This window comes from Rhineura floridana, chromosome 4, assembly GCF_030035675.1.
Source record: "Rhineura floridana isolate rRhiFlo1 chromosome 4, rRhiFlo1.hap2, whole genome shotgun sequence".
Lineage (NCBI taxonomy): Eukaryota > Metazoa > Chordata > Lepidosauria > Squamata > Rhineuridae > Rhineura > Rhineura floridana.
The window spans coordinates 175,274,510-175,335,457 of record NC_084483.1 but is presented as its reverse complement, the minus strand read 5'-3'; the positions used below and the strand labels follow the sequence as shown (position 1 = coordinate 175,335,457).

At 42.1% G+C, this 60,948-nt stretch overlaps 1 protein-coding gene and 1 non-coding gene across 2 annotated transcripts; both read right to left on the bottom strand.

Moving 5' to 3' along the window:
* Positions 1-1,340: 1,340 nt before the first annotated feature.
* RD3 (RD3 regulator of GUCY2D) lies at positions 1,341-25,418 on the bottom strand. The gene is made up of 3 exons (XM_061625275.1): positions 25,148-25,418; positions 5,464-5,776; positions 1,341-4,282 (listed from the first exon to the last, which is right to left on the bottom strand). Exons 2-3 carry the CDS (start codon positions 5,757-5,759, stop codon positions 3,985-3,987), a joined length of 594 nt encoding a protein of 197 aa, XP_061481259.1. The 5' UTR covers positions 5,760-5,776; positions 25,148-25,418; the 3' UTR covers positions 1,341-3,984.
* Positions 25,419-43,321: 17,903 nt separating this feature from the next.
* Positions 43,322-43,440, bottom strand: LOC133384607 (5S ribosomal RNA). The gene has a single exon (XR_009762635.1). It is a non-coding gene; the product is annotated as a 5S ribosomal RNA (ribosomal RNA).
* Between the last annotated feature and the right edge of the window lie 17,508 nt (positions 43,441-60,948).

Sequence of the window (60,948 nt, the reverse complement as noted above, 5' to 3'; positions counted from 1 at the left end):
GTAATATACTACACCTTCTGACATATGCAAGCTGTTACATTCTCAGCCAGAGGAATTGGTGTGTTTTGGACTGTAGTTTTACCACACTCTAGCTTTCCAGCTTATTTTTTTTTGGCAACACACACACACACGGTCCAGAAAGCTTCATACTGACATATCAACATGTCCAATTGTTAATGTAAAGCATTGTTTTAAATGCCATATATTCTCCCACGTACCCTAAGATATCAGTGATAATTACACTTCTTTAAGCGATTATATCCTGTTTTCACAAAACGAAACAGTACAGGTACAGTGCCTTGTAAAAGTAATCAGACCCCTGACTAATGCTCTCATATTACTGAATTACAAATGATACATTGCAATTTTGTTCTGTATATTTTACTTAGAAACACTGAAACTCAAAATCAATTATTGTAAGGTGACATTGGTTTTATGTTAGGAAATGTTTGTAAGAAACATAAAAAACTGAAACATGTTGCTGGTACATACCCACCCTAAGACTTAAAGCTGTTATTGTAGAGAAAGGTGGCTCTACCAAATATTAATGTGTGGGGGTTGAATACTTATGCAAGCAACGTGTTTCAGTTTTTGTTTCTTACAAAAATATCCCAACATAAAACCAATGTCACCTTACAATAATTCATTCTGTTTCAGTGTTTCAAAATAAAATATCATACAGAATGAAATTACAATGTACCATTTATAATTCAGTAATATGAGAGCATTGGTCAGGGGTCTGATTATGATTACTTTTGCAAGGCACTATACCAAAGTACTTGGTGTAATGCTTCCCAGACTAGTAACTGCTGCTTGCACAATAACTAATTGATATGCATAATTAATTTTAAACTACATTACTGTTTATTAAGACACTTCAGTGGGAGACTATCAAAAGTTTTCCAATATCTCATCATCTATGGATCACCACATCTATATGATTGTCGGTACTTTCAAATAAGTCATAGAATCACAGAGTAGTAGATCTGGAAAGGGCCTATAAGGCCATCAAGTCCAGCCCCCTGCTCAATGCAGGAACTTAAAGTGTACCCAACAGGGGTTCTTGAAGTCAACAAGACTTCCCTTTGCAACGTGGCCACAATCTCTCCGAGAACCCACACATTTGCTAATTGGTGTAAGCCATAGTTTGGCTTAGTGTTGCATCTTAAACCAGCCACTGGGTTCAATGGTGGTGTTCACTGGCAGGATGTCAGCCTTAAAGTTATAAGTGCCCAGCTCTTGAGCGCTTCTATAGGTATACTGCTAGAATATTCCCTGAATGTAGCAGGATTTACAAATTATGAAATAAATAAAAATAAATAAGTTGCAGTAAGAGAGAATTATATGCAAATGGGGAGGAGAAGTCCTTTTAATTAGCACTCAGGTTACGGTACAGAAATAATACTGAAGCTCCTAACAAACAGAACACTGGATATAAAAAAACCCACAGGGCAATGGGACAGCTAAAATTAAAGAATGTATTTCAGAATTTAATACAGCAAATAACTGTTCACCGGTTGATACAAAAGTTAGTCAAATGACAATGTTAGAAAATGGCTTTTCATGCTTTTCCTTATGAATCAGGCCCTAACACAAAGAAGAACACATATACACATACTAGATAGGAAAGGGATACCACATGAAAACATACGTAACTTTTAAAAACTGCTCTATGAAATACAGATCCCCACAGCCTAAGATAATTCATCTGGGTCACCATCTCCCCCACCATCCTTGGGGCTAAACACCTGTGTGTCCTGTGGGAAAGCAGGTGGGGGGAGAGCCCAGGCCAGGGAGTTCATACCATTAGCCCTTAAATTACTAGTTATTTTTTTAAAAAATGTTTCTTTTTTCATGTAAGAAAAGCAGTATACAAATGCTGTAAACAAATATTCATAGATTTAGAAAGTGGCATAGCAATTGTGTGATTGTCAAATTATTTTGGATCTCTTTCTCTGCTCCTGAGTTTAAATGGTCCAAATCAAACTGGATCTGGTACTTGGAAACCCTGAGTTTGTTTGGTATTAAAATAATGCTGTTTGCTGGTATCTTCAGAAAAGTGTGTGAAAGAGTGAATTCCTTATGACAGTGCATCCACATAGCACTATTCTGCTTGTATATATAATGAAGCCGAAAAGCTGAGAAAAATCACTCCACGAGAAATCTTAGTAGCTGTACAAAAATAAAAGGATCCAGGTAGCACTCTTAACTGGCACAGCATATGAAACACAAAACTCACTTAACTTTCAGTGCCCCATTCACTTTCAAGCATCAGCCTGGAAGCCATCACAACTGAAAAACCAGTGCTCTAAAATAGCAAGAGTTAATACTCAACCTTTGTTTCCAATGGGACACAGCCTTATATTTAGCCTCTTTAGTCACTTGACCCATTTCACTATTTGCACAGGATACATGGCATGAGCCAGCCAAAAGTAAGCCCCACTGATTTCAATAGACGATTTATACCTGCCCCAAAGTCTCCTTCTATTATATTAATGCTTAACTCTGGCTGGATTGTGCTTTGTAGCCTGACACATCCAAAGATGCCACTGTAAGCGAATCCCTGTGTTTAAAGTGATTGTCTGGATTTATTTTAATCTACATGCAAAGAAAACACAATTGGATTCAAAAACCTCCTGTTTAGAATACCAAACCGTTCAAGCCAGGGTTGCATTTTGTCTTCCGTAAGTAGACAGACTGGACAGATTTCATCCGTGTCAGTGTCCAATGTTCCAAAAATATAAACACATTTCTTCTCATACAGGAGAAAGCCACATGCCAGCTGAAAGTTCTCCTGCACAAGCACCAACACATTTCCTTCCCTGATTTGAAATGTGACAGCAGCTGCCTTAGAGATACACCATGGAAACAGCACATCAAAGCACTTCCTCCTCTAGCCTAAGAGCCAGTAGCTCCTTCTAGCTTTGAAGAGCTACTGGCAACAAGAAAGAGATGCACCTTCCTCCATAGCACAACCTTGTGTTCAACAGCACTGCATTAAAGTGTCTGTATGGGTGCCTTGATCCCTCCCTTCTGCCTCAGGACAGAGCCATGCAAAAGGGTTCAATTATAAGCCCAGGCGCACACCTGGTTAGGGCCTGGTAACAACTGCTTTTCAAAGAGGAGGGAAAGCACCAAAACATACAGACAGAAATAAGAACAGCCCTCACTTGCCAAGCAATAACATGCTTAAGGGTCCCCAGATACTAGCTGGGCTTGGTAGCCAATGGTAGCCGGCCAGGCCTGGCTTTGTCCCTTCCTCCTGCACAGAAGCAAAGTGTGCCCTTTTGATACCTGCTGCCTCACAAGGGGATTTTACAGGTGAAGAATGGTGTGCAGTCACAGAAACTCCCTTTCTCAAGTTATGATGGTGATGCCACAGCCTGGTGCCATTTTGAAAGAGACATTCTCTGCCATCTTACACCGATGGCTGCTTGAGGTTTCCGTTTGTGAAATCTTAAAATAATCCTATGCTGGAGCAAGTAAAAGGATTTCTCTGATTGCTATTAGAATTAAGTTTATGGTTACTGCATGGTGATGGTGTGTGTAGTCCCCTCAGTATGCTGCTAAATATTTAGCTGGGGCTGGTGAGGTGGATGGTCCAGATAGCATGGACAGCAGCTGCAGCATTATGGGCACCGCGAGAGAGATCTATGAAAGAGGTAAAACAGAAACACAGGGCTAATTCTCACAATTACTTTCTGGTTTCTCTTTCAGTCTCAAATAAAGCAAAACAAAGGCTAAGCTATATGGAGCCCATAGTGCACCAAGCTGGCCATTTGTGTTGAGAGGCCAGTCTATATGAAAACAGGAACATACAGATGTTGATTTAAAGGAGCCCAAGAAGCGTTGATGTGAATTCACAACAGAATACAGCAAAATAGGACAACTGGACAGAGAACAAAAAGTCACACAAAAATGAATGAATAAATAAACACATAAATGCAATGGTTTGTTTCTAAAATCCAATAATTATAAATAGAGTCAGTAGTCCTTGGTACTCCTGAATTCAGGCATGCTCCACGCCCTCCTGGTTGGATCAGTGCCTCTCTCAACATCTTCCGAAATGGTCTTGATGCCACTGCTGAATGGCGAAATCCTGACCCGAGACTTGAATGTTGTGAGAGAGAGGCTGGTTTTGTGCTTTGTGTTCCATTGTTTTGCAAGCTTCTTTGCCTCTTCTTCCTCTTTGCTCTTCTCGATAGCTTCTTGGAGAACAGAACGAAAAAGCCGAGAAACTTCCGATGCTTCTGGTTCATATTCAGCAACAAGTTGCCGAAATCTGGGGGGAGAGGGGAAACCAAATAACTAGTTCATGACTTCGGGTAAAAACCCAAAGACAATCATTTGAGTTTTACATCTATAGTTATGACAACAATTTTTTAAAAAAAACCTTAAGAATGAAAGCTTCCTTTTACAATATGGGACTATATTAGGGTCATGAAATTGATAACAGATAGCTATTAATTCAATCATTTTTTGCCATTCAAATAATGAAGTATTTAGATGTACAGGGATGATAGTTGCAAATTTTGCAAGAGAGACAAAGCAATGAAACTCTAAAAGATTTACTGTATTCATTATAGATTTAGACTTGATGGCTTTGCCAGCCAATTTTTTTCTCCTCCACCTCACTTTGTTCACCATCCAGCCTGGTGAAGAGTTCCAGAGAACCTGAAAGCTTTCACACTTATTTTGTGGCATTTTGGTTAGCATAATTAAGAGGTATATTCCTAATAAGAATTTTGGAATACATTCATTGTGAACTTCTTGCAAGTAATTCCCAGCAAGGCTCTCAAAATTGCTCAAGACACCCAGGCTGTATGCTGCATTCACAAACATGATCAACATTAGGCAATTCTGTAGGGGTCGTCTTGCCTCTGTACTGTTCACACGTTTTTTCCAGGTTGTTTATTCTGCCTTGTTTATTCCAATTCAGCTAATCAAGCGGAGAAGCAAGTCCCTATGCAGGACGCTGGATCAGATTCCCTGAAAACATACCAAACTTCCCTGTCTTGACTTCTGAGAATTGCCAGCACACTTTGAATCTCATTGGCATAGCCTTGAGGATGAGAAACTGAATATTAAGAGAAAATTAGAACTAATATCCTCAAATGAGGAATAGAATTACTTGCTTGAGTGGCCTGGGGATCATTTGGGCATGTGTGGCCCACAGCTTTTAATTAATGGAAAGGCAGTTTGCAGCTATGCTGGCCTGTAACTGCAAAGCTTTTTCTGTAAAGCTCAGAACGCTCACTTTCAAACAGCACTTTGCTGAGCCATCTTCAATAACAATTTGCATCCTCTTTACCCATCTCTTCCCAGTAGCCATCGGGATAACACAATGATGCTTTTGAGAAACTTTACCAGTTGTGTAAGATGGGGAAACCAATGGATCGTCCCCATTTCTGTTTGTGAGTGTACAGCAACACTCAGAGAAGATTGACAGAGGCTTCACCATACCTAATGATGACAGGCCCACAGTAGGATGGATGTATTTTGGAGCACATGTCCTCCAGCTGCAGACGCTCCCCTGGACTGATATCGTAGCTGTGCTTTGGGTAGCTAACTAGCCAACCATAGTCGACACCTGTCTTTATCTTACGGTATTCATTCTCTCGCTCCCGATGCTGTTTCTCAGCTTCCTTGAGCTGCCAGCCAAGTTCCATCATAAGGGTTTCCATCACCATTTCTGTTGGGCTCCTCTGAGAAATGTGACTGGGGGGTTCATTCCACCCAAACCAGGAAGCCAGCGACATGTTTGCTTCCCCTTAACCTGCAAAGGGCAAATAAAGAGATTATACATATGCATGTTTGTAGTAGCCAAAGTATGCATCTCAGATGTGCATCCAACATACATTTAAGGCCAGATATTTTATTTATTGCTCAGCTGTTTCCACCAATGTGGAAAAATATTATTCTAGGTAAGAGGGAATGATGAGAAGATGAAGAGTGTGGCTCTTCCCCAAGACAGAAACTGCAACATAGGAAAGCTGCCTTATACTGCGTCAGACCAAGGGGACACTGTATTGTGCTCACCACCCTTCCCTGACCTGGCCTCTTCCAGTTGTTTTGGACTACAACTCCTGTGCTAGCTGGGGCTGATGGGAGTTGTAGTCCCCTGACCAGGTTGGGAAAGGATGGTGTACACTGACTGGCAATGGTTCTTTCTCCAGGATTTCCATCCTGGGCATTCCCAGATAGGTTTGGGAACCGGGGCCCATGCAAATCATATGCTTTACTACAGAGCAAGAACTCTCACCCTGATGGGTAGGGTTGACCCAATTTTTCTTGGGGTTCTTTTCTTTCTTTTTGGCAGTGGCATGTGACATTTTGGGGAGTACAAGCTTTTCCCCCAAACAAGCAAAAATATAAAAACACTTAATGGCATAGCCTTTTGCTGAGAAATCTTAATCTTTTCCATTCCTTGGTAGAAGGAGGGCTGCACATGACATCACCAATGCTGCTGCAGTGGTCTCCTTTCAAATGGTAGTTGCTACTTGAAAGGAGCCAAATGTTGCTGCATACTTAGCTATTCTCCCCCCCCCCAAAAAAAAATGGGTGACACATTTTTCTCAAATGCCCTCACCCTGCCTTTCATGTCCACCCTTGCCGAGCACATGCGCTCTTCCCAAAAGACCCAGGGGCTTTTAATGCCATCTTTGTGGTGCATGAAAAGAGGCACATTGGAATGGCTCCCATCTCAGGAAGGTAGCATAAGAACAACATCTTAGGACTCACTGCAGCCTGCCGCTCCCCAAATAACAAGATATCCTTTAATGTAGCCCTAGAGAGGCCTACAAGAATCAGTTGACCCTTCCAGAAGAGTCAATGAGGCAAAACAAAGATAAATTATCCATCAGGGAGTGTTCATTGTTGTCCAAAGCCTAAAGTTGGGCAGATGAAAGGGAGCACAAATCATGCTTTAAAGTCTAACTAAAAGCCCCAGGTAATTCAGCAGCCAATGGGGGGGGGGAATCAGGGTTTGCCACACGCTGAATTCAGGAAGAGTGTGGATGAAACACAACCATCTGTATGAAGTGGGTAGGAAATAGGTAAGTGGGTACCTAGCCTTCTCTTGATGAGGACTGAGGAACATGTGACCCTCCAAACACTGTTGGAACTCCAACTCCCATCAGCCCCAGCCAGTACGGCCAACGGTCAGGGATGATGGGAGTTGTAGTCCAACATCATCTGGATTGCCACAGGTTCCCCATCCTGCTCTCAATTAATCAAGACAAACTTTCCAACTGGGTTTGTGTGTCAGGAAGAAGCTCTTGTTTCCTCAAGTTGCAATTTATTCCACCTTAAGACACCAACTCATTCTTTATGGGAAAGCATGGGATATAAATATGGACACAATTATGCCAGTGACCTGAATTAAATATTGCATAGACCTCTAAGAGTAACTGCTGTGAGACAGAGGGCTACGGAGGGGGGAGGGGAAGAGACATGATGGTATGTGCACCCCATTATTTTCCACCTAGGATCTAACAGGATATGCTCTATTCTGTATTTAGGAGCCAGAGAAAGCCTCAGCACTCAGAAGGTCATGTGAAAATCCTCCTGAGTTAATCTTAATACATAAGCATCCTGATATAAAGGCACCATGTGGCACAAGCCTATTATTCCCCATTGCATTTAGAATAAATAATAATTTATTTATATCCTAGTCTGACTAAATATAGCTAGAGCAGGGTACAAGATAATCATAAAACCATATAATATAAAGCCATATGATATAAATTTATAAAAATGCAAGCAAACAAATTCTACAAGCAACAGCAAAATGAAAACACTTTTAAAACAAAGCAAAACACAACACACCTGGAAGCCAGGAGCAAAAGGATTTTAGACATTCAAACTAGCACCTATAAAACCAGATGTCATACACGAGAAATACATTGAAATGAAGGTGTCTTCCATTTCTGGCACAAGATACATCAAAAGAGAACCTGCAGAATTTCAATTGGGAGGGTATTCCAGGGTTGTGGGGCCACTACAGAGAAGGTCCTTTCTCAACAGCATCCCTGTATCTCCCAAGATGGCACTGAGAGCAAAGCGTTTAAAAGAAAATCAATACCTGGGCAGATCCAAATGGGAACAAGTGGTCTCCACTGTAACCTTAAACAGTTTAAGGTTTTAAAAAACTAGAACCAGCATTTACTTCAGAAGCTAATATGGAGCCAATGAAACTGACATGCTCTGACTTGTGAGCACCAAACAAACATTTTGGACCAACTGAAGCTTCCAGATAGTCTTCAAAGGCAGCCACTCACAGTAGCTTTTCTATTGGAAAGGGCTAAGAGACAGGCACAGAGCTTGAGTTTGCAAGAAAATTTCCCTTGATGAAAAAACAATTTCATCTACTTTTTTTAAAATTTAAAGTGTTATCTTCTGTTTTTAAATTCTTCTTTATTTTGGACATATCTAGAACAAAAGCCCATATAAATGTATTTTAAAGTCTGTTTTTATGATGTTTTAAAGTGTTTCTGGTGCTTTTGTTTGCCACCCTGGGCTCCTGCTGGGAGAAAGGGGAGGGGAGGGGAGGGGAGGGGGGAGAGAGAGAGAGAGACATACATACATACATACCTACCTACCTCTCCCACTTGGGGGTAGATTGTGATCATCTGTATAATTCTGCCATGTGCTAAAGACAATTTTACTCAGCCCTGACAGCAGGTTAGCACCACTGAGCTGTTGCTAGGGTTGGGGGACAAATTCAATTCAGTTCACATTTAAAGGAGAACCTATTTAATCTGCATATTCCAGAACAACATGCGAAATGAAACACAACCATCATTTAAAATTCACACTTCTTCAAATTTTGCAGTGCAGTAATGTACAAAAATGCACCGTTCTGAAGGATGGGTTCCCCCCCACCACCCTTGTTCTGCCTAGCTTAGTTTACTTGTTTGAGCCATTGGGATAATTTTATTAAATTACTCCTTACGCTGTGATGAGATTTCTTGTATGGTATACATATGGAACAGTGCCCATTCCTGCTTGCGGATGGTTAATTTGATAGGGTTGTTATTTATATAGAACGAGTACATTCACAGACTTACAATTCACAGCAGCCTTACAGTTCCCAGCATTCTTCTGGGGAAGCCATGTGCTTGAAATGTATAGTGTGGATGTGACCTTCATAACTCAGGGACGGCTAACCTATAGCCCTCTAGATGTTGTTGGACTGCAGCTCCCATCAGCCCCAGCCAGCCTGGTCGATGATCAAGGATGATGGGAGTTGGTCCAACCATGTCTGGAGGGCCACAGTCACCCTCTCTATAACTCAGCATGTGTTTTTAAATTCTTTTTTAAAAAAATTAAATTGTGTTTTTAAATTGTTTTTTGTGTTTTAAAAACTGTATATTTGTTTTTAATGTTTTCAATTGCTGTAAACCGCCCAGAGAGCTTCGGCTATGAGGCGGTATATAAGTGTAATAAATAAATAAATAAATCACACACTGTAAAAGCATATCACCCTCACCATGATCCCCCCCCCAAGTGTCCCTTTTCCACCTTCTACTTCACACAAATCCCAAACTGCACGACAAGGCTTCTGTTCCGGGCTACGTTACAGCCCTGAAGAACACCACCCCCTTTAAAGGCTCGGGATGCATCACAGTTGTTTTTTTTAATTATTTTGGTTCCCATTTATTATGTTATGATAGCAACTTTGGATGCCATCATAACACTGAGAATTGCATAACATACATTCATTGTGCTGTACTTTCTATAGCTGAGTCATCATTCAAGGCTCTTCTCAGACAATTTTAAACATTTTAATGGCATTCCAAACTTTCCTTTGTTATAAAAGATGCTTGTTCTTAAAAGAACTGTCACACTTAAGAGATTTACAGTGACCACAACCAGGAGAACAATTGCGTTAAGTTGTTGGTGAGGAATGCATGTCAGGGGAAAGGGGCACACTTTGAAGGCTGAGGAACAACATGGCATGAGCCTTGGAGCTCTTTCAGATTGCTTTTTATGCACCCCTATCTCAAGCAGACTCAGGCCGGCAAAGGGATGGCACTTAAAAAAAACCCTATACATTTATTTATTTATTATTTATTTATTTATTTATTTATTTATTTATTTATTAGGCTTATATCCCGCCCGACTAGCGATAGCTCTCTGGGCGGTGAACAGCAGAAAAATACAATAAATACAATAAGAAAAACAATACAGTGCAAAAATCCAATTAAGTTATATTAAGTTAAAAAGTACAGTTAAAATGCTTTGGGAAAGAGGAAGGTTTTAACTTGGCGCCGAAAAGATGACAATGTCGGCGCCAAGCAGACCTCCTCGGGGAGACTATTCCACAATTCAGGGGCCACCACTGAGAAGGCCCTAGATCTTGTCACAACCCTCCGGGCCTCAGTGTGAGTTGGAACCCGGAGGAGGACCTTCGTAGCAGAACGTAGTGTACGGGCCGGTTCATAGCGGGAGAGGCGTTCCGACAAGTATCGTGGTCCCGCGCCGTACAGGGCTTTATAAGTCAATACCAGCACTTTGAATCTGGCCCGGAAGCATATTGGTAGCCAGTGCAAGCGGGCCAGAACAGGTGTTATATGCTCGGACCGTTTGGTCCTTGTCAACAGTCTGGCCGCCGCATTTTGCACTAGCTGTAGCTTCCAGACTGTCTTCAGAGGCAGCCCAACGTAGAGCGCATTGCAGTAATCCAAACGTGAGGTTACCAGAGCATGTACAACTGATGTAAGGTCCTCCTTACTCAGATACGGGAGTAGCTGGGCTACCAACCGGAGTTGGTAGAATGCATTCCGAGCCACCGAGGCTACTTGAGCCTCAAGTGAAAGGGAAGAGTCTAGAATGACTCCCAAGCTACGAACCTGCTCCTTTAGGGGGAGTGTAACCCCATCCAGGACAGGGTATATATCCATCATCCGATCAGAGAAACCATCCACCAACAGCATCTCAGTCTTGTCAGGATTGAGCCTCAGTTTGTTAGCTCCCATCCAGTCCATTGTCGCGGCCAGGCAGCGGTTCAGCACATCGACATGATACAGCTAAGATGCAGGCTCCACTGCCCCACTACAAAGTTGCGGCTAGAGGGGCGAAGCAGTGAGGTGGAGGGGAGGTCCTTCCCCAGCTAGGATTCCAGATGCACATTTCCACTGCAACTTGGTGCACAGGCAAATCAGAAGGAAGGGCCATAGCTCAGCGGTGGAGGATCTGCCTTGAATGCAGAAGGTCCCAGGTTCAATCCCCGGCATCCCCAGATAGGGCTGCGAGAGACTCCCTGTCTGTAATCCTGGAGAGCCACTGCCGGTCAAAGTAGACACTACTGAGCTCGATGGGCCCAATGGTCTGACTGGGGATAAGGCAGGTTCCTATGTTCCAACTGCACTACTGACAAGAGGCGCGTGTTCAGTAGTTTCCCAAAGTGGTGGCTAAATGCACATTAGACACCTATGCATGTATCTGGAGGGGTATTTCACATGCCAGAGCAGATTATAAAGCATTCATTCTCTAAATACCTTGGGGGAAAATGCAGTGACCGCCAGAAGCCAACATGAATTTATCAAGAACAAATCCTGCCAGACTAATCTTATTTCATTTTCTGATCGGGCAACATCCCACATAGAGTGTTGGAATGCTGTGGGCATAATATATCTCGACTTCAGCAAAGCTTTTGACAAAGTGCCCCATGATATTCTGATTAGAAAACAAGCTAAATGTGGGCTGGATGGAACAACCATCAGGTGAATCCACAGTTGGCTACAGAATCGTACTCAAAGAGTGCTTATTGATGGTTCCTTCTCAAACGGAGGGGAGGTAACAAGCAGGGTACCGCAGGGCTCGGTCCTGAGCCCAGTGCTCTTCAACATTTTTGTTAATGACTTAGAATCATAGAATCAGAGTTGGAAAGCTATCGAGTCCAACCCCCTGCTCAATGCAGGAATCTAAATTAAAGCATAACTGACAGGTGCCTGTCCAGCTGTCTCCTGAATGCCTCCAGTGTTGGAGAGCCCAGCACCTCCCTAGGGAATTGGTTCCATTGTTGTACTGCTCTAACAGTTAGGACGTTTTTCCTGATGTTCAGCTGATACCTGGCTTCCTGCAACTTGAGTCCATTATTCTGTATCCTGCGCTCTGGGATGATCAAGAAGAGATCCTGGCCCTCCTCTGTGTGGCAACCTCTCATGTACTTGAAGAGTGCTATTATATCTCCCCTCAGTCTTCTCTTCTCCTGGCTAAACATGCCCAGTTCTTTCAGCCTCTCCTCATAGGGCTTTGTTTCCAGTCCCCTCATCAACCTTGTTGCCCTCCTCTGAACCCATTCCAGTTTGTCTGCATACTGGATACTTGGATGAGGAGGTGCAGGGTATCCTTATTAAATTTGCGGATGATACAAAATTGGGAGGGGCAGCTAATGCCCTGGAAGACAGAAACAAATTTCAAAGTGACTTGATAGGCTGAAGCATTGGGCTGAAAACAACAGAATGAAATTTAACAGGGATAAGTGCAAAGTTCTACACCTAGGAAAAAGAAACCAAATGTACAGTTACAAGATGGGCTCATAAATACTACATGCGAGAAGGATCTTGGAATTGTGGTTGATCACAAGTTAAATATGAGCCAACAGTGCAATGTGGCTGCAAAAAAGGCAAATGTTACTTTAGGCTGCATGAAGTATAGTTTCCAAATTGCATGACTTATAGGCTCCCCTCTGTTCGGCACTGGTTAGGCCTCATCTTGAGTACTGCATCCAGTTCTGGGCACCACACTTTAAGAAAGATGTAGACAAATTGGAACAAGTTCAGAGGTAGGCAACAAGGATGGTCAGATTACTGGAAACAAAGCCCTATGAGGAGAGACTGAAAGAACTGGGCATATTTAGCCTTGAGAAGAGAAGACTGAGGGGGAGATATGATAGCACTCTTCAAGTACTTGAAAGGTTGTTACATAGAGGAGGGCCAGGATATCTTCTCAATCATCCCAGAGTGCAGGACACAGAATAATGGGCTCAACTTACAAGAAGCTGAATATCAGGAAAAACAGCAGTATGACAATGAAACTAACTACCTACAGAGACGCTGAGCTCTCCAACACTGGAGGCATTTGTGAGGCATCTGGATAGCCCCCTGTTGGGTATGCTTTAAGTTGGATTCCTGCATTGAGCAGGGGAGTTGGACATGATGGCCTTATAAGCCTCTTTCAACTCTACTATTCTATGATTCTTTCATTCTGTGTTTAAAAATGAAGTGTATTACTCCTACCCTGTAGCATGCACATGGTAGAATACATGGGATTGTATGCTTTTTCTTCCCCGCCATTCTGGAGACAGCAGAAACACACACACTGGTGAGCCAGGGCCAGGATATTTTTTCAGTGAACTAATACACCCACATCCATCTCTCCCCATCTGTTACACGGCAGAAGTTTGTGCATGTTCATTTCTGTTGTAGGAGCCCTGAGACAGTGATCTTAGGGCTACTACATCGGAAATGAACAAGTACAAACCATGATCTTAAGGTCTGATTGTAGACTGTTTTAGGTGGATGCTTTTTAGAGAATGTAAAGAAGTGTGAATGCAAATAATCAGTATGACTTAAAAGTGGGTTAAAAATAACCTTTAAAAAAATCACTGCACAGTGATGTGGGGTAGCAAGTTTTCCACTGTTACATTTTTTTTCCTACAGAAAATATTCCATGTAGAAGTGTACTTGTTTCTTAAAGTTAATTAGGAATATAATGAATGGATGCAATACCAATCAAATTGAGCAACTGTAATGGATAAAATATAATAATAATAATAATAATAATAAAATTTTATTTGTTAGTCGCCCATCTGTCCGAATTAACGGACACTCTGGGCGACGTACAACAATACAAAATACAATATAAAACAATATACAGTCAACAAATCACAACATCAACATCAATTCATCTAAAACCATCTTTCAATTAATACACTATAAAAACTAGTCCACCCCAGAAATCCCATAGGCCTGCCTGAATAGCCAGGTCTTTAAGGCCTGGCGAAAAACCATCAGGGAGGGGGCATGTCAGAGGTCAAAAGGAAGCAAGTTCCAGAGGGTGGGGGCCACGACCGAAAATGCCCTCTCTCTGGTCCGCACCAGCCTAGCTGTTTTCACTGGTGGGACCGAGAGAAGGTCTTGTGAGGCTGATCTTGTTTGGCAGCATAATTGGTGACACTGGAGGCGTTCCTTCAGATAAACTGGGCCGAAACCGTATAGGGTTTTAAAGGTCAGTACCAACACCTTGAATTGGGCCCGGTAAACAACTGGTAACCAGTGTAGATCTACCAACACTGGGGTGATATGATCCCGGCGACGGCTCTGCTTTATCAAGTGTGCAGCCGCATTCTGTACCAGCTGCAATTTCTGGACCGATTTCAAGGGTAACCCCACGTAGAGCGCATTACAGTAGTCTAAGTGAGAGGAGACCAGGGCATGTATCACTCGTGGGAGCAGATGTACAGGAAGGTAGGGTCGCAGCCTCTGTACCAGATGTAATTGATACCAAGCTGCCCGGCTCACTGCCGAAACCTGAGCCTCCATGGACAGCTGGGAGTCAAGAATGACCCCTAGGCTGCGGACCTGGTCCTTCAGGGGTAATCTCACCCCATTAAGCACCAAGTCTAAATTTCCCAACCTTCTCGTATCACCCACAAGCAACACCTCAGTCTTGTCGGGGTTTAGCTTCAGCCTGTTCTCTCCCATCCATCCACTTACGGACTCCAGGCATTTGGACAAAGTATTCACAGCCAACTCTGGTGAGGACTTAAATGAGAGATAGAGCTGAGTGTCATCCGCATATTGGTGACACTGCAACCCAAAACTCCTGATGATGGCTCCCAGAGGTTTCACATAGATGTTGAATAGCATGGGGGAGAGGATCAAACCCTGTGGCACTCCACAATTGAGAGGCCAAGGGTCTGAAACCTCATCCCCCAAAGCTACCCATCAAACCTAAAGTCAAAAGTTGCAATTTAACTTTTTGCCCCAAGGAAGCAAATATATTTACGCACACAGCGTAATGTCTGCTTCTGTGTTGGAATTGCTTTTTAATATGCTTTTAAACTTTTTTAAAAAAACAATATGTTTTTAACCTTTTTTAAAAAAAAGTCTTCAAAGCTTTTAAAAAATGTTTTTAAAGTTGTTTTGTTTTAATGTATTTTAATGTCTGTTTTTATTATGTTTTAAAGTGTTTTTAGTGTTTTTCTTTGCTGCCCTGGATTCCTGCTGGAAGGAAGGGCAGGTTACAAATCAATCAATCAATCAATAAGAAAAGCTTTGGATTTGTTTGACTATAGTCGCTTTCTTCAACCTGGTACACTGCACTACACCGGCTAGGGCTAATGAAATTTGGGAATCCAAAACTTCTGGAGGGCACCAGGTTGGGAAAGGCTAGAATATAGCCACAGTTAAGTGTGATTTATTGATCTCCACAGTCAAATTAAAATATCAAGTAAACTACTTTTTTCTATTAGAAAGTTTTAAGATATTATGGAAAACATAAGAATTAACACAACATACTTTTTAGTTTTGTTTACTAAATATAAAAGACAAGCGAAGCATACTAGATCAGATCCCAATGGACTCAAGATTGTAGAAACTTTTCTGGAAAAATCTTCAAGAAACCTACATATAACAAAAACACATTTTGTAAATTATAAGCATATTAGTATTAGTATTATGAATTAAATTTCTGTCCTGTCCTTCCTCCCAGGGTGGCAAACAAGAGACAAAACACTAAAAATATCTTTAAAACATCTTTAAAAAAATTAAAAACATATTTAAATGCAATTCTAAAATGGACACAGACTGGGATAAGGTCTCTGCTTGAAAGGCTTGTTAAAAACTCAAGGTCTTCAGAAGGCATGAAAAACATAACAGAGATGGTGCCTGTCTAATATTTAAGGGGAGGGAATTCCAAAGGGCAGGTGCCGCTACACTAAAGATCCATTTCCTATCTGCAGAAGGCCCTCACCTGCAGAGCACAGTGATCGTCTGGGTATATAAGGGGTAAGATGATCTTTCAGATATCATTCTAGTTAAATTGTCAGAGAGCCCAGATGACTCAGTGGCAAGCCTTGGTTCCACATGTGTAATATACATGTTTAAAATATAACATCAGAAGCAGCTTCCAAACTGATGCAAACTGACATTCACTGTAATGCAGTAAAGTGGTGACCCTAGCAGAGGACTTGGGAAGGAATATACTACCAAAAATAAACAGAAGTTGACAAATAAGAATGAAGACAGGCAAACCTTTTGCCACTACCTTCACACGCGCACAAAAAGAAAGATTTTTCTTATTGTTTTATAAATGTGTGTGGCAAAACTCAGCATACTGTCTGCTTATTAAAACAAATCACAGCCATCTGCCTCAACTCAGAGCTATTTTTGTGCCAATCTCTCATTGACTTCTTGCTCAAAACCTCTTCAAACATTTTTAAGTCCACATGCAGCTTATATTATAGGCTCATCTTAACATCACTAAAACGGGGAGGGGAGATTTCAATGTGCCACAATAGCACATAACTGTTGTCAAGTTACAATGCATTGTAGTGACTTCTTGGCATGCCCATAGATGTTAGCCACCTTTCTGTAGTAGCTGCAGTGATTCTTCACATCCCATGCATTTTCAAGAGGTAGGGCAGTCTTGCAGATGCTCTCTACCCCCCCACCCCAAGATTCTTACACTTAAGTCTTACACTAGAAGGAATCAGCTTCCACTACAACGCAAGTGAAGCTATTATCACTGTATTCTTTAAAATCTTCATTTGTGGGCATAATTGCATGTTAACAAATACATAAAAATGATAGATTTTCCTTAACAAAAGACAATTTGAGAAACAACAGAGTTAAGGAAATATAATCCAAAATGGGTTATAAACACTAAAATAAATATTTAATAACCATGAAGTAAAATAAACACAACAGCTAACAATAAAGTACTCCTATGTCCTAATGAGGCACATGCCCGTTTAAATGAGTGCTCCTGGTTCCACCTTTTGGTCTTCTCCAGTGGCCAAATAAAATTCAATGGCTTTAATATAGAAATTCTTAACTGGAAAATAAATCAGGCTTGTTCAAATACAGGATACTATCGATTAGCATTAGTAAACAGTCCTAGTGTGAAGATCCAAATAAATATTATTTTCAAATAACACAAAGCAGCTTTGGGAGGCAGATTTGGAATTGGGAAGTTTGGGTAGGTAATGAACTAAGCACTCCACCCTTCTTCCGCTTCTCCATTCAAAATTCTCCCCAGTCCCCAAAGCTGCTTTTTCCAAAGAAAAAATAGCTACTATGCTCTTCTTATAGGTGCATCAGTGCAACATGTGGCTGTGCTCATAAAGATTATAAACCAATTTTGTTTCCTTGAAGCACAAACCCACAAGAAGCTATAAAAACATAGATACACGTATATATTCATTGGGATAAATAAAGCTTGTGCTCATAGAAACAAGAACGTCAAGTGAGAAACTCACCATTTCATATGTTATCTCAACAATTAACTCTCTAGATGCCTTTATACTCTCAGTTGCCATCCCACAGTCCCAATCTGCAATATAATATTGCAGATAATATTACTGGCAAACCTCACAGAGCTGTTGTAAAGATTACTGAGATAGAACTACACAATGCGCTTTAAACACTTGAAACATTAAGATATAGATGTTGATATAGGACAATATAAACACTAAAGTCAGGATCATTCAGACCATGGTATTCCCGATCTCTATGTATGGGTGTGAATGTTGGACAGTGAAAAAACTGGGTAAGAGAAAATCAAGTCATTTGAAATGTGGTATTGGAGGAGAGCTTTGAGGATACCATGGACTGCGAACAAGACAAATAATTGGGTGTTAGAACAAATTAAACCAGAACTATCACTAGAAGCTAAAATGATGAAACTGAGGTTATCATAGTTTGGACACATAATGAGAAGATATGATTCAGTAGAAAAGACAATAATGCTGGGAAAAACAGAAGGGAGTAGACAAAGAGATGAATTGATTCCATGAAGGAAGTCACAGACCTGAACTTACAAGATCTGAACAGGGTGGTTTATAACAGATGCTACTGGAGGACACTGATTCATAGGGTTGCCATAAGTCAAAATCGACTTGAAGGCACATACCAAAATAGGACAATTCACTAATAGGCAAAAAACCTTGCCATTTAAGAGCATACCTATAGCCCACAGATATTTCTATCCAACTTTAAAAAGCAGGGAAATTGGGCAGCTATAGTGAATGCACCAGGGGAGCAGGAGACTTGACCTCCGCTCTGAGATATTGTACTGCCCTACAAATTTGTCAAAATGAAAACACAATTTGATTTGGTCTTTCACAGTCTAATCCACGTTACCAAATTATTCCAAGCTACACAGGAACAAAATTGACAAAGGAAAACTAGGAACACAGGAAGCTGCCTTATGCCATCAACCCTGGTCCACCTAGCTCAGTATTATCCACTTTCCAGGGTTTCAGACAGGAGTGTCTGGCGCTCTCAAGTGTAACAGATTTAACAGAAATCTGAAGAGGCTCAGGACTAGCTGACTGATCACATCACAAAATGCTGTGCTGATATCATCTTAAATTTCTAGGCTGAAGCTTCCAGTATCAGGGACTTTGGAGTTAAACCTCAAGATACACTAGTGACTCATCCAGTTGTAATCCTCAATTATTCTAACCGGAATCCATAGTTACAAAGTGGTGAGTCAAAGATTTAAATTTAGCTCTCAAATCCTTTTGTTCTTTCCCCCCCAAAGCACTAACTTGTATCTCCATACTGTTATTTGAAAATACCATATTGTGTTTTGACTAATGTGTATACCACTTCTTTGTGCTGTACATTCCGGGCTTCTTTATAACTAGAGTTATTCAGGTTTTACAGAACTGTTTAACGATAATACTCATGTGAAGATACAGTATATACTGAGCAAACCATAGAGTATGCAAAGCAGCACCTCTGCCAGAAGCATCGTTTTGACTTGCATTTCAAGTAAAAATGAATAGATAAGACCTGTTCACACAAACAGAATGTGCCTCCACTGCCCCAAAAGAATATTTTTTTAAGGAGGTAATCTTTTCTACTGGACCAGCTTCTGCTTGGGAAGGGGTACATGTCATCAAGATCTTTTCCTCAGACACAACCAAAGAGGAGCTCATTCACAGCTACTGAACAAAACATGGCAAAATATCATACTGAGATTGCTGACAACAGCTTCTGTGGGATGACTTGGCATTGTCACAGCTATAATTTAAAGTGCTGGCTATCATATCATATTGGCAACTATTAAATATTGAGTGCAAGTATGGTGTAGTGGTAAGACTGTTGGATTAGGACCTGGGAGTCCAGAGTTCAAATCCCCACTTCATGATGCTTGCAGGGTCACCTTGGGCTAGTCACAGTCTCTTAGCCTAACCTACCTCACAGGGTTGTTGTGGGGATAAAAATGGAGAGGGAGGAGAACTGTGTACACAGCCTTGAGCTTCTTAGAGGAAAGGTGGGATATAAATGTAGTAAATAAAAAATAAATGAACAAGAATTGAGAGTTTACCATGCCAACCCTACCAATTCCAGTAGACAGCCAACACTGGAGGTGCCAGGTGCTAGAATGAGATCATATTTGGTGCCACATCAAGGGTAGTCAATATTATGCACTTCAGATGTTGACGGGCTACTTCTGGCAACTCCCATCAGCATAGCCAACAGTCAGGGATTATGGGGGATTTAGCACGGCAGTATCTGGAAGGTATCACATAAACTGCCCCTTTGATACACGTTATGGCCACAGTGGGGATAAGTCATCAAGCAGAGGCCATGTGCTGTGCATGATGTTCATAACATGCACTTCAGCTCAAATAATCATGCCATTGGACAACCAGGTGCTTCTGAGAAACCTCAGAGTAACCTAGCAGTGTTATTTTTGGCTATGCAGCTTTAAAGCTAAATCTAAAGTTGCAGAGCATTGCTAATACTGGCCATAAATTAAGAAAAATCACCACTTCAGTGCCCTTTCAATAAAGTAAATAATAAAGTAAATTGGAGCAACAGTTCCAATATAAAGGCTGTAGCTGAAGGTCCTAGGTTCAATCCCAGGCATCTTCAGGTGAGACTGGGAAAGACTCCTGCCTGAAACCCTGGAAAGCCACTGCCAGTCAGTGTAGACTATACTGAGCTAGATGGATCAATTGTCTGACTCAGTATAAGGCAGATTCCAATGTTCTAACAGCCTGAGATTTTTGTCCAGCATGTCAAAATAAAAATTCCTTTTCTGGATAGCTTAAACTACATACCAATCAGAGCTTAAACATGATGCAAAGCATTCTCAGAGGTGTCCAGAATTATCTTCAGACCCTTCCATGACCCAGTTATGTCAAAGCACTCCAATTTAAACTGACTGAATCCCTCTTCAGTCAATGAAAATAAACCAGCTTATCCCCCAAATACACGGAATATGATGGTCCAAGAAGAATTCAAGCTATGCTCTCCATTGTAGCTTATAGCCTTTGGAGCCGAGGATCAACTCACAACATGGACTACTAAAGCCACGATCCTCTGGTAGAACAGCTGAAGCTACAGCAATACCACAATATTTAGTATCTTGGAATTCCTTCAGCTGAGGAGAAAATCACAGAATTACATAGAAACACATGTAAGAATGCTCCAATGCACTTTTCATGGATGAAGAAAAGCAGCTTTTGAACAGAAATTTTGAACAGAAAAGTGGTGGTGGTATGTCTATATGTAAGCATAACCCTCATCACCCCACCTACTGTTTTGTAGATGTATTTCCCTCTGCAGGCTTCCAGATGCACCCTTATCCACACACCCCAATCTGGAAAACTATTGGGATAAAAGCAGTGAGAGGAGTGAATTTGGAGTAGGAGAATGTCAGGTTGGGAAAGGGTTCAAGCACTCACACTTCCCTACTTAGAAATCACAGATTTTCAACTTAACCTTAGGGGGGGAAATCACCACACCATTGTTATACAAATCTGCATGCAATATGTAGCTTGCCCCAATAACAGAATCCCAGGTTGGAAAGCATGACAAGGCCAGGTGATTCTATGCCACTCCCCAGGAATCCTCAGCTTCACCCATTACTCTCAGACCACACAAGGGCACTTCCAAAGGCAAAATGGCTGCCCTCGATGCATGCTGAAAACTGGGCTGACTTTCCAACACACCTTGGATATAACCCTTCCAGCAATTATGATTGCTTGGACTGTACCTATCCAAAGAAGCTTTGAAACCAGCCAAACTCCTTCACTCAAGCTGAAACCAAAAAACATCTAGGCGTTTCTTCTGCTCCATCCACAGGTGCTGTAATCTGTGCTGTTGAAATCAACAGAATTTGAAGTGCTTATCTTTGGCTGGATTATGTCTTGCTCTCCCTCTCTTTTAAGGAACGGATCAAGAAACAATCAAATTATACAACCAGTTACTAAGTCAGGGGTAGCCAACATGGTGCCCTCAAGATATTGTTGGACTGAAGCACCTATCAACCTCAGCTAACAGGCGAGGAACGATGAGAGCTGAAGCCCAGCAACATCTGGAGGACTGCTCCTGTACTAATTTTTTTTTTTAATAGATCAAGCCAACACTGTCCCTTTAGGCTTGGCTGCCCTGTACCAAATAGTTCTTTGTGCTCAATGCAAGAATCCAAATCAAAGCATTCCCAACAGATGGCTGTCTAGCTGCCTCTTGAATGTCTCCAGTGTCGGAGAGCCCACTACCTCTCTAGGTAATTGGTTCCATTGTCATATGGCTCTAACAGGAAGTCTTTCCTGATGTCCAGTCCAAATCTGGCTTCCTGCAACTTGAGCCCATTATTCTGTGTCCTGCAGTCTGGGACGATTGAGAAGAGATCCCGGCCCTCCTCTATGTGACAACCTTTCATGTACTTGAAGAGTGCTATCATACCTCTCCTCAGTCTTCTCTTCTCCAGGCTAAACATGTCCAGTTCTTTCAGTCTCTCCTCATAGGGCTTGGTTTCCAGTCCCCTGATCATCCTTGTTGCCCTCCTCTGAACCTGTTCCAGTTTGTCTGCATCCTTCTTGAAATGCGGAGACCAGAACTGGACGCAGTATTCAAGATGAGGTCTAACCAGTGCTGAATAGAGGGGAACTAGTGCTTCATGCAATTTGGAAACTATACTTCTGTTAATGCAGCCTAATATAGCATTTGTCTTTTTTGCAGCCACATCACACTGTTGGCTCATATTCAGCTTGTGATCAACGACAATTCCAAGATCCTTCTCACATGTCGTATTGCTGAATCAAGTATCCCCCATCTTATAACTGTGCATTTGGTTTCTTTTTCCTAAGTGTAGAACTTTGCATTTATCCCTGTTGAATTTCATTCTGTTGTTTTCAGCCCAATGTTCCAGCCTATCACGGTCCTTTTGAATTTTGTTTCTATCTTCCATGGTATTAGCTATGCCCCCCAATTTTGTATCATCTGCAAATTTGATAAGCATGCTCTGTACCTCCTCCTCCAAGTTGTTAATAAAAATGTTGAAGAGTACTGGGCCCAGGACTGAGCCCTGTGGTACCCCACTCGTTACTTCTGCCCAGTTTGAGAAGGAACCATTGATAAGCACTCTTTGAGTAAAATTCTGGAGCCAACTGTGGATCCATCTGATAGTTGTTCCATCCAGCCCACATTTAGCTAGCTTGCTAATCAGATTATCATGGGGCACTTTGTCAAAAGCTTTGCTGAAGTCAAAATATATTATGTCCACAGCATTCCCCCAGTCTACAAGGGAGGTTACCCAATCAAAAAATTAGATAAGATTAGTTTGGCAGGATTTGTTCTTCATAAATCCATGTTGGCTCCTAGTAATCACTGCATTGTCAAGGTGCTTATAGATTGACTGCTTTATAGTCTGCTCCAGAGTTTTTCCAGGGATCGATGTTAGGCTGACTGGTCTGTAGTTCCCCAGTTCCTCCTTCTTGCCCTTTTTGAAGATAGGGACAACATTAGCTCTCCTCCAGTCATCCAGCACTTCACCAATCTTACATGATTTCGCAAAGATAATAGATAATATCACAGGAAGACAAAAATGGTACTGTCATCAGTTTAATTTTTTTAAGGTATCTGGTTTAAAATAGGATTCGCAACCATCAAGGGATTTTTAATTATATCAATTCTTTGTTTTTCTGTTGGATGCAGATAATATTTTGCAACTATGTAACGGAGGGCAGTTTTTCCTGACAACATGAGAAATCATTTCTAGCTTGTAATATTCTCAAGAAGGCATTAGCTGAACTTAGAGATTCTTATAAATAGCTTTACAATAATGCTGTCAGAACTGAGCACCTTTTCACAGGGGAACAGCCATATTAAAATCCTCTCAAAAAATCCCCATTTTAAATCCGCGATTACTAATTTCAAGAATTAATCGTACTACATATTTATTGATTTCTACCAAACCTATAAACACACATTTTAGATTCATACAAGTTGAAGTTAATTTACTATCAACTCATTTTTTAAAAAATGAAAATTCTAGACTGTGTTGCTTTCATATACCAAAGCTACCGCATCAAATTCAAGACACAGAGGTATTACAGGCAAAAGGTTAGACAGAGCTGTAGCAGTACTGTGGCTACTGGATGATACTGAACTCTGGCCTGGAAATTGGACTTCACAATCCATTTTTCCATGATCTCCATTAAGAACTTTAGGTAAACTCTATTACCACCTCAATTCCCCATCTTTCAAATATGAATAATAGAGAACTCAAAAATGGCAAGAAGAGAGATGAGGCATGGGGTGTAAGGATCTTGGCACACATAAAGCCTATATTTGTTCACACACTGCTATACATGAATACCTATCTTCTTGGAACAGATGATTGATGCTTTGAACTCTAGCAATGCTAAAATCACCTGTTGGGAAAGTAAGGAGGGGTGGGTACATAAAATCAAGTGACAGGCATCATAACTGACAGCACCCATTATGTGTTTCCACTTTCCAAGCAGAATGAGGATTTTCTCCCTTTCTTTAGCATGCATAGGCTGGGACTCCACCTGGAAGGCTATCCACAGGAACATAAGAAGCTGCATTATGCCAAGTCAGATCACTGGTCCATCTAGCTCCATACTGTCTACACTGACTAGCAGTGGCTCTCCAGGGTTTCACAGAAGGGATATTCCCAGCCCTACCTGGTGATGCCAAGGACTCAACCTGGAACCTTCTGTATGTGCAGCAGATGTTCTACCACTGACCCTCTGCCCTTCCCCAATGAGCCTGCTGCCCTGTCTATATCTCTATGCGTTGAGTTTGCTTGTGGGATCAACAAAGATACATGATTCTTGCACAGTTCAGCGATAGCCTCATAGCTCTCCCTCAGCATTGGACACTGCTTATCTGCATAAACCTCCATGGACCTCACCGAGTCACGTGCTCAGTCATTAGACCGGATGCAAGAAAACTTTTCTCTGCGGAGGGCCACATTCCCTCAGGGATAATTGTTGGCAGTCACACGCCAGCAATAGGAGAGGCCAGAACCACTGTCTGGCTCCTATCAACATAGGCAGGATACTTCCAGAACAGATAACAAAATGCCATTTTTTCTACATACAGGCAGTCTAAGAAACTCTGATTACTATGAAAGTTGGGAAAGGAAAAGAGGAGGCAGGGAAATATTTACATCTAACGGTCCAAGTACAAACGGCTCTTTAGCAGCGCAGAACCCAGGCGTATAGGATTGCCCCCTCCTCCTAGCATACGAATTGAGAGAAGGAGCCAGGACCGCCCGCCGCCTATACTTACAAAATGCCAGATGTGTTTATTATAGTACTTCTGTATAGTGCACACCCATATTTCATTAAATCACTACCTTTGGGGTCAAGCGCCTTCATCACACAGCCAACTTGATCCTACATATGCAATTCAGAATTAAGCGCCACTGACTTCCAGTCAGGACTCAGCACAGTCTCCCACAGAAAACCGAAAGCAACGACATTGAAAGATGCGCTAGGCATCGATTCCCAAGGTGGAGCTACCCATTAATGTCCTCTGTGGTCCATTTAAGGCCGAGAGAGAGAAGCGCCTCGCCCAACGCGCAAGCTTTCCGCTCCGCTTTCCCAAACTTTTACACCGCTTTCGCAACTGGGCGCCCGTCTCACCTGGTGCCTTGCAGACGCTGAGAAGGACCCCGGAATCCAACTCGACAAAGACAGGAAGGTGGAAAACTAAGAAGCCCTTTTGCTGAGGCGCGCGCACGCCTTCTCCAGCCTTGGCCACCGAGTCAAGGGGCGGGCAAGCAGGGGACTCTCCCTCCACGACACCCAGCTGAGCCTAGCCTGCAGCCCAGCGTTGCCCGCATAATCAGGGCGTGCCGAATTACTTTCCCTGACTCGGCCCCGCCCTCCGGAGCGCCTGATTGGTAGTCGCTATGGTAATCACCCTAAGCCTCTTTTGTCTGTGGCGGGAGGGGATTTAGTATAGCAGGCCAGTGGCAAGGGCGAGCGTCGGAAGGGACGGCGCGCCGAACAGGGAATGCCCGGGGAAAGAGCGGAGGGTGCCGGTTGGCTCAGAGCCTTCCAAGTGAAGCACAGGAGCTATACTGCAGCCCTAAGGAATTTCGGGGAAGGTGGGCACCAGGAGTTCAAAGGCATCTATCACAGCCCAGAGCTGCGAAGGATGATGCTAGCAACAGTAACCGTTTAAAATTGCACTTTTAATTTTTGCAACAAAAAAAACACCTTTGCTCGTATGGGTGGGTGTGTACGTGTGTGGGGGTGTGCGCGCGCGCGTGCATAAAGGTGCCCTCAGAAGAACCAACATCAGTATTTTTCCCATTTTTCAGACGGGAACTGATGCTGAACAATAACAAGGGCATAGATAAATAAATAATGCTAAAGTGCCTAATTTAGTCTATGGCAGAGATAGACTTGAATCCAGATCTCCCCCACTGAGGCTTAAACCTGCTCCTTCAACCACACTCAGTTTTCATTATTTATTTGGATTTGTGGCCAAAATGAACCCTTACTGATTGTCACACCACCACTCAAAGAGGTTTCCATGTTTTTTTCTGTTTTAAGGCTTCTCCATACCTATCCCAACAGTGTATAATTTTACAATTTTTCAAGTGTATCATTTTCTGCTGCACAGCAAGTCAGTCCCAAGTGTTTCACAGTCCAGTCCACTTCCTGTGTAGCGTGCAAGAATTTGGTAACATGTGCCTCTGAGCATATAATAACATGTAGAGGATGTGTGGGTGTGAACGAATTTCTCTGTTTAGGGGTTATGGCTGAAACCGGAGGCTTGGAGACACTGAAGGTTATTAAGGTGACAACAACTGGAGGGTGTCTGGAATACATCAACCAAAAGCAAATGTTATAATCCTGATGTAATTCTGAGTACCCTAAAAGAGATCATGTGACCAGCGCCCTTGATAGGCACCAAGCTGGTATGACAAAATGTAGATACAATCCTGAGATGTGCCAAGAGACTGACATCACTACAAGTGCCAGCTGACCAACTGATGGATGGGATACTGGGGCTCAGGGAAGATATAAAAAAAATTATCCGACTATAAAGACACTCCAGCTTCACCAGAAAATTTGAGAGGTTTCCTACCACTGCCTACCACCTGAGATTCCATGAGCACACCTCCTCTCCTTCTCCAAGTCTTTTCTTTCTCACTACGGTACTGGTTGGCCACCAGTTACTTGTGTGAGTGTGTATGAAAGACCAGGACTACTGGGCATATCTAATTTTGCATTTTAACATTCCTTGCAATGGGTGACTCACAAGAGCACCTCTGGCTGTGTCAATTGGACATCTTTCAATTAGTCTTTTAAAACCTTTCTTGGTGTGGCCCCAACACTCCTTCTGCTCATTCTCGCTATCTCCTGGTTTGATCACCCAGGAGTGGCTTTAGGTTTGTTGGTAAGAACTAATGACCTAACACTGCAACCTTCAGACTATTCTGTCTGCGTTTGTTCACTGATCTATGGCCGAAATGAGATTTCAGATCAGACGTCCAAGTCAAGAGTCTACCATTTCACAGATATACATACATACCACCCCCCATCATATAGCCTAAGAAAGCCAAGAGAAAGAGGAAAATTATAAGAATGGATCTGGGGAGATTATGAGCACACTACAGCAGTGCAACTGTTCAAGATGAGGCAAGCTGTATTTGCAAAAGCCCTCCACCAAAAGGTCACCCGTGCTGCCACTACAATACCATGCTAAACCTAGGTAACAATCTCTGGGCTTTTGTGGATGTAGCAAGTTTTTTAAAAAACATGAAATAAAGTACAAAATGTTGTCAATAATGTTTGGATTTATGAAGTCTTTGACAAGCTGTATCAGGAAATAACAGCATGAAAAAATAAGCATATTGATACACCAAAATAAAAACAGGATAATTAAGGGATAGAGTTGAATGGCTTGTTATTCCCCAGTTTGACCTTGTTATGGAAATGGTCTGGCAATCTTAGATATTGCAGTGCTTTATTTTTGTTGAAAAAGTATTGTGACAAATGGTTCAACCAGACTAACCTAGAGATTAAGTCTTCTGCTCCTAATTAATCAGGGAGAATTATGTGCCTGTTGTCATGCATCTCAGCCTTAGCCTGACAGTCTACCCATGCAGCCTTGTCAATGGCAATTTATAATACTAACCCGTTTACGACCTTCCTGGCATAGGCTTGCTGGGTTTTTAATTAAAAGCTAACTTGATGGCAGATGACTCTAGCTGTATATGTTATTTGCCATCCAATCAGAAGTTATGAACACTGACAGACTCAGAAAAAACTCTGAGGTGCTGACAGCTTCCAAGTACCAGATAAATTAGCCATTTGATAAATATTGAATTCACAGGAATACCCTGCAGTGAATCACAAAGGCTCATGATTAGAGAACAACTTGGGACTCTAATTCAATGGGAGCTCCGTATTATCTAGATCAGTGATTCCCAACCTGGGGGCCACGGCCCCCAAGGGGGTCGCAAAACAATCAGAAAGGGGCTGCGAAGATGACAGTAGCTTTTTTTAAAGGAACTGCAAATAATGGTAAGCCACAGGTGGAATGTTGGCTCTACCCCTTTTCTATCTCTGCAGTACTACCCCACCGCCAGCAACATAACCTTTCCCACCCATGACGTCGATCTCATGATGCTTCCATTGTCTCCTCTCACAGCACTGGATGAGCTCACCCTTCCCGCCTAAATCCATGAAGGGGGTGCATAGTTGCAGAATGGAAGTAACACAATTGGCTGTGAGGCAGCTGGAGCTCCGCTGGAGCTGTGTCTTTTTCTGGTCAGCCCAGCCCAGCTACTTGGCCGCCTTTCCCTCCCTTCTCCCTGGCTGGGTCCTCTTCTTTCCTTTCTTCCTCCTCCTCCACCCCCTCCCCACTGCCAGCCCTGCTTGCCTGTCATGTTGGCACCTGGAGGAGCCAGCAGCGAGTTCAGCAACTTGCTGTGCAAGTTCACGTTGGTTTTCCTTGGAGAGCAGAATGGTCAGCGCATGGCTGGGGCGGGCGGCAGGTGAGGGCATGGAGGGTGGGAGGTCTCTGGAGCAACAGGAAACTACATGGAAGCACGATTACTCCCAGGGTGGTGTTAGTGTTATGCTCTCAAATGCATACGGTACCTCATAGAATAAGCAAAATCAGGTAAGATATCTCCCCCCAAGTCAACACCTGTGTAAAATCTCATGCCCACAAATAGGCTTTCAGGTACCCTATCTTTCCTGGGTGGGCAGCAGATGAGGCTCAGTGTGTGTGTGTTTGTGATGTCATTCTAGGGAATTTTGTGAGAAATCCTGAAACAAGTTCAAAACTAAAGGCACCGCAGCTGCATGTTAGTTAAGGGTGCTAAACGCTTCTCTTCCCCAGTCCCAGACATAATGCTGCTGCACCACCACCTAACTAGCCGCCTTCCTCCTGAACTTGATGGTTTGGGCTGAACAGGAAGGTGTGCACTGCAAGCTCTTTTGAACAGAAGTGATTCAGCTTGTATGCATAGTGGCTGCACAGCTTAAAACTACCCAACATACATTCTATATCTGGTAATTTTCTGCCAGGCAGCCATTACACATGCAATCTGGATCATTCCCATTCTAGAGTGCCCACACTGCACATCTTCCTGCCAAACACGGTGTGCAGGAGGAAGCCAGCCCAGACTGAAAACCTGCAGTAAAGGGAAAAGGGAGTGGAGGCAGGAGAAGCTTTTACCAAGGCTTTTCTCCTCTATGATGAAGGGGGAGCAGCGCTGGGCTGAAAAAGTCAGAAGGCATGTTTCTTCTTCCCTCCCAGCATGGTAGCTTCTTGAAAAGTAAGAGGAATCCCTTTTCTTGGGGGGGGGGGGGAGGTGAGGAGAAGGGGGGGAGAAAAGAAGCCAATGCACTTGTTGCACTGAAATCAAAATATCGAAACAAGTTAGATGTGGAACCAGATTTAAGGTTGAAACTTACGTCACTTCAACCAGACTTCCAATCTCTGACAGCTGCAAAACAGCACCTGCCTTCTCATTAACTCAGTTATACCATGGATGTATGAGCCTGATTTTAAGAACCTGTCAACAGTTAAATCATTGGGTCACCTGAACGCTCTTGGGCTGCATTCACTGTACATTTATTCCACTATCATTCCACTTGAAACAGTCATGGCTTCCCCCAAAGTATGTAGTTTCTTAAGGGTGGTGAGAGTTGTTACGAGACCCTTGTTCCCCTCACAGATTACAATTCCCAGAGTTTCCTGGGAGGAGGGTTGGAATGTTAAACCACTCAGGGAACTGTAGCTCTCTGAGAACAGGTGCCTCCTCTCAGCACCCTTCATAAACTACACTTCCCAGGCTTCTTTGGGGGAAACCATGATTATTTAAGTGGAATAATAACAGAATAAATGCATGGTGTGAATGTGGCCTGGTTTCACTCTTCTTCACATTGCGAGTTTCAGAAGTAATTATCTGAGCAGATTCATTTTGGGAGGGGCCTGTTCTGGAGTCTCCTCTCTGATGAAGGGGGAGCAGCGCTGTGTGCATGTGCTCACACGCACGTGGGGATCCCTGGGGGTGGGTGTTGGGGGTGGATGTGTGTGTTTTGGGAGCTCTAGTGTGTGTGCGTGTGCGTGCGCCCTAGTTACCTAGTAAGTTGACTATCCTTCAACATTTGTTAAAAGTTGTTTATATTCTGTAATCTGCCCTGGGACTTTCTGGTGAAGGGCAGATAAAAAATATAATCAAATAAATATTATCATATTTGTTGTTGAGGTGAATAACAAAATGACATTACTTAACACTTCATTGTGTATTATTTTCAATTAACAAAGACTAAAATTACAACAATTAGCATGTGGGGGTCACAAAAATTTTTGAGTTTACAAAGGGGGTCCTGTACTCATAAAGGTTGGGAAACACTGATCTAGATGTAGTTGCCTCAGGTTTTTTGCACGGAAATAATGTGCACTGTGAAGGTACCTTGCCAAGGATAACCCCAAGAATAAACGGCTTCTGATAGGTTAAGGACTCTTTAGTCCTTATTAAGCAAAACCATCCAAGATCCTTCTTTCTACACCAATTAGAGGAAACTATGAAGTGCTGTTTTCAGAATTCAGTGCCACTGTCTCAGCTTAATCAGAACAAACAACAGAAATTTGCTTGCTTGAGACAGCAATTAGCAGTCGAATGAATGGTGTTTTGTTTTTAAAGAAAAGAGCAGGTGCAACAGGCGGAGGGATAGGCGGATACAGATTGGGATCCTGGTGAAGATAGATGGCTTTGGGGCCCAATCCCGATTGGGGAGCCCATGTCTGCTCTTTGCATGGGGGGAGGGGGGGAGCTCCATTCATGCTACACGGACTTAACCAAACTCTGCCCACCCATTTTTTCAAGGTTGCCTTCATGATCATATGGGTTAGAAACTTGCTTTCTTCTTTAAAATGAAAGCTGAAACTGTATTTATCACAGATTTAGCAATCCTGTAGGGAAGGCCAATATCATTATCCCCATACTTGCAGATATGAAGTTGGGGTAGGAACAATAATGGCTTGCCAAAGGCTAGCCTAATGACTTTATGGCTAAGGTGAATTGAAGAGTGCCCAGCTTACACTCTTAGGAACAAACTTAGGACCTGCTTTTTACCTTTTACAGAATTTACAATATTGCTAATTGAATGAATGGTGCCATCTTTAGTTTGGCCTTAAAAGCCCTTCTCTCTCTTGACATGTTACGGAGACCTTTCTGCAGGGTCACTTTTGTATTACAAACAAATGTGTGCCTGTTACATGTGATTCAATCATAAATTGTGTGAAAAAAGTATCTTTTCTTCCAGTAATGGTATTTTGAGAGGTAGGTGGGTGCACTGCTTGTCTGGAGGAACATCTCCCTACCCCCATGCCACTTCTGTGCTTATATGTTGTTAGAGCTTAACCTAAAGCCTGTGGGAGTCAAATGGAAGTCTCTCATAATACATCAAAACATTCATAAGAGGTTGCTTTCACTTGTCAATGATCTACCTTCCCCATGTATTTTTTCATAGTCCTACCTCTAATAAACTTAGCACAAGACCAGGTGAGTTCTAAAGGATCATAGAAATAGTGTTTCAAAGTTACAAGCTAAATTATAATAGCAATGCATTCCATGAATCCCAGGACCTTCAAATAATAATTTTTAAAAACCTACAAGAATTTCCTTGTCAGCTCAGAAGAAAGATCCATCTATCTACTGCTGTCTCCAACAGAGGCAGAGGGCCCCAGGGAAGGTCACAGATGGGGCATGACTAAGAAAGCCATCCATTGTTGGTCTCCAGACTCCCACATCAAGTAGCAAGGATGTATCTAGGCTCCATTTTTACCTTTCATGGGTAACATACTTGTTCTCTGTAAAACTGTCTACTCGTTTTAAAAAGACATTTAAGCTAGAAACCCTCACCACATCTTCAGCAAAGAAATTGCATTAATTAATTGATTAATTAATTGCTTTTTCTTGGCTCTCTCAATCAATGTCATTGGACAATATGATCCAGACTTCTAGTCAGTTTTGAAAGAGAGAATGATTTGTCTTGAATTATTGAAGACTTAATATAGATTTGCACAGTTGCTAAGAAACATGTCTATATAAGGAAAGGCTTAAGAGATTCTTCCCTCAGAAGATTTGATGACTTCCTACCTTTACCCGTCGTCTGCTTCATTTGGAATACAGTCAACTCTGTCATTTTTATGCAGCCTGAAGTCACTATTTTACAGTCTTCTTCAACCTTGGGTCTCCAGATATTGGACTAAACTCCCAACATAAGCTTAGCTGTTTGAAGATGATGGGAGTTGTAGTCCAACATCATCTGGAGATCCAAGGTTGAACAATGGCTTATCCACATCCAATCCAGACACACTTCCAGTGATAAGCAAAGTACAAAAATGGAACATGGACAGCCACAAAAAATACTAAAGAACATTCGTATACAAAGGAACACATCAGTTATGAATTTCCATTAATGTAACTGTATCAGTGAAACTGGATGTTCTCTAAAAGCAAGCATCTGGTCTTGCTGAAGTCACTTTCCCTCAAAACTTTTTATCTATGAACAGATTAGTGAGCCAGGTTACTGGGCTGATTGTCCCCCTGGGTGTTAAAGCTGCATAGATGACTGCAAATGGAAATGGAGAAGAAAACAACTGCTAAAGAGCCTTCAAGGATAATTCAGACCCTGTGAATGCTTGTGTAGCACTATAATTTAGCACTCAAATACCGCTGTTTTCCTCTCTGCTTAATTAATAAAAATGAAAATTATGATGCATTTATATAGTGCTTTGGAGCATTTAAAACATTTCATATCATTTATGTCAGTGCCTATGTGAGGTCAGACCATCTAACACATCCTGAAATGTTCCACCTAAATTAGGTATTCATTGTTTTGGAAGGAAATCATTGATTTTCTATTTGTGCAACAACATCTTTATCTCTGTTGTCAATCACTTCAAATAGTTAAAACAAGCTAGTAGCAATAATCCCCATAATATGTAATACAGCTGGGACTAGTGCATCCAGTTAAATTGCAGTGAAGCTTTAAGCCTTAAATCACAGACAGTTCAGTGATTACCCATAGGAGATGGACAGCTGTTTACAGCCTAGTCACTAGTGACTAGACAATGCCTGAGCTGTTTTAAAGGGTATTTGACTGAGGATTAAACACATTTTGTGACTTTAAGTGAGCAGCAAGGGAAAAGCTTGCAAAGAGAGCTGCTAATTGGGAAGAAAGTAAACTTTCTCTCAGTTGATGTATTTGCCTATTATTTGGTAATGCAAATCTATGGAATGACTTGTCTGAAACCCTAGGAAACCACTGTCAGTCAGTAGAGTAAGATGAGCCACTGCTCTGGTTCAAAGGCAGCTTCCTGCATTCCTTATTATTTATTTGTTTAACTTGTATACCACTTTATATTTCAAAAAATTGCAAAGTGGTTTGCATTTCAACAAAAATCAGTATAAATTCTACATTCAATACAGTTACTAATAACAATAATCCACATTTTAAGTAACATAACTGAGCAATAAAGCTCTAAACAATGTAGAAAACAAAGTGAATCATATGCAAAACAAAAAAGCATACAACAATTATAAAATATATCTAAAAATTCACATGAATTTTATAAAAATTCTCACATCTAATAATGCAGATTAGACATTCAATATATATATATATGTATATATATATACACACTGTTAATTGTCTTGCATTATATTTTTAACATGGCGCAAAACTATTAGTTCAAGGTTCTAGTTTTGGTGTACAAAGCTATATACAGCTTGGGACCAGGATACCCAAAAGACCGTCTTACCCCTTATATACCCAGTTGAACACTGCGCTCTGCAGGTGAGGGCCTCCTGGAGATACCATCTTATCAGGAGGTCCATTCTGCACAACATAGGAAGCTGGCCTTTAGTGTAGTGGCACCTACCTTTTGGAATTCCCTCCCCTTAAACATTAGACAGGCATCATCTTTGTTATCTTTTTGGTGCCTATTGAAGACCTTCCTCTTTCAACAAGACTTTTAAGTTGAGACCTATCCCAGTCTGCGTCTGTGCTGGAATTGCTTTTCAATATTGTTGTGCGCCTCCCCCAATCTCCGAGTGGTGAGATTTTGGGGGTCCCTGCACCCATCCAGGGTTTGGTTTCCTTTGGGAAGAAGGTCAGCGGATACTGCGGTGTCTTTATAAAATATGGTTTATTTACACACATTCCAACCTGAGCTCAAGGATGGAGGGGTTCAATGCATCAGCAGTCTAATATCCAGCTTTTCCATCTGAGTGCAGGGGCATCCTATAGCCATGATGCAGAGGGATAGCCTCTCTGCGTGCCTGCAGCCCCAGCCATTCTCTAGAACACACTAAAACTACAAGCACAAAACTCTCCTAGGCTCCAGGAGGGAGGGGGAATGCCCTCCTGAAGAGTTTCAATAACAAAACGATATTCGTGGCCCATTTCACCAGTGGCTGGTGCAACCGACAGGCCCATCATCTTACCTGGCCACTCCATTTGATTAACAAAGGAGATTCATCTGGCTAGCAAAGCATAGGATTCCAGATCAGAGGCTGGAAAGGTGACCCATAGAAATTATCCATTCCAACCCCCCCATGCTCATAACAATATGTTCTTAAACCTTTTAAAAATGTTTTTAATCTTAGAAGATGTTTTAAAAACTTCTTTTAAGAAACATTTTAAAGTATGTTGAATGTGTTTTAAAGTTTGTAGTGCTTTTGTTTGCTGTTCTGGGCTCCTGCTGGGAGGAAGGACAGGATATAAATCAAATCATTCATTCATTCATTCATTCATTCAGACAGACAGACAGACAGACAGACAGACCACTTGCAAGATTTCCTTCCTATATTTATCAGGTTGGTAGAAGATATCCTGCAGTGCGTAGTCAGTCTCAGACATGAACTGGAGATATCTACAGCTGCCCAATGATGTGGGTGGGCACATAGCAAGATTCCAATCGCTACTTCCTTCTTCATTCACCTGGGGCATATCATATGCAAGGCAGAAAAGGCATGGAGTGTTTTGAAATGCATATTGAGTGACCTCACCCACTCTTGTGTATGGAATGATTTAGAATTAATCTAGATTGAAAGCAGCATGTTGAGGACAAGGACAAGCACAAACAATTCTGGATTGAGAAAAACTACATTTATCTGCTACAGCAGGAGAGTGTACTCAGCCTCCAGCTTCCACCCTTATTTTACTGGCATCACCTGTTCTTCTCCCAGATTACCCAAGACACAGTTGCCTTTACAACCACAGTGTGAAGCTGTGATCCTTTAAAATGGTGCTTGCTCCAATGACAGCTGGAATATTAACTATCAGGAAACACCTGAGCCTCAACATGCCTGAACATGTTCCTCAGGGTTGTTAGCTGAAGTGGCTGATTTTGCACTGAACTTAATCCCAAAGATGTCTCAGATATTGGAAGGTGGGCTTGGTTTACATCTAAAAATGGCTACCTATTAGCTACCGGGCTAAATTCAAGGTTCTGGTTTTGGTGTACAAAGCCCCATACAGCTTGGGACCAGGATATCTGAAAGATAATCTTATTCCTTATATACCCAGTTGATCACTTTGCTCTGCAGGTGAGGCCTTCTGCAGATACCATCTTATCAGGAGGCCTGTTCTGCAGAACATAGGAAGTAGACCTTTAGTGTAGTGGCACCTATCCACTGGAATTCCCTCCCCTTAAATATTAGACAGGTGCCTTCTCTGTTACCTTTTTGGTGCCTACTGAAGACATACCTCTTTCAACAAGCCTTTTAAGTAGAGATGTTATCCCAGTCTGCATCTGTGTTGGAATTGTTTTTTAACTTTTTAAAAGCTTTTTTAAAAGATGTTTTTAAAGCTTTATTTTTTAAAAGATGTTTTTAAAATATGTTTTAATATGTTTTTAAGGATGTTTTGTTTTAATGTATTTTATAGACTGTTTTCATGATGTTTTAGAATGTTTTTAGTGCTTTTGTTTTCTGCCCTGGGCTCCTACTGGAAGGAAGGGTGGGGTATAAATCTAATAAATAAATAAGTCCCTGGAGGCTTATAGTCTGTTCCTAGAAAGAGACAGTGAGGTTGTTGTTAAATAAAACAGGAGTTTAAGCTACCTCTGAGTTGTAATGGCAGTTATTTACCTAAATGGGGCCACTGGTGATTAATGCATTTAGAATAATGGGTTTTAGGTATAATTGGTGCTTCCAGACTGTCACAATATTGGGATGGGATTCATTCACAAATTCAGGTTGTGCAGTTATACTTGATTGGGAGGTCTTGTGCAATAAACCCACTTCCCCCAAAGTTAGGAGTTAGTCAATAAGGAAAGAGACAGGAAAATGCACTGGAAAGCATCAGAGAGACTTTGCCAACCTGATGCCCTCCAGATGTTTTGGATTACACCTCTCATGGGCTGATGGGAGTGGAAGTCCAAAACATTTGGAGGGCACCAGGTTGGCAAAGACTGGTATAAGATAACACTTGCTTTAATGGAAAGTCATCTAACCTCCCTGCAGGCAAATCAGAATGGATGCTTGTTAAATAACCAATCATCTAGGGTAGAAACACATTAACTGTTCTGCTGGTTCCAGTGCATCGCCACTTCCCTTTTCTGAAAATAGGGACACATGGCGCTAGTCACACCCCACCTATTTTTATTGTAAAACCTGGTGGGAACAGTTTGAGTGCGGGTTTTTTTTTAATTCAGCTTCAAAGAGATTTTGCAACTGGTCGGCAGATCAACCTGTTTTCCCCCCCAGGTGTGGCTAATGGAAACTCTGCTCTGGCAACTAGTGTGTTCACAGCCCTAATTTCCCTGCTAACAAATCAGGATGAATGCTGTATAAACAAATGCTCTGAAAATGCCCAAAGATGCAATAACAGCTGTAAGTGTATAAAGTATGGTTGCCAGTCTCTGCGTATCTGAGGCTGCAATCCTCCTATGCAGACTTATCTGGAAGTCTTATTGAACTCATGCATAAGATTGTGCTCTAAGTAATGTCTTTGTAACACTTGTTTTGCAACCTTATCCAGTGTGTGTTCACTCAGAAATAGGTTCAGTGGGGCTTACTCCTATGTAAGCGTGCATAGGATTGCAACGTTCAAGTAAGTGATGTTGCACCAGGTGCTCATAAGAATATGCTCCGTTGGACTAGACCAAAGGCCTCCCTCATGCAGCATCCTGATTTCCACAATGGTCAACCAGACACCTGTGGGAAGTCCACAAGCACAAAATAAGTGCAACAGCATTTTCCTAGTCATATTCTCCACCAACAGCTTTTTTAGGGAAGCATGGTGCCTCATATCCTGGAGGTAGTATACAGTTGTCATACTTGGGAGCCATTGAAAGCCTTACCCTCTATGAATTTATCTAATCCCTTTTAAAGCCATCTAAGTTGGTATAGATGAGAGCCAGTGTGGTGTAGTGGTTAAGGTGTTGGACTATGACCTCAGAGACCAGGGTTTGAATCCCCACACAGCCATGAAGCTCACTGGGTGACCTTGGGCCAGTCACTGCCTCTTGGCCTCAGAGGAAGGCAATGGTAAAACACCTCTGAATACCGCTTACCACGAAAACCCTATTCATAGGGTTGCCATAAGTTGGAATCGACATGAAGGCAGTCCATTTCCATTTCCATTTGTCAAGTTGGTATAGCACAGTGAGGAAGACAGCCTGGCTGGGAGTCCAGAGTCTGTGAGTTCAAATCCCTGCTCGTGTCTCCTGGGTGTCAAGGGCCAGCTAAAGATCACCCCCACAGTAAGTGGCTCAGGGGTTACATGTCCTGCCACCTGTGCAGCCGTGGGCAAGCTGCATGGTCCCAAGGAGCCCAGTTGCCCCCCAGCTGGCAGTTGCAGACAAGGAAGGGGCTGGCTTGTGCAGCTGTGGCAAGCTGAGCAGGCCCTAGCCAGCTGGGGAGGACTAGCTTCAGAGGAAGGCAATGGTAAACCCCCTCTGAATACCTCTTACCATGAAAACCCTATTCATAGGGTAGCCATAAATTGGGATCAACTTGAAGGCAGTCCATTTCCATTTTCATGTTGGTGGCCATCACTATATCTTGAGGTAGTAAATTCCAAAGTTGAATTGGAAGTTAAACCCTTCTGCTTAACTGGATGACCCTGGGTTCTAGTATTATGAGAGAAAAACTTCTCTCTATCTCTATTTAGGGGAAGGGCCATAGATCAGTAGTGGAGCATCTACCACACAGAGGGTCCCATGTTTAATCCCCAGCATTTAATCCCTAGGGAAAGAAACCTGTCTGAAACCTTAGAGAGCTGCTGCCAGTAAGAATGGGGGAGGAATTTGATTCAGCTTGCATTTACAGGCAAATCTATCAAATTCATACTTTCCAAAAACAGTACGAGAACCAAAGCACAACCATCCTTTGAAATTCGTATGTGTCCAGACTTTGTGATGCAGTTCTCCAACCAACCAATGTTTACAAAAATGCATATATTAGGGGACAGTGTGCATAAAAATGAATAGATTAGTGAAAATAACACAAAAATACATTGTATTAGGATAAATTGCTTGCAAAAATGTGCACATTAGTCAAAACCGCATAGAAAATGGTGAGTGTTAGAAGTAATTTGAACTAAACTACCGAAGACTATTTTAAATGCTGAACATTTTACAAATCTCTACAGAAGTGTGGAGAACTACATTTAAAGGGGGGAATGAGAAAGTTAGAGAACTGAAATTGACTGATTCTTCCATCCCTAGATGCCAGTCAGTGTAGACAAGACAGAGCTAGATGGTCTGATTCGGTATAAGGCAGCTTCCTATGGTGTCCGCTTGACACCATACATCATTTCTATACACCTCTATCATGTCCCTTCACCTCTTAGTCATGGGATCCTGCTCCCCTAGGGAGCCATCTACACACCACCAGAAGTGCTTGCCTCAGTCCAGCCACAGGACTAAACCAGAAGGGTTGTGAGGAGGTGGCCCGGGTGTCTAGGTAATTAAAAAAAAAACCGCTTTGCTCACAGGGCTGCTGAACATGCTACAAAGTGGCAATGAAGGTCCAGCTACCCACATAAATACATATAGATTAGGACAAAAGTCCCCGAACTGTGGTCTGTGGACCTCTAGTGGTCTGTGAGCTTCATTCAGGTGGTTGATTTTTACTTGTGTTTTTCTTGCTGCTTTTATTTTTTGTATTGCATTTTGTTAAATTAATTTTTTATTTCAATGGAATGCAAACTGTAATACACCAAAATACAGTATAAGAAATAAAAGAAACAATAAAATGCAATTAAAAATCGCATAGCATTTAGCACAGTGCATTACAATTGCTACAACAGGCAAATGGTTAAGTGGTCCACCAAGACCACCTGCTATTTCCAAGTGGTCTGTGGGGGGAAACGTTTGGGAACCACTGGATTAGCATCTGGAATTTTTTCAGAGGGGGTGTTGCATGCCTATCATGAATGGAGCTTGCACTTCTGAATTTGCACTACTGCTCATACCTACTGAAGCGTCCCTTCCCCTTGCAGCATTTCAGTGTGTGGTTTCAAGGTAAACACTGCTGTGTAGTTTGGCTCACTTAGATTCTTTTGCCATTGCAATCCTGCCGGCCACATTTCTAGTCTAGTCAATGTTGGTGAAATGGGACAAACCCTGATATACAGGGAGTCCACACTGTATAGCATATACAAAAGACATCACAAATCTGCTGTTGTTTGGGGCCTGCTAACAATCCCTGAAATGTTATTAATTTGTCAGAAAAAGTATTTTAATGGAAATGAAGAATGGACAAAAATGATGCTTTAATACCTCAAGTGAGCGACAGAAAAATGGTGGCCTAATTTCATGTTTCATTTTTAGCAGCATTATTCTGTGTTCATAGAATAATCGCTAGTTAACAAATTTAGCTATTTCTTAAGTCTAGATAATAGGACACATTTAGCAGAGGTGGAGCACGGAAAGTGTGTGTGTGTGTGTCTACCGTGGCTTAAAAGTTGTACTCTAACCATACTTTTCCTGCAAACTGTTGAAGATCATGAGATGAAGTTGGGGAGTAAAAGTGTATGAAATGCCAAATATTTCCCAATGTTTAACTTGTAATCAATGCTTTTAAATCCGACAGGCCCCTCCCCAATGGTACTGCACTACAGCTCCCATCATCCCTGACCCTTGACCATGTTGGTGGGGCTGATGGGACAACATCTGGAGGGCCAGTTTCCCAATTTTTGCAATAGTGCAGGAACAAAAACAAACTGTGCTGCAACATGTTTGTTGAATAAAAAAATTGTTTTCACGGTGCTGTTTCTTAATTTGACAACTGAGTCAAAACTGCACACAGTTCTCATTAGAACACCACAAGCTGGTGTGGAACTGTGGCCTTTGTGTACAACTACATGGGGGGAGGGAGAACCCTAAGATGAATCAGGAAGATTGGGTTAAAAACATTCAGTTTGACCCATCAGGCAATTTGACATCCTGTTATCTACAGCTGAAGTGAAATCTTGAGAAACAGTGTGGGCTGTTTCCAACAAATGTCCACTTGTGGAGGGTCAATGGCTACTAATCTGCAACAAATATCCATTTATGGAGAATGAGGCTATCAATGGCTACTAGCCACTATGGCTGTGTTATACCTCCACTCTCAGAGGCAGTATGAATGCCTGTTACTGGGGATTACAAGTGGGGAGGGTGCTGCTGCAGTCAGGTTCTTCTTGCAGACTTCCCAGAGGCATCTGGTTGGCCATTTGGGAGAACAGAATGCTGGACTAGATGGTCCACTGGCCTGATCCAACAGGCTCTTTTTGTGTTCTTACGTTGTGAAAAAAACAGCTGATTATGTCAAAAGGAAAACCGCTGAAGGTATCTTCCTGTGTGGTTTCTGCACATCTGGTTTACTGCTATAGTGCTAAATTGATAAGATTGAACTAGCTGTTTACTCAGAGGTGTCCTTAATATGAATAGCTGAATGCATGGAACACACAAGAAGTCATGATAATAATGAGCTGTCCTCCTTTTTGCTTAAGCTTAAGGGAAGGCAGATCAGGAGTTGCCTGTTCAACCTTCCCTGGGAATGTCTTCCCTGATGTTGGTGACATCATTCAAAACTGGATTTATTTCCAGTGCTTGTTTTTGCACAAGTGGCATGGCAGCCTTATTTATCTCCAGAAGACCTATTCACAACATATGCCCCCATGACCACATGGCTTGAACACTGTAATTCCCTCTTAGCAATGCTTATAGCCTTGCATCAATGCCACTTCCAGCTGGCTCAGAAAGGAGTGGCATATTTGCTCCCTGGCTTCAGCTATTCTCCTCCACTTAGGTTTGCCCTGAATTCCCTGGGATGTCTGCCTAGATGTGCTGGGAAGGATTTGGTTATGCTGAGATGACACGTTTTCATTCTGCAAACAGTTACTGGGATTACAGCAAGTTTCCCCTTTATCCTGTGTGCTTTATCCTGACTGCTGACCACAATTGCAATCAATTATAATAATAATTATTATTATTTCTCTTCCCCCTTTCCTCCAAGCCACTCAAGGTGGCATACATGGCTCTCCCCCTCCACATTTTTATCCTCACAACCCTATGAGGTAGGACAGTGAGTGATTGGCCCAAGGTTACCTAGTGAGCTTTGTGCCTGAGTAGGGATGTGAACCCTCGTTTCCCTGGTCCTAGTCCAACAAGCTATGCATTACACCACAGAGGTGATGTATATGATCAGTGCAGTGGATTCAAAGGGCTGCAATCCTGAACGTTGTTTAATGTAGTTATCTGTAGCTCTTATAGGTAAACCAATTCATAGTGTTCACACATATCCAGGGTGTTTTTTTAAGTTTGTGTTTTTTTGCTCTGCTGTTGTTATGTGCCTTCAAGTCGATTATGACTTATGGAGACCCTATGAATCAGTGACCTCCAACAGCATCTGTCATGAACCTCCCTGTTCAGATCTTGTAAGTTCAGGTCCGTGGCTTCCTTTATGGAATCAATCCACCTCTTGTTTGGCCTTCCTCTTTTTCTACTCCCTTCTATTTTTCCCAGCATTATTGACTTTTCTAACAAATCATGCCTTCTCATTATGTGTCCAAACTATGATAACCTCAGTTTTATCATTTTAGCTTCTAGTGATAGTTGTGGTTTAATTTGTTCTAACACCCAGTTATTTGTCTTTTTCACAGTCCATGGTTTGCGCAAAGCTCTCCTCCAACACCACATTTCAAATGAGTTGATTTTTCTCTTATCCGCTTTTTTCGCTGTCCAACTTTCACATCCATACATAGAGATCGGGAATAATGATGATCCTGGCTTTGGTGTTCAGTTTTTGCTCTAGGGAAACCAAATTGTACCAAGAAAGTTAAGTGCTACATTCTGATCAAGTGATGTAAAATAATATTTTAGGTGGATCTGTATTTTGCATAAAAGCACTTTTTAAAAAATCCAATATTAATTGTATTTGGATTTCCAGCCTGCCTCATCTTTGTAGTTCAGTTTGGATGGCAATATACAGAGAGAACTCAATTAAATCCATGCATAAAATGCAAATTGAGAGCCAGTGCAGTGTAGCGTGTGTTGGCAGAGGAGCAGGCAGAGACCCAGCTTCAAATCCCCATCCAGCCATAGACCTTGGGCCAGTCACTGTCTCTCAACCAAACTTACCTCACAGGGTTGCTGTAAAGATCAAACTTAGGGGAAGGAAAGGACCATTCCTTGAGCTCCTTGGAGGAAGGGTAGGACGTAAATGTGATAATTAAAACTCTAATATACAATAACAACATTAAAAATACCTGTTTATCCCATCTACTAAAAGCTGAAGTACCTCTGGAAAAAGCACAGATTGAGACTTCGTCAAACTTCCAAAAGATCTCAGTACTGGAATTGCCAGCAAGAATGCCTCTCCTTGTGCCCTCATGGTATGAACTTGAATCATAGACAGAATAGGTGGCTGTTGATCTTCACCATGGAACATAATGAAGACAGATTCTACAGTAGAGGGGTGCAGGGAACATTTGGCCTTCCCAATGTCATTGAGCTCCATTTCCCATCATTCCTGACCATAAGCCATGTTGGCTAGGAATGATGGGAGTTGTAATCCAACAACATCCAGAGATCCACAGGTTCACCATCCCTGTTCTATAGAAGGTTGGGCCCCAGCAGTTTAACACTTTAGGTGTCAACATTTTATTCATTGCTTTCCTCCTGCTACAACATTACTCCTTCCCACAAACTTCTTGTGGTTGTTGTATGTCTTCAAATCGATTATGACTTATGGTGACCCTATGAATCTTTTTTTTTTAATATATTCATAGGATTTTCATGGTAAGAGGTATTCAGAGGTGGTTTACCATTGCCTTCCTCTAAGCCTACAGCACCCGGTATTCCCAGGCAGTCTCCCATCCAAGTACTAACCAGGCCTGACCCTGCTTAGCTTCCGAGATCAGACGAGATTGGGTGTGTACAGGGTAGTATGGCCGTAGTCCCCAAAACTATCCATGTTAAATTGATTGGTTGGTTTTATAAGGGCTGTTGTGCTCATGTCCTGCTTGTGGGCATCTGACTGACAACTGTGGTAACACAACACTGGACTAAATGAACCTTTGGCTTGATCCACGAGGGCTCTTCTTGTGTTCTTAATATTTTATTGTGCTGGATCATATACATGGCTTAATATTAGGGCCAGTGGGGACTCCTGTGAGAATTAGCACAATTGCCACATGGTTTGTAGTTTCCACCTGCACTGCATGAACTAGCCTAAGACCTCAATATGGAAGCAGCACCCTTGACATTATATATTTGAGGAATCCTCTATGCTGATTCTGACATTTACTGTGTAGTCCCAAAACTGGAAAAAAGGAAAGGAAAAAGCAACCTCCAAAAATACATATTCAACAAAATATTGGAAAAAATGCAGAGATGTATCCAAAAGGATCAACAAAAGATGAAAGGGTGCTGTGTTTACAAATGCTTTTCTGAGCTGGAGAGGTTTGATAGCAAGGCATGACCTTTCAGAGAATATCATTATAGTGATTGCTCCATAATCCCTAGGTGATGGTGCTACATAGTACAGTGTGCAGTCGCTTAAAACCAAGCACACTGCTCTGCCTAGGGTATCCTTTGATCTTCTGTAATCCAGTTGGGTGTTTTCTTTCATCAACTCCCCTCCCCTTAGGAGAGAGCATGCAAAACATGCCTGCGCCTGTTTAACTGTGCTGTCCTTCAGTTTGTTATCCACTAATTGGAATTGCTGGATTGTTTGCTTAATATTTTTTTTAAAGGATGCAAACTGAGTGTCATCTTGTTCAGACTGTTTGCGTTTATGCTATAAACATCTCTTGTTGCATACCACCCCAAGCTATCTGGAAAGACCAGTGGAGGCTTAGGGTGTCTTTAAAATAACAAACATCCTAGCAGAGCATAACTGGAAGTAAGTGACATGCATGCCTACAAGGCAGTAGATCTGCTATTCTTCATCAGATACTCAGACTGAGGCTTCCTCAGCCTTTGGCACTCTCTGTGTTTCTGTCTGTTTCACGGCGTTTCTAAAACTCTGTTGCCCCCTGCTCTGGAAAATCTGCCAGTTTGTTTCTGATTTTTCTAATCTTAAATTAAATTCAGCACATTTCCACATTAGTTTGGGAATTTTTTTCTGAAACTCCTCATAAACTTTTATCAGCATTTTAGTGTGCATTTCTTCTAGTCTCCACATTTTTGTACTAACCTTTGCCTGCTATATACGTTTTTGCAAGTAATTTTCATGAATGCATTTCTTGCACTCATTTCCCCTAATATGTGCATTATTAAATCTGGAGGGGGAGAATCATGTTTGTACACCACCTTGAGCTCCTTGGAGGAAAGGTGGGATATACACATGCATATCTATTTATTATTACATTTCTCCCCTCAAATATACATTTTTGTAAACAAAAACTTGGTTGGGAAAATGCACCACAAAATTCAGAGAAATTTCCGAAGATGACTGTATTTTGAAGTCCATCTTCATCCTTTCTCTATCTGATGTGAATTAGGTAGGTTCACATTAAAATGGGGACTCAGCTGAATTTCTCCCCCATTCCTTCTTCCTTCCATGTGCACACACACACATCTTGCCCTTAGCTAGGGTAGGGAGTGATGCCTTCACCAAGCTCTGATGACCTTTCTGTTCTCACAAGCGTGAGGGTGGTCTTCTCCAGATGCCCCCACCTTAGAGGTTAAGTAGACAGCAAATGGGGCTACGGCCTTTTCAGTGATATTCCTCAATAATGGCCTATAAGACCCATCAAGCATCTAGCCTTCCCTAAACCAGGGACATCTCTTATCCTCTTGAGAAAGTGGGAAAAATGAGAAACAGAAATCAAATAGGGAAAAAAAGTATTGCTAGACAAGGTATTGCTTTTTTAAAAAGGTATAAACCATTTATTTCCAAAATCTTGAGGCGGTATACATATTAAAAGTACTACAATATACAATCTAAATGCAATTACACCAGAAAGAAATAACCAAGATGAAGGCTGCTTCCAGACTGTCACTATGTTGGGGTGGGAATCAGTCACATGTTGGCAAATTCAGGTTGCACAGTTATAGTTGATTGGCAGGTCATCTAAACTCACTGCAAACAAATCAGGATGAGCACTCAATAAAGCACCTGGAACCACCCTAAGAAGAGAATGAAATATCTGCAAAAGGGTTAAATAACAGTATTTTAAGGAGATGCAGAAACACCATCAGAGATGGCATCTGCAGAAATTCAAGATTCCCCATGGCGGGTGTAATCACAGAAAACGCATGCCCCCTGGTGGCCAGTGGTTGAGTTTCCAGGATTACTAAGAAGAGTCAATTTTTCACCCCATAGGGTGTGTTATTATTTCAGTGGGACAGAGAGTTGTGGGGGTTCTGGTCCCTTGACCTGTTTGCGGAGCCTTCATCCTGATTTACTTGCACAGAGTCTGTGGACAGGTTAGACGACATTGGCTATGTACTGAGTGTTCATTCTAATTTGTTTGTGGGGAGGTTAGATGACATTTCATCAGACAAGTGTTATTCCACACGTTTTGGTGCATTTTCCTGTCACTTTCCTTATCACAAAAAGTCAAATTTTAAGGGAGAAGCAGATTTGTTGCGTAAGAGTTCCAAATGAAATTTTAATTGCACAATCTGACTTTGCGGGCACGTGATTGAATCCCCTCTGGTCTAAGAGTGTGCAGAGCATGCAGGTGCTGGATGAGAGTCATCTGGATCCTCCTCCACGAATCAATGAGGGATGTGGCCCAAGGAGAGTCCCAAGGGATGGATAAAGAGGCCTCGAAGGCTGCATTCAGTGCACAGGCCGGCAGTTCTCCCATCCCTGTTTTAGGTCTATCATGTGCAAACTGTTTAACAGAGTCAGATGAACTATGCATTGTAAAAAGAACAAAAAAAACTCTTTAAAAACTGAGCTCTTTTATGCTGCCAGTCACGGCTCCCTGGGCACACTTCAACATCTAACTATTTCTTTTTATTATTCATAATGATCTTCTCTTGTAAGGAAATGTACATGGCATGTTCGTTCCTTAGTTCTATGTCGGTAGCAGACATATCCTTTGCAAAATGGAATTGTAACAGATAGCTTGGGAATGTACCCATAGCAAGAACATCTGAAATATCAGAGTCTTTTGTGCTTAGAGGCAGAATAAGGAAACAGCAGGCCTGACATCCATCCTCTTGTGAAGTTGGTGAAAAGATTATACAGTTATCAAGTGCTTCATGAAGGCATAAAGAGAGAGATATTGGTACTATCACTGGTATCCCTAAAGATCTAGAATTTTTTACCAACCTTATTTTTGTACTAGTGCAAGTATTAGCGCTAGTACAAAGGGATCTTTCCCTGGCATGCACCCACGCCAATCCCATATCTGCTCTGGAAGGTTGAGGGAACATCAGAACAAATTTAGGGGGCACAAAGGGGGAGAAGGGAGATTGTTCCATTGTGGAAGGAGAAATCCTTGTGCTGATGGAACAATCTGCTTAGTGCTACGTTGAATACAACCCATTATTATTTATTTATTACATTTATATCCCACCAAGGAGCTCAAGGTGGTATGCATGGTTCTCCCCTCTGCATTTTATCCTGTGAAGTAGGTTAGGCCAAGAGACAATGACTAGCACAAGACCACCCAATGAGTTTCATAGCTGAGTGGGCCTCCCAGGTCCTAGTGCATCAAATATGTTTCACACAATGCTTCACATAATGCTGCTCTTGCTACAATCAGCAAAAGTGTAATTGTCATAGGAATGCAAAATTGTAAAATGAATGCAAAATCAGCACTGGTCAGACTTCCCATTTGCATGATGAGAGTCTCTTCTTTGCATTCTCTTCTGCAGTAACAAAAGTCACATGGTCATGTAAACAGAGCAAAGGAGACTCACGTCTGGAGGGCACCAGGTTGGAGAAGGCTGGTGTAAATGCTATGTAATCATCATCACTGCTACCACTGCAATCTTGCATTTATGTTCATTTTTTATTTTATCATAATTACTGGTGTTTGGCTGGGGAAATCATCTGCAGGGTGTGGGTGTGTTAGTATAAAAGTAGTGACATCTAGTGATGAAGAACGGAATGCAACAGATGCACTGCCAATGAAAATGATGCCATGGCAGACCTTTCCAGAAGGAAAACCCCAGGATCCCCCCCCAGCATATAAGTATCAGCATAAAAAATGCTGTATCTCATCATCCCAATGAGGAAAGGGGGAAGGCTAAACCGCTCAAATAATGAGCCTCCCACTAAAAGATGTATTGCATAAGCTTTTTTTTTTACATGGAACTAAACAAGGGAGAAAGTGTTTCTTGCTCAGTTGTTGGCAACACAGTCATCCGGTTTTGAATATGGGGTACTGGTTCCTTTGCTGTGCTAAAAGGTTTAATTTTGCCCGTTTTACAGATATACAAATTGCTTGCCACTGCACATCCTTGCTAATCTGAATGCTAATCATTTTATCAGTGATCCTCCATTATTCACACACGCTGAAGCAATCTGTGACAAATGAAGTTAGATAATTACACCTCTGTGGATAACAAAAATTCCTGGCACCCACAGCTGCTATGTGCCATGTTGCAATGATGGTTGCTTGTGTGATTCTGGAAATCAAGCAAAGCAAAGTAAATTATTTGCCATGCTCTCCAGCTGGCACATCCAAATACTACTTTGAAGATCATGGTTTTGGAATCGGTAATGGCAACGTTTTCTAAAAAGGCTCACAGTCTGGCAACAGATCACGCATCCTGACCATAGTTAATACAGGGCAGAAATGCTGTCATTCTATTCCATTTCTACTCACATCTGGTTTGTTCACAAATTACACTGAACACAGGTACAAATTGTGTCTATGTACAAGTATTTGCATGAAAGTGTGTACGCTTGTTGATTTGTATAGCTCAACTATTGTACACACAGGCACACAGACTATACAGTAATGTAAATAACTGTACGAGTGCACAGCTCAACTGTTTGTGTTCACAGATTGTATTCTTGTTGAAAGTAATGTGTGAACACTCCTATCGATACTTGCCATGGATCACCCTCCTGAGAGCCAGTTTTGTCCAGTGTTGGACTCTGAGGTAGGACAGGGGTTTGCAAACAGGGCTCCATGAACTTAATCCAAGTGCTCTGTGGCATCTCCGCATTAAATATTCATATTGATTGTACTTTTATTGCTTTTTTATTGCTTATTTTGTATTTTCTTGTATTACAATTTGAATTCTATGGAATGCAAATTGCGATACAATAATACAATATAAAAAATAAAAGAAACAATAAAATGCAATTAAAAATCTACAGTATTTAACACAGCCCATTACAATTGCTACAGTGGGCAGAAAAAATCATTAAGCGGTCTGCCAAGACCATCAGCAATTTTCAAGTGGTCTGTGGGGGGAAAAGTCCCCACTTCTCTGTATAGTGAACATCGCCAAAACTAGATCTAGTTAATTTATGAATGCATTTCATTTGATTTCTCTACGAAATGACTATCCATTTGGTGATTAGCAGCTGAATGTGTGAACGTATGCCACCGAAGAATGCTTTGGGACAGCAGCAGCAGCCCTCCTTAGCTGTCCCTCCTGAGCCCCCTGGCCAGTCCCCTCTGGTGAAAATCAGAGTTATGGGTGCTACAGATCTGTCATATCCCCTTAAATCAGCTTCCTGCTCTCTGAACATGTGTTGCAGTATGATTCAGTTTCCAGTCCTATCTGCTTCCCTACATGTAATGTTGGGGGCAGGGCACCATCTTCTTGTTTGCTTCCAGCAGCAAAATGTCTTGGTCTGGTTCTGCATATGTGTTAAACAACTTCTAGGTACCGCTTGTCAGAGAAATACCGATAGTTTGAAGAGCACAAAGACCCACACATCTCAGTAGGCCCTTTTATCCGATGACATGCTATATGCTGATGAAGAGGAAGAAAAATAAACGGATGTATGCCTTGTAGGTAGGGTGTTTCTGACAAAGGGCATAAATGCCATCTTTCAAAGTCTGGTGTTTGGAAGTTAGACCATGACTGACTGAGAAGCTTTCCCATTTTTTGATGGTGTAGCTTTAAAAGCAAAGATACTAGAGAAATAGCAAATCTTACATTTACTTCTTCTTTTTTTAAAGAAAATGTAGAAATAGATCCTTAACATGGGAGCATAAGAAGCTGCCTTATACGAAGTCAAACCATTGGTCCATCCGGCTCAGCACTGCCTACACTGACTGGCAGCGGCTCTCCAAGGGTTCAGGCAGGGGATATTGCCAGGCTGAGCCCTATCTGAGACACCAGGGATTGAATTTGGGACTTTCGGCATTCAAAACAAGCATTTCTAACAATGTGGTTGGAAATATTAAAATAGGCTGATTCTCAGATTAAGGTTGCAATCCTGTGCATAGATTCCCGTGAGAAAGCCCTATTGAAAACAGTGGACTTGCTTCCAAGAAAACGCATGAAGGATTGCACTATCTATTGTATTTCCTTGCACTCAAAAGAGTGAAAGGGCAGGGGAGGAAGGAGAGCAAAATTGTTTAAAAAAAGCATTTGAAAGATACGAAAGTTTAAGGTATATTTCCTCTGTACACAGAGGTTCCATTTTGCTCTCATGGTTTGGCACATGTTGGAATCAAGTACAGTAGGATATTAACTGTCTCCTGGACATGCAAATAGTGGAGTTTGGTGTGGTGTCTCTCTCATTTCTAGGTGCCTCTCTAATACGGGCAAGATGCCTGCACCTAACGCCCATGTGTTTGCGCAGCAGGATCACAGCATTTAGAATTAATGACTTCCATAAAAACTCAGGACAACAGAGAAACTGGTAAGGTATGAATGGTGGAGATTGTAAAAGGTGACTTTATATTCTCAGCCTGCCAAGATCACTCATATTTAGGCTTTTGGCCTGCTAAGCAAACAGGAGTTGCATAACCTGCAATCGCCTGAGGCAGCAGCAATGTCAATAGGGAGACAAATGCACCCAGCTGCATCTGAGTTCAAAGTAAGGATTAACCCCTTTTAATTTTTTCATTCCTTTTTGGGAAGCATGCCATCAATTTGCACCTTCAGGGCTATTCTCTCTAAGCACATGTATCCTGGGCATCCCTCCAGAAAACTCAGCAGATAAATGCTAAGTATTGGATTTCACTTTCAGTCAAGAAGGTACTTGGCACTTCTTAAGGATTCGAAGGAAAACAGAGACTTCTTTTTTTGAGGATCACCATGTGAATTTCCAGATTAGATTATGGAACAGTACAGGCCAAAACAGTGAGTCTTTCTCCTCTGACAACCTCATTTTCGTTATTGTTTATTTATTATTTATTATTGCATTTATGTCCCACTTTTCCTTCCAGGATCTCAAGGACGAGGGCATGGTTCAGATCCTCCTAGTTTTAACCTCACAACAATCCTGTGAGGTAGGTTAGCCTGAGCAACAATGATTGGCCCAAGGTCACCCAGTGAACGGCATTCTCCCCACTTGTGCTCCCCAGCAGCTGGTATTCAAAGGCATACTTCCCCTGACAGTAGAGATACTACATAGCTACCTTGGCTAGTACCTGTGGCCTACCCAGATGCTGCTGGGCTTCAGCTCCCATCAGTCCCATCTGGCATAGCTAATTGTCAGGGATAATGAGAGCTGTAGACCAGCAATGTGTGGAGGGCCACGGGTGACCCACCCCTGGTCTACAAGGTCAGGAGCACAGTCAGAATGGCAACCGGTGGGCCATGCATAATGCCAGGGATCCTGTTGGGTGAGGAGTATTGAGACAAATGATGAGGAATGCCATCACATTTGGTGTCCCCCACATTTTCTGACAGAGGCTGCAGTGTGCTAATGTTATGTTTCCAATACTGACTTGGTAGCTACTTGCACATGAGGCTAGAAAATAATGTGTTGCTCCTTCATTTCACACTTGCCTTTTGCAAAGACAGAAAGAATCATGCTATGTTAAATTAACAGGCAAGGAAAAAAGGTAAAATTCCCACCCACTTCCCGTTTTAGGGAATCAAATGGCAATCAAATAATGATTCTTTAAAAAAAAAAAACTGCAATTCTTGCTAGGATACATGCTGCTTACTACAATGTCTGATTCCACCAGTGTTCTAAATTTTGTGCTTCCGGTGTTGATTTGGCAGATACTTATTAATGGGACTAGAAATTAAATTTCCACTTCCTTTTGAGTTTTAATGTGTTTATTATATAAGATAATGTAAGAGCTTCCTTCTCTAAGATCACACCTAGTCTAATTATGTTCTGTGATGTATATGTCGTGACACCCTCTGCCTAATTCATCTATGTTTGCATCCTTGCCATCAGCGTATATATCATGTGCTTCAGCATTATTTAAATATTTAGATTCTCTTGAAACAATTTTATTACACATTCAGCAGCCAAACATTAGCTCCCAACAAAGCTCTTGAGGATGCATTTTTATACATATTTACTTAAGAATGAGTTCCATTCAGTTAGGCTGTTAGTGTCCAAGCTATCATTTCACAAACCTTGACAAAGAAAATAATAATAATAATAATAATAATAATAATAATAATAATAATAATAATAATAATAATAATAATAATAATAATAATAATAAAGATTCCACCAGCAAGTGCCATCATGGCACGAGTCATGATGTCAACCATTATTAAACAAATATCTCAGATTTTAGGGGAGAGGTTGCTAATGCAGAATTATTACCTTAGTCCACATATAATCACCCTTATTGTGGTGGGAATGTTGGGCTTGGACCAGAAAAAGCTGTGTTTGAACCCTCACTCAGCTATTCAGTCACTGGGTGACTGTGCCACAGTCCCTTTCCCTCAAGACTAACCTACCGTACAGAACAGCTATGAAGATAAAATGGGGTCAGACTGTATATACAATGCTTCTGCACAAAAAATGCAGAAAACCAGAGGTGTTTTTACATTCATAGACATGAACATGAAACCAGGCAAGAGGTTTTGGCTTATCCCTATTTAAAACCAGCATCCTGAATTTCACATACAGTTCAAGCCTTTTAATTTAAAATTGTATCAGCAGAAAGTTTATTTAAAATTAGATGATGATGATGATGATTCACCTTCTACAATTGTCTCAAGGTGATGTACAATAAAAACTGCCAAAAACAGTTAAAAACACAAAAGGCAGCAGATATATTTAAAACAAAATAAAATTGAAGCCCATAGCATAGACCCATTCATCCAGCTGGAAAAGACTGTTGGGGAAAAATGTTTTCAATTATTTTCAGAAGGTGAAGATAATAGCATCTGTCATATCTTGTAATAGTAAATATATATTAACATAAAATATATATTACAGGGTCATAGATCTGACTGGAAGCCAGTGAACTATCTAGTCTAGCTGGACATTCTGCTTTCTGTTTCCATATTGGAAATTTTACTCTCCCAAGCAGATGCTTACCAACCTCTTATCGAAAACATCAAATGAAATAGATTTCACAGCCTCCATAGACAACTGATTCTATCCCTTGAATTAGTGTTGCAATTTATTTTGTTTATTTTATTTATTTATTAAATTTATATCCCTTCTATCCTCCCAATAGGAGCCCAGGCGACAAACAAAAACACTAAAAAAAACTCTAAAACATCATAAAAACATCTTCTTTTTAAAAAGCTTTAAAAACATCTTAAAAAGCAATTCCAGTACAGATGCAAACTGGGATAAGGTCTCTACTTAAAAGGCTTGTTGAAAGAGGAAGGTCTTCATTAAGTACTGAAAAGATAACAGAGATGGCATCTGTCTAATATTTAAGGGGAGGGAATTCTAAAGGGTAGGTGCCACTTCCTATGTTGTGCTAAATGGACCTTCTGATAAGATGGGATCTGCAAGAGGCCTGCACCTACAGAGAGTACTGATCAACTGGGTATATAGGGAGTAAGACGATCTTTCTAGTATCCCTGTCACAGGCTATATAGGGCTTTGTCTGTCAAAACCGGAAACCTGAACATATCCTGGTAGCTATTGGGCAGCTAGTGCAATTATTTCAGCAGCGGGGTGACATGTTGGCAATACCCTGCCCTAGTGAGCAGTCTCGCCGCCGCATTTTGCACCAGCTGCAGCTTCCAGACTTCCCTTAAGGTTGCTGCACATAGAGCACATTACAGTAATCCAGCCTGGAGATTACCAGCCTGGAGATTACCAGTGCATGGACAACAGGGGTCAGGCTATCCTGGTCTAGAAAAGACCACAGCTGTCTTACCAGCTGAAGCTCATAAAAGGCACTCCTTGCCACTGAGGTCACCTGGGCCTCTAGCAACAAAAATGGATTCAGGAGCACCCCCAGAATATGAACCTGCTCTTGCAGAGGGAGTATGGCTCCATCCAAAGTAGGCAACTGACCAATTATCCGAACTTGGGAACCACTAACCCACATCTTGCTAGGATTCAGACTCAATTTATTGGCCCTCATCCACCCCACAACCAACTCCAGGCAGTGGTCCAGGACTTGCACAGCCTCTCCAGATTGAGATGTTATAGAGAAATAGAGCTAGGTATCATCAGCGTACTGCTGACACCTCACCCCAAATCTCCTGATGACCACTTCCAAGGGCTTCAGATAGATGTTAAACAGCATGGGGGACAAGATGGTACCCTGCAGCACCCTACAGCACAACTGCCAGGGGGCTGAAAGACAATCACCCAATGCTATTATCTGAAAATGACCCTGGAAATAGGAATGGAACCACTGTAAAACCGTGCCTCCGATACCCATCAGTCCAGAAGAATACAATGATCAATGGTATCAAAAGCTGCCGAGAGATCAAGTAAGAATAACAGAGTCACACTCCCTCTGTCCTTCTCCCAAAAAAGGTCATCCATCAGGGTGACCAAAGCCGATTCAGTCCCATAACCAGGCCTGAACCCAGATTGAAATAGGTCAAGCAAATCTGTTTCATCCAAGAGTACTTGCAATTGCTGTTCCACAACCCTCTCAATCACCCTCCCTAACAAGGGGATATCTGTGAACAGGCAGTAGTTGTCACAAACCAGAGTCTAGGTGGGCTTCTTCAGTGGGCTTCTTCTTCACAGCCGCTTTGAGGGTGGCTAGGACCACTCCCTCCTGCAACAATGTGTTGACCACACCCTAGATCCACTCAGTCATACCCTCTCAGCACGTTTTAATAAGCCAAGAAAGGCAAGAGTCAAGAGGACATGTTGCTGGCTGCATCATCACAAGCACCTTATTCATATCATCAGGCCGCATCAACTGAAACTGATCCCAAGAAGTTGCAGCAGACGTTGCACTGGACACCTCACTGGGAACTACAGTAGATGTGGATGGGGCATCAAGATTGCTACAGAGCTGAGCAACTTTACCCTCAAAATGCCTTACAAACAGTTCACAGAGGACCTCTGAAGGATCTAAAACTCCATTTCCTGGAGTTGATGTCAACAGACCCCTGACAATATGGAAAAGTTCAATTGGACGTCTACTTGAGGATGTGATGGTGTCAGAGAAGTGGGTCTTCTTCACTGCCCTCACTGCCACACAGTAGGCATGGTTATGATGTTTTAATCATGCCCGATCAGCTTCACAGCATGTCCTTTGCCACTTGCACTCTAGCTGTCTTACAGCCTGTTTCATTGCCCTTAGTTCATTGGTGTACCAAGGTATAAACCGGGCACCACAATGCCAGAGAGAGTGCTCAGGGGCAACTGTGTTAAGAGCCTGATACATCTTGTTGTTCCACTGGGGACCATCTTAATCTGTCTACAACCTCTGCAGGAGAGGATTGAAGCCGTAAGTCTAAACTTCACCAGGAAGTGGTCTGACCATGACAATGGGGTGACATCTACTCCCCTATCTCAAGACCCTCCCTTCCTCCATTTGGAGCAAAAAACAAAGTCGAGGGTGTGCCCTGCCCTATGCATCAGGCCGATGACAACTTGAGACAGCCCTGTGGTCATCATGGAGGCCGTGAAGTCCCTAGCCAGAACACTAGAGGCAGCCTCAGTGTGGAGGTTGCCTATCGTTTTCGGCTTCTCCAACATCACAGCCGAGATGGCCTCTGCCACCTTGGTCAGAGAAGCTGGTGGGCAGCTGGGTGGATGGTACACCAGCAGCAACCCTAGTTTATTATCTCCTTGGCCTCCAAGACAGAGTGGTTTCCTGGTGTCAGAGATGGAAGTTCTGTAGACTACAACAACCCTTCCCCCAGTCCCTGCAGCCTGTGCTGGTGTTGTACCGAGTATCCAACTCCGCCCAGCTCACCCACCCAGGTCTCAGTAATGCACACCAAATCAGCACTCTCATCCGTGGTCAAATCATTGATGAAGGTGCTCTTATTGTGTACCGATCTGGCACTAAACAACAGCACACACAGGCCAGTGGGCACAGCAGAAGAGCAACAAGGAACCCATCCATGGGAGCAGTGGGAGTGAGGAAAAAGGTGTAGATACCCTTGCCCTCGTATTTTGTGGTAGCTCACCTTCTCCCCATGATTATACCTCCCTCTACCTGAAATTGGGGTCCATCACCCATGTCCCTATGACCCTCTGTGGCGCAGAGTGGTAAGCGGCGGTAACGCAGCCGAAGCTCTGCTCACGGCCGGAGTTTGATTCCAATGGAAGGAGGAAGTCGAATCTCCGGTAAAAGGGGTCGAGGTCCACTCAGCCTTCCATCCATCCGTGGTCAGTAAAATGAGTTCCTGCCATACGCTGGGGGTTAAAGAAAGGCAGGGGAAGGAACTGGCAATCCCACCCCATATATACGGTCTGCCTAGTAAACGTTGCAAGACGTCACCTTAAGAGTCGGAAATGACTCGCACTATAAGTGCGGGGACACCTTTACCTTTACCCATGTCCCTCCTTACTAAGGCTCATCCTAAACACCTGATATGGACACAAGAGTCCACCAACAAAACCTACCTGAACCAGTTATCCCAGTACACCTCTGAGAGAATTGGCAACAGACCCACTCTATATCTTTAACACAGGGCACATCTACTCCCCACACACACCCAGGGAGGGCCAACCTTCTTCCAATTGTAGACTCTCACTCTGAAGGCATCTGGCAACTTTTTCCTATCATTCAGTTCACTGCACAGGCTCTCACCCTGTGCAGGAAGTACATGCGCTTTACACCTTCCCCATTATCAATCTCCTCTAGATTGTTTTTTTTTTTAATAGAAGGGAGTAGTGCCCTCTCCCTTGGGACTCCCTAAGGGGTCTCCAAGAGACCATCCCCTTTGGTGGCAATCTTGCCAATGGCAGACCTGCCACCCAAGGGCAGCTGAGCTTTTATGCTCCTGACCCAGCCAGGGGCTGATGCAAGAGGCTGTAAGACTGACTGCAGTTAACAAGTTTACCATCATGGTTAATCTCAGTATGCTTTTCCAGAACAAGCAGTTCCTCATTCTCTTCTTTCTGAATCTCTTCTTTCAGGTCCATATCTTAAAAAAAAGTCCCTGGACACAATTGTCTTTGATGAACAGTGTGAAACAATAGGGCAATTAGTAGAAGAAAAAAGGCCATTCAGTTCATGTCAATTATTTTACTTATAGTTGGTTGGCAGCAGTCTGGAAAATCCTCTGGGATGGCACAATATCACTGAACATCTTTGAATGAAAGGTGCCACCTTAACTTACTTCATGCCTCTTGCACATATATGTCAGCACAGCAACCGGACCGACACCTCTCTATTTATAACTATGACTTAGGGCTTAGATAATCTCATGGTATGATCCACAGTGCCTGAAAGGCTGACGTCAACAGCCTAGATATGCTGGTGTTCATAATGTTCAGCTGGGTGTAGCAGGATGAAAGCTCTTTCATTTAAAGCAGCCCAAAAGAAGTTGACACAAGAACTCTGGCATGCTGCCTGCCTCTTAAGGGTGGCTTGGAAAGGGATGAGAGAAATAGCACAGATGACAAGCAAATAGCTGTGCAAGTGTGTAGCAGAGCTGTCCCCTTGTATTTGTAGGCCTGTAAGCAAGAGGCTATCAGTGCCATTCCCTGCCATCTCCCTCCATCTCATCTTGCAGTGAGTGCCTGTTGCAGATGAGGCGTCCGCCAACATGGAGGGAGGCATAAGAAAAAACAATTGTCAGCATAATGATTCTGGGTCCAAGACAGAGTAGAGCTATATTTGCCAACCTGGCACCCTCCAGATGTTTTAGACTACAACTCTCATCAGCCCCAGCCAGTAAAATGTGAGTTGTAGTCCAAGACATGTAGAGGGTGCCAGGTTGGTAAAGGCTGGCCTAGAGGAATGGCTTGAAACAACTTCATTCTCTGGAGCTTCCAAGACAAGCTTGTACGACAACCTCTACACGTTTGGAACTGTCTGGGTCATGTGACTTTAGGGCCAGTTGTCCAATTGCCAACTTCTGAATACTAAGGAATACTTGTAAATTACAAACTTGATCATTACAGTGAGGACAGGAGTCTCACTAAGAAAAACAACTTAAATTCCAATTGTCTTCCTGTGAGGGACAACACCTTGCCAGACTATGCTTACCGCTGAGTCTGAAGTGAAGGAGAGGTCATGAGGCCTAACAGGTATGTGAAATCTGGAAAGAAGGGGAGACACTGAGGCCGGGTGTCACACCCTGGAGGGAAGAGCTGGAAGCTGTCACAGAAAGCCAACAACCCCAACCTGGAGAGCAGAGGCCTTGGAAGTTGCCCATCAATGGTTAGCAGCATCTGGACAGCAGACTGAGCAGGTACCCAGGTCATCTGGTCACAGTCTTCCCCAAGCAGGCAAGATGTTTTGTATACATAATACATATTTATAGTAGATTTCTACATTTGCATCTGTACGTATGAATTAACCTGTGCGATATTATTCAAATCTATGTCTTCTTTTTTTACTGATGCATTTTCTCTTCTTTGGCAATGCATAAGTGGCCACCCTTCGAAGGCACACAGGAAACTGCCTTATACTGAGTCAGACTATTGGCCCATCTAGCTCAAGACTGTCAGCACTGACTGGCAATGACTCTCCAGGGTTTCCGGCAGGAGTCCTTACTGGCCCTACCTGGAAATGCCAGGAATTGAACCTGGGACCTTTTGCATACAAAGCACATGCTCTACCACTGAATTATGGCCCTATATATAACTAAAGCCTAATGAGCCTGTCTTGCCTTGAAAAGAGGTTTCTGAAGGGGGCAATTTTAACTGGAAAAGGAAGGGAGGGAAGAGGTTGCTTAACCCTTCTCCTGCGAGTCCCTTTCTCACTGAATCTTCTTTCTCTGCTGCTTTTACCCTTGCAGGGTTCTAGACCTATATGAGGTAAATGTACTGCCTTGTAGGGGGTGGGTTCTGCTTTTAGGTGAGGGTTGTGTGCTACTGTAGGGGAGTGAGACTGTCTTGAAGAGTTAAACACAGTCTCCAAATTTTCTTGAGTAGCCAGTCATTTTAATTATTGTTTTGTATTGCTTCTAACGGTTTTTGATGTTGCTGTATACCACCCTGATGTTTTCTTAGACAGCAGTATAGAAATACTTTTATAATTAAAAATAAATAAATAAATGGGTCCATGTTTCCTCTGTAGGGTAGGGCTAGGGTCAAAACTCAACAGGCTCAATCCATAGCACCAGCCAACCTATGCATTATTTAAAACTCTTGATCCTTTACAAGACACACTGTCCTTATCCATACAGTACTTTCTTAACACCTTCTAATATGCAAATACAGAATTTCCTGATCCCACACAAACTGGTTATTGAATTCTGCATAGTCATGTATCAGTGATTTCAGCTTATTAAGTCAACAGCATACAAATGCCTTCAAGGGAAAAATGCTTTAAATATATGGCCACACCCATTTTGCTATTTATTTCTCCATATACCTTTCTAATTTCACAATATAGAAGGTTATTTGTTTTCCATCTTCTTCCGTTTGAGAATATGTCATCACCTCTGAATTTCTATTTACATGTTCCAGGAATTTCCCCTTTAAACTTTATAAAAAACAGAGATGCCTCATGTACCAGTCAGCTCTCATCTATTTAAATCTTTCACTTCTTGGAAAATCGTCTTTTCTTATACATGTAAACTCAGAGGAATGTCCCACTGAGTTCAGTGTGGTTACTCCCAGGTAAGTAAGTGGGGATAGGATTGAAGCCTTAATCCTAAATGTCAAATTAAAATCTGGATTAGCCTCAATGATACACATCTCAGTATTCCCCAGAACATGTGATCAGAAATCAACCTTCTTCCGTCTGAACTGTTAAGAGACCATCTTCTAGATGTGCTGAGGTGATTTGGAGAGTGACACCTTATTCCAGTCTCCTAGTGAGGCTGGTGCCAGCCCCATTCTCTTAAACAGGAATAGGAATAGGGTCCCCAAACATAAGGGCTGCCTTATGGAAAAATGAGAAAACTGAGCTCTACAAAAATCCTGAACAAGAACCTTGCCAATACCTATTGAGCTAAACCCACTTATCTGAATTCAATGGGATTTACTTCTGAGTAGACATAATTAGAATTGCACTCTTGGTATCCTCTAATTTTTCCAATTCTGATCTAGTCACACTGTTGGAGACCCAAAACCAGGAACATTCTTTCACGTGACCTGCTGTAACTCAGGAGTACAGCAGATGCTTTCTCTGTGGAAGGTCCCAGGTTTGATCCCCAGCTGGGGCTGGGAAGGTCTGTGTGAAACGCTGGAGAGCCACCAGTGGTCCAGCTAGGTAGTTTTAGACCCTAGTCTTACAGGAGTTAAGGTTAGGATTTGTATTATTGTTATAAAAATATTTACAAAATGATAACAAGAATACTAAAGAAGGCATAAAAAATACAACAGATTAAAAGGGTGTAAAAGAGTGAGTCAAAAGAATAAAAAAGGGAGGGGAAAAACTACAAGGAAAAAAGGACAGAGAGTTACATTTAAAAAAAAATGTTTTGTTTTGTTTTGTTTTCATAGTTTTGCTGTACTCCCCCAGTAGGCCTTCCAATCAGTAAATGAACGCAGAGTGCAAGTGTGTGATCTTGTGTATGCAGCGTTAGTGCAGGGGAATGTTAAACACTCTACAGTTTCCCAAGTGGTGTGAAATCCAGATGTAGTAATACATAGTTTTGTTTCCTTTGCATCTTCCTTTGGAGAGTGTTTAACATCTGAGACTAATGGTTTCTTCATAATATCTGTTTCGTTTATAAATACCCAAGCAGAGCATAGTGGAAGCAGATAGATTCCAGAACCGGCAACACAACTACTGAACCTGCTCAGATCCCCATAGCAACTGTATCCATGGTCCCTACAGGTTAGAAAGAGAGCGAGAGCATGGTTGTGTATATGCCACCCTGAGGTCCTCTGGGAGGAAGGGTGGGATATAAATTTAAGAAATAAATATGTATGAATGAAGGCTTTTATGAATGAATGGATGTGTGCTATATACATTAGAATAGATGCGTGTGGGTAAATTATCGTCATCAACAATATTGGAACTGCTCCTGCATGGCTTGGCTTTGTGTGCATGGAACAGCCTTTACACGTGGAGGAAGCCCTACTACAGGACCATGCCAGTTCCTG

Bases quoted from the DNA above. Each gene is read 5' to 3' on its own strand.
- RD3 (XM_061625275.1), bottom strand. From the start codon at position 5,759: ATGTCGCTGGCTTCCTGGTTTGGGTGGAATGAACCCCCCAGTCACATT. The intron at 4,283-5,463 runs GTATGGTGAAGC...CTCTCCCCCCAG, and splicing joins TGTGGGCCTGTCATCATTAG to ATTTCGGCAACTTGTTGCTG.